This window comes from Lipophrys pholis, assembly GCF_963383615.2.
Source record: "Lipophrys pholis genome assembly, chromosome: 13".
Lineage (NCBI taxonomy): Eukaryota > Metazoa > Chordata > Actinopteri > Blenniiformes > Blenniidae > Lipophrys > Lipophrys pholis.
In genome coordinates this window covers 20,326,929-20,394,053 of record NC_137632.1, presented here as the reverse complement: position 1 = coordinate 20,394,053, position 67,125 = coordinate 20,326,929, and the positions used below count along the sequence as shown (strand labels likewise).

General features: G+C 39.3%; 2 protein-coding genes across 2 annotated transcripts in view; both read left to right on the top strand.

Annotated features, from left to right (window-relative positions):
* The window catches only part of LOC308118419 (transmembrane protein 163a-like), a 63,981-nt gene extending 56,699 nt beyond the window's left edge, over nucleotides 1–7,282 (top strand). The window contains exons 6-8 of the mRNA XM_080477822.1: nucleotides 2,165–2,276; nucleotides 5,794–5,935; nucleotides 6,130–7,282. Coding sequence (XP_080333948.1) covers nucleotides 2,165–2,276; nucleotides 5,794–5,935; nucleotides 6,130–6,190 — 315 coding nt within the window. The 3' untranslated portion in view covers nucleotides 6,191–7,282. The remainder of the gene's footprint in view (nucleotides 1–2,164; nucleotides 2,277–5,793; nucleotides 5,936–6,129) is intronic.
* Nucleotides 7,283–26,386: 19,104 nt separating this feature from the next.
* On the top strand, nucleotides 26,387–66,283 carry LOC308118702 (polycystin-1-like protein 2; the record flags this gene model as incomplete). Its single annotated transcript, XM_080478212.1, has 36 exons — nucleotides 26,387–26,690; nucleotides 27,467–27,625; nucleotides 32,059–32,169; nucleotides 32,885–33,032; nucleotides 37,242–37,471; nucleotides 37,604–37,794; nucleotides 38,022–38,238; nucleotides 38,339–38,436; nucleotides 39,739–39,883; nucleotides 41,539–41,678; nucleotides 41,764–41,943; nucleotides 42,405–42,542; nucleotides 45,211–45,342; nucleotides 46,296–46,409; nucleotides 47,417–47,531; nucleotides 47,661–47,851; nucleotides 47,934–48,164; nucleotides 48,873–48,974; nucleotides 49,614–49,792; nucleotides 49,984–50,130; nucleotides 53,469–53,668; nucleotides 53,780–54,003; nucleotides 54,267–54,453; nucleotides 55,149–55,362; nucleotides 56,225–56,459; nucleotides 56,591–56,687; nucleotides 56,782–56,904; nucleotides 57,046–57,231; nucleotides 59,093–59,423; nucleotides 59,548–59,681; nucleotides 59,757–59,884; nucleotides 62,344–62,504; nucleotides 62,602–62,812; nucleotides 63,416–63,517; nucleotides 63,669–63,800; nucleotides 65,194–66,283. 36 exons carry the CDS (start codon nucleotides 26,387–26,389, stop codon nucleotides 65,383–65,385), a joined length of 6,129 nt encoding a protein of 2,042 aa, XP_080334338.1. The 3' UTR covers nucleotides 65,386–66,283.
* Nucleotides 66,284–67,125: the final 842 nt, after the last annotated feature.

Here is a 67,125-nt window from a genome sequence, read left to right as displayed (position 1 = left end):
CCACCTCTGGGTTTTATTTTGGCAGCAGCGCACTGAAGTCTTCATCAAACAGCAGTCGGAGGTGATTTATTGTACTAGAAGTGATCTGTTTATGTGCTCAGTTTGTGTCTGCAGGACGGTGTGCTCTGTGAGGAGGCTGGAATTATAAAGTGAAAGGAGACCAGAAAGGATGATAAATCTGCAGGCTGAAGATGAAACATCACAGTTCTGTTGCCAAAACCTTGTTCCCAGGCTTTGCCGTCTCATTCACATGTAAATTGAACCGCCTGAAGAAAACAGCAAGGCAGGGGAAAATACTGTAAAACGCCGCCACCTTGAAGCACGACGCGGGGAAATCACAGAGAGTGGACAGGGGTTGCAGAAAATCGGGAATCCTGATTCGTGTCACGTTCTGGATCGGTGCCTATCATGGCAGGCTGCCTGAGTCTGGAAACTGATTAAACACAGAGAGATGAGATGGCTTTGTGCTGGGTGGAGACGCAGGACAGCGCATAACCATGCACATAAATGAATACACGATATGCAAACTCATTAGTCACAGTTAAAATAAAACAAAACATGCATGTTAGTCTTGGTAAAGAATCAGCTGTAGTGAATAAACAGGTTTTCTGATGGAAATCCATCCTGACAATAGCAAGCGATCAATCAAACTCACATTGTGCAATATTCATGCAGATAGCCCAAATTGATAAGGTGATAATGACACAAAAAGGAACACGAAAACGGTAAATACAAGACAATAAAGAGAAAGAAACTTGAGTGGATGCTTAAAACTGAGTGAAACAAAACTGGAATGAAAATATATTTAAACCGGCATATAAATAAATAAATAAATGTATATGAATATATGAATAAAAGCCAAACTGAAGAGGGTTTTAAGATTCTATTTAAATGTTTAAACATACTAGTGTCTCTCACACCCTCGGGCAGACTATTTGGGTCATCCTTCAGTTTTTATGCTGCAACGAAGTCTTAATCGTATTTTGTCAAGGAGAAAACGGATGGGATGGATACATTCGCTTAATCGTTATTATCGACACAGATCAAGATTTAACCTGCATCATAGTGAAACTAGCTGGGCTTTATAATAAACACAATGAATTCCATTTTTTTCATTCTACACAGACTTTGTTGTCTTTCAGTCATTAACGTATCCTGCTCACGCACACATTTGTCTTTTTTATTTGTTCTAAAAACCAAATAGCTCATCAGGATTTAACATTTCTGAGTGTTTCTGCTTGTTAAGCAGAAGAAAGAATAACGTTATAGGTGAAAACGTGAATGGCTTCAATAAATACCTTTTTTTAGCCTCAATTAGTTCATTCAAGGAGCTGAAATTCTCTAGAAAGAAGGAAGAACGAAGGCATGGATGATATTTTTCAGCATTTTACTCAAACGCATAAAGACGCTGGTGCAGTTTTCCGAGGACGGCCAAGTAAAGAGAAGACGAGGTAAATGAGTAGCAGGCAGCGTCTCTGCACAGACAGGCAGGAGCACCTGGTACAATCAGAAAAAGGGAAGATGTGTCTTTGCTTTTCTGATTCTAAAAATGCAGTTTGAGCAAGATGCTTGTTAAACAATCTGGGATCGTCTGTGTTTCCTTACATCAACCCACACGGGCCTGTGTGTGGGCTTCAGAGTTTTAATGTTATTCTCATACAGTAAAGAAAGGCAAAATCTGACAATAGATAAAGAGTTGTGTTTGTTTGGTTGCTTGTTTGTTTTCTGGAGTGTGTTCTTTGTCCCAGTTTCTCTCTTTCCTCCACTCATCCCGTTGTGTCTGTTGTGGGCCAATTAAATGTGAACGCTCGATGCTCTGGGGTCAACTGTTTTTTTTTTTCGCTGAGTCTGTCTGGGACTTGGGTTGAAAACACCTAAAGCTGGCTACACTTAAAAGCGTCACCTCTATGACCTTGGGTTGATGCACCAAGCCAAGACTGCATATATTAATAATGGTTGAGCTGACAAAAGGTTTGTGGGTCATTCAGTCTGCCTCGTCTATATTTCACTTTATAGCTGCACTGTTACTCACTCACATTGTCTGTGGTGCTTTCTATGGCGTTGACGCTTGTCCTCAATCAGCTGTGCTTCATTTTGCCATATATGCATTGTGCAAATCTTGATCTCTTTCCATGTTTTTTTCTCCTCTGCCCCCACCCCCCAGGATGACTTCCTCTACAGTGTGTCCATAGTGAGCGGGTTCACATGTGCTGTGCTCGCTGTGGCCAAGTTCATGCTGGGAAGAGTGCTGACGAGTCGGGCACTTATCACTGATGGTAGGACACACACACACGCACGCACATACACACTCATGCATGATTAATAGTAAAAAAAAAGAAAGCATTTGCAGATAACTATCCAAATTGTTTTCCGAACAGAAACTAAACTGAATGCTGAACTAAACATCCGTCCATCGTCACACCATGACACCACGAGCTGGTCACCAGTCCGTCACAAAGCAAACAGGGATGATTGTATAACTTTCTACGGAAGTCCAGTGAGATTAATATTTTAGGGGAAACCCTACCTATCTGTACATCTGAGAGCCTATTCCACCTTAAAATGCTGCTTTCATACCAAGTCATGTTTCTGTTAATTACTTCCAATTGGATCCTCGTCTGGTGATTTTGTATTTATGTCAATTACTTTTTCCAGCCTTTTTGTTGGGCATCTTGTAAGTGTAAGTGTTTTTACCATCAAATTCAGAATGAGGTAACATTTCAGAGAAATCGATTGAGTTTTAATGTCTGGCATGTTTTTCTACTGGTTCATGACTTGTAAATCATTGCATTGTTTCAATTGAAATTTATTAGGGTCCCAACTTTTTGTGACTTTGGGTTCACAATTAACAAAATGAAAAAAAAACAAGTCTTGAAACATTCTCTTCTGACACCATAGGTTAAAAAATATCTAGTTTCATAGTGTTCATCAGTGTCTTACATGATTTAATCAAACTGCAACGATAAATGTCAAGTGAGTTTAGGCGAGTTACATTTAGAGATATGTTGGAAAATGTACTGATTGAAAAGGTCAGGGCAAATGTGATACAATGGCATGATGTATACTTATATGTTCTTTTTGTTTTATTGTGAAAATCTAAAAAAAGAAATGGTCAGGGCTTAGTTGATCCAAAAAAATCAAAATCCAAACATTTTTAAATTAATCTGTAACGAAAAATATCTCTATGTATATGTGCACATGTTTCAGAGAGTGTAGTGAATTGAAGAATACTGAAGGACAGTAGGTTTTGACCTACTGCTCATTGCATTGTTGAATTAATGCCACAAACACACACACACACACACTCACCCCAGGTCTCAGAACGCACAGGGCATCAATCCAATAAACCTGAGGTTGCTGTTCGCCGAGCCTGGATTTATTTCCCTGAAGACTATACACTTACCTGACTGCAGGCAAGACAATAATCCACTGTGCTAGCTTTCACAGTTAGGTGAAATGTAATTTCATATATATATATATATATATACACACTATATATATACACACTATATATATATATATATATATATACACACTATATATATACACACTATATATATATATATATATATATATATATATATATATATATATATATATCGTTTGCCGCCATTTTTATCTGATTTTAAAAACAACATGCTTCAAAAATCTGCTCCTTAAATGCTAAAAATTCCTGACTAAATAAATGTTTTTCTTTCATGACAAGCATTTATCATGAAGTTGAATAATCACACTCTCATTGTAAACAGCAGGATTTAACTCGAAGCACCTCTGAAGCTGGACGCCTGCTGGTTTTGCTGTGATGTCAGAGCCTCAGTATGTCTTTGCTGTGATATTATAGCTTTTTACACTCTGAGTTTGGTATGACCTGAACACACGAGTTTCATTGTTTTAATGAGTCAGATTTAGAAATGCCCGAAGGTGAACCAGTTTCCTTGCCGACAGTGTAGCTTTCTGTTTTCACTCTCTCAGTGAATCAAACTTTATCCATTTAAATTTCATTGTGAGGTGAAAAGTGGTTCGTTTTTATTCACAATGTCAAGCTATTAGTAGTTAAGGCAGAAATATTCCCCGCTTGTTTTTTTGTTTGTTTGTTTGTTTTAAAGAAAATATTTTGTGATTATTATGAGTAAACTTCTAAATGTTTCTATCAGGGTGAGCAAAGGTAATTTTTCTCACGTTTTACACTAATTGATTCCCAAACTATATTCTATCCGAAATTAGCAGCTCGTAGTTTTTGGCTTGAATCAATAAACAGCTGCTGATTTACTGCAAAATACTGCAGATGACAAATGAAGGAGTTTAAAATCAAGCAGATGCTTTATCTGCTTCATAAACTTATTTAAGTCAGATTGAGGTACAAAAAGTTTTGAGTCCTGAGAAAATTGTATGTACATGTAAATGGCGATTAAACCAAAGCAGCAGTGGACTAAGGAAGAGACAGACTGCCTCATTCGAGGTCCAGGATAACTAGACCAAGCTTGAAGGACCAGGCTGCATCACTAATAGCTCGGATCAGTCTTGTTTATAGGCCAATAAAGGCTTGCAGAGGCAACCGTCAAAGAATCGTTTTATGCTGCTTTTCGTCTTCTTATTTTTTCATCATTGCAGCAGATTGGATGGGGTCGTGGTTCAGGGCTGCCATCACTAAAAGGCATCGTTGTTGTGAAGAATGGTAGGAGATGTATGGAAAGAGGACAAACTTTCCTGTGACTCGCAAGCTTGTGGAAAAGCAATTCTTTGAAAGAGCCGAGATATACCAAACCTGGCCAGAGCCAGAAACTGGTTCACAAAAAAGACTATCCTTGTACAACAAGCTAGTTTGGATGTCACTTTACCTTTTTTGCTCTTTTCTCAGATTCTGCATACAGTTTCTCCTCTTTCCCCACCACTCCATCTGTCCTTGACCTTAACACTCTAATGTTTTATTCACATTCAGATAGTCCGGGACTCGGTTCACTTTGGATGGGGGGGGCCGAGGATTTTGGCACCTTCATTTGGTTCAGTGGCGTTCAAGCAGCACTTTTGTGACCGGATCAAACCGCCTGGAACATGTCCCGCAATCACAACAGCTGCTCATTTGGGAACAATGCCACCCAAAACAAACACTAAGCAAAGAAGAACCACGACTCATTGATTGGTCCGGACCGAAACTGGAAGTCCTGCTGCTTTAGCCCATGCTGGCTAGGCTAATTAGCTCGTGGCTAATGGGGTAGCCACAAACAACTGTGATATACAGTCTTCAGACCAGATATCAATGAGTGCCTTCCTCTCTACTTCTTCCTCACTATTACACGTCTGCCCATGAGATATTCTACAACTTTTTCTTTCTGCGTCTGCTTCTTCTGATTTGCGCGGTTAGCTTTGTTTGTTTACTACTCAGAAAGCATTGCGCTCTACTTCAGGTCCTTTCACCCCATCCTGTCACTCCGCCCGATGGAAAGACCATTTGCATGAGAACCGTTATCGGCATTTTTCAAGGGGACCAGAGATTTCTTGTTAGAACCGGTTCAGCGTTCGAGACGCCCAAACGAAACGGTCGTTGCCAGAATCTCCCTGAAGAGAACTCTGGTCCAGACCAAACACGGAAATGTGAACGCGCCCTTAGAATAATGATGCATTTTATGGGTCACACTTCTCTCTGCCCCAAAAATTTGCCATGTAACAGTAACTATCTTGAGCCATCTGTATCACTACAACTTGCCTTGTACTCCTTTTGGAATGTTGATGTTCTTAATAAGGGGTCAGAACTGGGAAATATTGCGGTTATTGACATTGACCTTTTGTTTTCAGGGTTTAACTCCCTGGTCGGAGCTATCATGGGATTTTCCATTCTGATCAGCGCTGAGGTCTTTAAGCAGCATCCTGACGTTTGGTTCTTGGACGGCACCATCGGAGTACTAATTGGACTCATCATCTTGGCATATGGGGCCAAGTAAGGGATCAACCTACTTTACTTTCTGTTATGAAAATGTTCCTTCTTCCTTGTTTGCTTTAATGTGCTCATCCTCAATTTATATGTAGGAATATTGAAGTGGATGACGGAAATAACCTGAGCCACCCTGCGGAGCTGTTATTCTAGCAACTTTACATAATTTACAATAAAAACCTTGTTTTGCGTCCCCACAGGCTTCTGAAGGACATGGTGCCTCGCGTCAGACAGACGAGGAACTACGAGCGCTTTGAGTGAGAGGCCTGACGAGCAGGTTCCCACACACACTCGCACACACCCACACACCCGGGTGTCTCCTGCCCCTCCCACCCTCCTGTTGCTCATTTACATCCAAATCCATGTTTCACCTCCACATCCACGCGGACTGTACACCCTCATGTCCCCCATACATACAAATATGTGAATATATATATTATAGATACATATATACACATATGCTGTATATAGTGTACATAGTGCTTTCATACATGCAGCCATGCGTCGGAGAGCCTCGCAGAGACAAAGGACATGACTGAAGATCATCTCCTGGAAAGAAAGCACTTCAAAGATTTACTTACATTTCTTCTGTCCTTCACTTTGAGTCCGTCATAGCACCAGTTTTGAAAGTGTATACTTCGAATAGGGCGTAAGGAGAGAAGTGAAACCCTTAAAATGCTTAATATATGTGTATTTAAGATGGACAAACACATACTGCTGCAAATGTTAACGCCACTCACATTGTCTGTTTCTTTTCCTTTTTCAAAAAAAATTAAAAATCAATATTAATGAGAAATACAGGTTTTACTTAAGTAAATTGTCTTAATCCAGACTGAGCAAAGGATTTCTCCCTGATTTATTTAGCTATTTTTTGTTTTGAGTTTATTTCCACTTAATTAAAAGCGCTGGTGTTTCCTTTCCTCTGATCAGCTCACCAGCCTCCTCAGATCAGTACAGTCTCTCTAGTGCCTGGTCTGTTTCTAAGAGGAAGCAGGAAGCAGGGAGAGTAAAAACTAACGCAGGAGCTGTGCTGAGTCAGCAAATGCTGCTCCTCATGTAAAGCACCAGCCGGCTCAGTAAGGGTGGAAAACTTCACGTACAAACCTACAGTACAAATGAAGCTGACAGAGGACACACACACAAGAACTATTTACTCTGTGAGGTTTATAAAAGCTATAAATAATATAGGAAGGTTTTTTTTTTTTTTTTTACTGTTCCTTTTTTCTGCATGATATTGCATAACCCTGATGAAGAATATGGGATGTGTCCAAGCACAAATCATCAAACCTTCCATGCATTGATGTTTTTAGATCACACTGTAGCACAAAGCCCCTTTTAACGCAACGAGCAATCAAAAAAACCAACAAAAAAAACAAGAAATAATTTCAGGGTATGTAGCTTGGTTTATATATATTCAACTGCGATATACTGTACATGACTTTTATTTGTTGGCTAGAAACTACTTTTAGTCAAACAAATCCATTTATATGTTACTTGAAACTAGTAATATTTTACCAAGCAATATCTAACAGCTCATGAATAGTAAAGTTTTCAGATCAGCCTAAATTCAGAATGTTTATGTTTTGTTTTTTGTTTTTTTAGTAATGTTGCACTGAATCCAGCTGGGTTATTTATTATTTTCATTCTTGTTATTTTGTGTTCTTTTTTATTTGACCATTTTCACAACAATGATGCGGGAAATACGAAACTCAAGATGCATCTAAGCACAAAGATAAAGCAGCCTGTCGGAGCAATATTTAACAGATGACTGAGCTTTTTCTGTGTCTGTGACCTGGTTGTCACCCATTTGCCCTGCATGTTCGCATTGCTGCCGTTCGTCCATGTATTACATGCAAACAACAGAATGTAAATACCGAAGCACACAAGCCTGTACATATGTGTATGACACTGTTTGGTTGCATCCGTAACTGAAGTCACCAGTAGTCATAGAGCTCGGCGATAGAAATGGGAGTAGAGGCAGCATTGTAGTTGAAGTACAGACCGATCCATGTTGCGTATAGTGACAAATGTTTCCTCTGTAGTGTGCATATACTGTAAATTGTGGTTTTACATATTACTGTAGATTACTGGTGAAATGAAATTGCAAGTCTTACTGTCAGTTTTTGCACCGTAAGTGAACATTTGTTATTGGATGTAGGAGTGATCGGACAGCACTGTCCAAAGCTCAGCCGTGCTCTGCACTGACCTAATATCAAAAATCAGTGGCTGCCTAAAGTGTCTGTGGACACAAACCCATATTGTTACTGAACTTCAGATGGTGTAGATTCATGAGCTAGACGTTTACTCAGATCTTTATACAAATTTTGATTTTGATAATTTAGTTATAAATGGTGCAATGTGTGGAGAAAATAAAGCTTACAGGGGAATATTTCAGGGAGCTCCAACAACCTCCCTACTTCTAACCTTCCTAAGGAAGTTATCATGAAGAAGCGGCGACAGCTATAAATCAAGAGAGGAACTAATTAAATATTACATTTTTATTTCAGGTTTTTGTGCGATATGTATTAGTAAAGAGTTCTATAAATTGACTAATGAAACCATTTTCAACCAAGTTAGAAAATAAGCTCTCATGCCTATGTCAGGTGCAAATATGGCTGTTTCAGTCCTAGAAATGAACACCGTCAAGTAGGCTTTGTAATGGGAATTAAGGAACATTAAGGAGCTTTAATGCACAAGGGACATTAAGAACTCCAGTGTCCAACCATAATTACTACTTAAATGGAAGATATGTGTTGTGTTCATGAGGAACTGGTAAGTGGGAAAGCAACGATTCGCCTGTTCCTATAAATTTCTGACCTTACCGTTTAGAAAGTAACAAATATTGAATAGCTCAAGAAGCAAAGATTTTTATATTAAAAACACTGTTTCTCGATTAACCAGATTTACTGCAGTTAGAGAGAAGTAGCTGGAACTTTAATTGCCCTGATGAATTTAGTTTCTAAGCTATTATACAAGCTGTATTTCTAAAGATGTGTAAAAATAAAGCTGTTTAGTCGCACTGATGAGTAACTTCTTGAATTCCTAGTGAGGTGATTTTCTAAACGCTTGTGTAACATTATGAGTGAAAGTGTAAATCACAGTTAACTGGTTGAGTTTCATCCCACCGGCAAAAAGAAATGAATGGGGGGGTGGGGGGGTTAGGGAATTCCCCCTCAAGTCCCCCTAGGCAAACGACATCCTGGAAATAAACACTGAATAGATGCTGTGTTATGCTTTCTATAGATACTCCGTTCAACTAGCTCACAACCTGTGACTAAAACACATGCAGTGTTTGTGTCCCTGGTTCCCAACTATACGTGTGGATCCATAATGCAAGTGAGCCATCTAGTGGTCAGCAGTGTCACAACAACAGTGCTAATTAATATTCAGCCGGCTGCACCCAGAGGACGACCTCTAAATTTATCCAAAGCTTTGGGCAGCGACTGTGTAGACGCCTACATCCAGTCCACACTGTACAGCCCCGAGTCGACATACCGGACACGGTGCAAAATTATGGGTATTTTCTTGAGTTGCTTTGTGTGAAGAATGTGGATTAGTTATAAAGTGAAGGTGTGTATCTGCTCACACAGCTTCAACTCACCAACAGCACACTGATTTGTAATGTTTCGCCCCTCTTTGATGCATAGAAGACAATCTACGACTTTCACTCGCAAAGCACAGTTTTTACATGCTGGAACCACCACATAACACACACACACAGTCACATTCAGTCTTAGTAATGTTCCTGCTTCGCTGTGACCCTGTTGCTCTTAGGGTAAGTTGTTTAGTTCGTTTCATCTTGGCGACAGACGCCTTGCTACCTCTCTTCTTTGCACTGTTTTAGTTCCATGCCGTTTCTCGCCATCTCGGTCGCGTCGACGCCACCGAGGTCAGAGGCCATGACTCATTTTAAGGGTGATCTTTGAAGGTGTTGCACTCGCTACTGCTGCTGCTGCTGCTCACGGGAGCAACTGCAACAACCGAGTGCCAGAGCGAGAAAAAGAGAAAAATAATAACACCGCAATCCCATGAACACCTCCGTTGCGGTTGCATTTTTCTTCACCTGAAATGTGAGGTTTTATTTCTCTCTTTTGCTCCATCCGTCTGTCCACTGTACAGAGATTTGTAAACATGTATTTCCCGTGTACACGACATGTTCTGTCATTATATCACTGAAACAGCTCAGAACTGTGTTTTATTCTGTAGCTTTGATAAACTGTGCCAAATCATGGAGACCATTTGTCATCCTCTCACTGTCATCCAGGTGTGCCTGCCATTGTGAATGGACGTACCATTAGCAAAAAGAAAAGGCACTGAAATCCATCCATTCCACAGAATTTTCTCTAAATTATGATAGCAATACTAACCACTTCTCTGTTGCTTTAGGCTTTGCATGGGCTTGTAAACCCTCCCTACAGTTTGAGTGGTTACAGATCGCACACACGTACAAAAACACTGGTGGAAATACGTAAGTGATTTTACAATGAATCTGAGTGTGTAACAAAAGTATTATTTGTCTTTGTTTGTACATTAATGATATCAGTGGTATTACAGATGATGTAAACGCCATTTATTTATGTAAAAGAATAATGAGGTATCTGTCAGATAAAGAGGTTTTATTGATTAATAAAGCTTTATCCTGCTTAATCATCAGCAACGTTGACACATGGTCTTTCTTTTAAAATTTTTAATCTGTAGTTCGTTCTCGCTTCACAGCGACAAGGTCGTGGGTTCAAATACCTTTTTGTGTAGAGTTTGCATGTTCTCCCTGTGTGTGCGTAGATTCCTTTCGGGTACGCCGGTTTCGTCCACCAGTACAAATAACATTAATGTGAGGTTAATTGGAGACCATAATTTGCCCCTAGGTGCGAATGTGAGTGTGTGTGACCGTCTGTCTCTCTGGAAAGTGGAACTAATGAATCACACATACTGACTCCTTGGCTTATCACTATAATTAACCAGGATATTTGTTTTTTTCACTGTATTTTTACTCATAATTAAAAACAAGACAACTCATAACCAACTTTAGAACACCGATTCACTATATTAATTCATATTAAACCTCTTATGTTTGTTTGTTTGGGGGTTTCTTTTTAGTTGATAATTGTTCAGATGAGGACTCAAGCTGCCGTAATGTGGAACAAAAGCTAATATTTTCCACTACAAGCAAAAATCTAAAAGACCAAAAAAAACTTCCACAAGATCAGAGGAGAGCGATGAAGTGAAGCTGGAAAGTCTGAACACAGGAACACAGATGGTCCAACAATGAGAACGCACAGAAGATACCCAATATATATCCCACTGTCACCAGGTGAAGACAATCACAGACTCAGGCTCAGGTGAAACTCATCAGGGCAGGGAACAGCAATCAGACATGAGGAGGGAAGCCGGGGATCCTGATATGAGAGACGGTAAGAACACTAAATGTGAACCATGGCAAATAATGATTATTTCAACAGAGAAAAATACTGTTTTTGTTCCTCTCTAATGTTTACACAATTACACAAATCCAACTACGGGAGGCCAAGACTCAAACCCGAAGACGTCTCACTGTTGAGACAGCTGGAAATGGCTTTGCTGACACAAGGTACGTACACCTTCCCCCAAGAATCGACCTTTAAAGTGTAATGTGCAGCGTCGTATAAATTACTTAAGTTGTCTAGCCAGAGGTTGAATACCAACTTTGCATAAGGCCACGTCCCTGGATAAGTCAGTGCAGAGGAGGATTGGATGTGGTGTCGACTGCAGCAGACAGAGTTTACAGCTCAAAGCACCATAAAGCCTGTCGTTGAAATTATAATTTAGGATTTTATTGACAGACTCATTAATGGAGGTAATCAGTGGAAATAAACTGTCACTCAGGATTAATTCTGTAAGGCTGTGTCTCATCTTCAGCGCAACCACAAATGTAAATATGTGAAGTTATAATAGCACTAAACTGGAATGACAAAGTGACAGAAGAGTAGACTGAGGTGTTATTAAAATGTTCATTGAAGGGGGAATGAAGGGTTCAGTGACGTTTCTAAATTGTTTGAGAAGGCATGCCTCAAACTGTTTTTATAAATTCTTCATAATTGATACTAGTACTGAGTGAAGTTGTTAAAAGTTTCCCTCGTGAGAACCAGACTTGAACCCAATTCTTCATATTATGAGGTGACCTTGCTTTCCCCACCAAACCTGGAACATATCACCACAGACCTTTGTGATATTGGGGTGTTTGTTTTATTTGATTTTTTTGTCCAGCCAGGCTGCAAGGTAGGGCAATCGTTAGTTAATTTAGATTTTCAGTTTGCATGTGTGTGGTTTTGTCTTGGTACTCCCACTGTTCACACAGTTTTTGAGGTTAATTGGTGTCCCTAAATTGGCTGTCAGGTGTGTGGGTGAGTATGTGGGATTGTCTGTTGACCTACCTTAAAGGATGGATGGAAAATATATATAATAATGAGTTTCCTTATTATGACCACAAGGTGGCAGCAAACCCCAGCACAATAGAGTGTACGTGTAGGTCCACTAGTGACGGCGCTTAAATTCTTCACATAGTTCCCAATCAGAGGTCAAAGAAAATAATTGAAAAATGAAAATAAAATGAACTACGTTATATCTGCTTGATTTGTCTTGAATGTCCAACTATTCCCTCTTTTCTTCAACCTTCACAAGAACACGAGACAAGAAACAGCAGATTAATTTTGCAGATAACACTTATGAGTCAGAAATGAGCCATGAAATTTATTGTAGTTCCCTGGAAGTACATTTTTTTGCAGCATCATGTTGACAATAACTCACTGCATAACTGTCTTCAGTCAGTTAGTACATAGTTGGAGAAGGTAAACCCTCTCCTTTCTCAATCATGTTTTCCACAATGCAAAATAAGTTAAAATCTTTTTTTCCTTTTTTTTTTTTTGCTAAAGGAAATCTTAGAAATGATTGGGTAAAAAAAAAAGAAATGTACGAGGACACCTCAGATGCTTCAGGCCCTGACTCCTGCATGGGAGGCTTGTCCCCCGGGTTTAGAAGATCCTCAAAGTGTTCCTACCACCTCCAGACGATCTCCTCATTTTAGGTCAGAGGATGGCCATTCTTGCTGCCCCCTCTGAACCCTCCTGAACCACCGGACGGTGCCCCACACCCTCTTTAAGGCCAACTGAACGTCCCTCTCCATGGCCTCACCGAACTCCTCCCATGCCGCAGACTTTGCTTCGGTAACAGCTCCCGCGGTGGCCCTTCTAGCCTGTCGATGCCTGTCTGCTGAGTCCAGGGTCCCCTGAGCCAACCAGGCTCTAAAAGCCTCCTTCTTCAGCTTTGACAGCGTCCCGGACCACTGGCATCCAAGTGTATCCACCAGTGTGTCCACCGTGTGTCCTTGGGTTGCTGCGATGACAAGCACCGATGAGCTTCCGGCCAAGGCTGCACATTGCAGCTTCCACATTCTCTCATCGACAAAAGTGATTCATTTACAGAGAGCCTGCCCTTGAAAGTGTCCTGAAGTGTATGAGAGGTCTTATCAGTAGTGTTTTATTGTGTTTATTCCTTTGAGTGTTCTGCTTGAGAGAAAGACGCTTTGATTCCCGGTGAGGGTGAGACCACCTATATCTCCTCTGCCTTCAGTCACAACTAGCAGGGATTCCTTCAAAAACCAATTCAATTAAAAGTTCGGGGTTCTCCATGCTTTGCTCATTTATTCCAACAACAACAGATGAACAGACTACAAATTGCTAATGGATTTGTTGGTAAAAATGTAAAAGAGAAGACAAACAGGGTAAGAGTGAGCTGAACTCAAACTACTGAATAAAAGGCTCGAAGACTTTGCAGGGAATCCACTGAGAAAACCACCACAGCCAGTCTTTTGTCTCTCAGTGATCCAGCAAATCAGATACACCTGGCAAACCTTCAGCTGCTCAAAGAGAAAGAAAGAGACAATGAAACACACCCCGAGAGCCCAGAAGCCCCGATTGGGTTGTAACATTCAGTACCGGACGTGCATTTCTATTCCGAACACACTGCAGCTTTTGTCAGTTCATTTTCCCTGCAGAACCAAGATGTTAAAAACACTGATATGCTTTAGTCTAGTAATATATCGATTAGAGGCAACTTTTACAAGGAGGCAAAATGTGTCTCAGGTCATTTTGTAAGCCTAATTATGTGAAACCAGTTGAGTCAAGTGGATGATAATTGATCAGAAATGGGATTAATGGTGATGTAGTGCATCACTACTCTCATCTCATAGTGAGAAGGTTTGGGCTCTTCTTGTGTGACGTTTGCGTCGACAAACTGTGCATGCATGGTTTGGTTTATTAGTTGAATCAATGTCTCTGAGGCCCTGTGTAGGCGTTTTCTCCAAGTACTATGGTTTTCTCCCATAGTCCAAATAACATGCGTGCAAGTGGTCACAATACATTGCCCGTTGATGTTAAGAGTTTAAAAAATATTTTGGCAAGACATTAGAAATTTGGTTTACTCTGCTTTAATTACAATTCATCTCTGGACAAAATCTTTCCGCTTCCATGAAACTCGGCCTTATTACATTAATACTCAAACAAATAAAGATGAGTTGATTTTAGATCATTGACGTCCTTTAACTCTCCTTTATAATGATTACAAACTTTTCACTCATGTTTAAGCAAATGGACTGAACAAAAGTTTGCCTCTGCCAGTTAACAAATGTCAATCATCTGTTGTTAAAGGCCGCAGTATTCATAATCACTTGAGATTAGTATTAGATATGCTGGATTATAGTGAATTAATTGACCCAGCTAGTTTCGTGCTTTTCCTAGACTTCTACAGAGTGTTCGACATCGTTGAACATCCTTTCTTAATTGAAACTCTAAAATTTATGGGCTTTGGAAATAAGTTATGTGGCATTATTAAGATGTTTTATTTGGATATTTACAAGGCTGTATCACTCAACCCTGGAATGTCAGCTGGCTTCCAAGTTTCATATGGTATCCGTCAAGGATGCCCCATATCCCCTAAACTGCTTATTTTAACAACTCAATTACTTACATTAGTTATTAAAGGTGATCGGTTTAAGATTAGATGATGTTTTTAAACTAATTTATCCATGTCATTCACTATATGTTTCAAACAGTAATATTAAAAAAACTAACTCCATTAGCTTTGATTTCATATGGAGAAATAAGAAATTAAAATATCTCTACTGGTTAAAGACTTTAAATATGGCGACCTCAAAGCTTTAGAGTTTCAGTTCCTGGTCGGGACTTTAAAAAATAAATGGTTAAAATTCTATTTTTCGCATCCTGACTCTCTGTGGGTCTATATACCAAGATTTCTTTTTCATAAAACTTTTTCACAAAAATTTATTTCAAAATTTAAAAATTGACTTTAAAGTGAACAAGATTCCCATGAAGTTGTCTGACTTTTACAAACAGACTGGACTTTTCTGGAAAATAATATTTCCCCACAATCTTTCACAGTTCAGCTCTAATAAATAGGCTCGAATAACAGGGTGGTAACAATAAATAGAAAATGTATATCCAAGGGAAAATGGTATGAGAAGGGTTTATACCTTTTGACTGATTTGCTTGATCAGTGGACATTTCATTGATTTCCAAACTTTTATCGAGAAATTTCAGTTGTTCCTTGTCGGGAATGCACCCCCCCAAAATGCTCCGAAAGTTTTGTTTTGATGAAAACATTGTCGCGTAAAAGTGGCCTAAGTCTGACTAACAGCAGGAACAAAATGTAAATAGTAGTTTGCTCTTGGTTATAGAAGGCAAATATTTCTCGGCAATCGTGAACTCCATCAGGACATCTGTTATGTTTTCTATGATATGTAATTGCATCATTATTCAGTACGTGAATGCATAATGGTGATTACCTGCATGCTCTAATTAGGACTGCTGTCATATTCATGAAAGGGTCACAGACAAAGTTCAAATCAATTATAAGCAGCAGCCAGTAAGGAATGCACAAATAGAAAAACAGGTGTCCCTCGCTGCAGATATTAACGGTATAAACAGAATAACGAGACTCGCAGGCAAGCCGTTGCACATTAAGGGCAGGAGTGAAGGAAGCTAATTATTATCAAGGTGCTATAGGCTGTGCTGGATCCTTTACCTTTGACCAATCAGGTCATCACCAGTATAGTGGGAGGATGCTGACTTGCTTGAGGGATAAAAATCCCTGGCGGTGGTTGAGGTATTTTCTCTTTATGAGTTGAGACAAATGGCTGCACTTTTGAGTTTCACTGAAGAAAAAAATCTGTCCCCTAAAATGAATTGCAGGAAAAATCGCTGTTACTTCAAATTAATGCATTTTTAGAGAAAAGCGTTCATGTTGCGGACAAAATTACCCCTTATTTGAAAAAAGGACGTCCGCAGTCTCTTCAAGGAAATGCAAAACAAACTTGTTTGTGAAGAGGAAAATGAAGAAAATGACCCAAGAGAGGGAGACCTTGTAGATGAGAGGAGAGATGCGTTCAGCTTGGGGAAAGAAAACATGAAAAAAGAAAAGGGATGAGGAGAAAGAGATGGTCATCCAGAGAGAGGCCTACAATCACCAGCAGTCATTCCTCCAGAGCACGAGGGAGGCTTTCCGGCTGGAAACTAAGGACATGGAGTAAGAAAGAGAAGTCAGGGTAGATTGGCATGTGGATGAGATCTTTTGATGAATAATATGACGACCTGATGGATGACGGAGTTCCAGTTTGAGAATGAAGAGAAGGCAATGATGAGGAAGACTTACATCCTGGAAAAAGACAATTTGGAGAAAGAGAGATAAGAGTTCAAAGGAGGACTAGTGTCCAGATTCAGGAAGAGAAGTGCCTTAGATGCTGAAAAAGAGGCCATGAATGAGGACAGGAAGGTGTGGGAGGCGGAAAAAGAGGAAGAAAGTAGGCTATTAAACCCCAAAGACCTATCGAGCCAGAGCCGTCTCTATTTTTAAGCCTTGTGCATATTAATATGTAATATTTACCTATTAATCACTGTAAAAGTGTTTCTTTTCTATTCTCTGAAGGAGGCCGACATGAGGTAGAGGAAAACTCTGCCAGAGAAAGCACAAGCACTCTGGAAACAGACAGTCCGGTCAGAAATGCCACTGTGACCGACGCTGGAGAAGCGTCATGTCAGCCACCCGGCGGCTTCAACGCAGAAATAGTCCAGAAGGATCAGCCAGTGGACTCAGTCTCCCGTGAGCCAGCACAAGCTCTCAGGTTGATGTGCTACAAGGTAAGTTGAAGACGAATGAAAGTGAGAAAATCACTCGCCACACACACACACATTGTGATTTCAGACCTTCACGGAACAATGAATTAATTCACTTTCATTATCATTAATCAAGGCCCACCATTATCCTGCATGACACAAATGAATTGATGGGGAAACGACCGTCAAAGAAAAGAGCTGTGTGATAAATCGCTAGAACGCAAACAAATGACATTCATAAAACAGAATTACATTCATTTGGTTGATAGGGTTAGAGAGACATTCACAGACTTCCTCAAACATAAATCCAAACTATTACCTCACACTTACCTCAGACACACTTTATAATGAGATTTCATTCATGGCTTATATTGCTTTGATTTAATTCATTTTTGGGTGCTGGATTTGAATCTGGCCGACTATGAGCAAAGACAGGAATCAACCTGGACAGTTGATTATAGGCAAACACACATCTTATCTGCAATTCTAGGGTTACCAATAAATCAATAAAATCAAAATGTTTTGGGACTGTACGGCCAACACACTATGAAGATAGAGTCCAGTTGATTTGATCCATCCATCCATGTTTTAAACTGCTTTATCCAGTTTAGGGTCTTTAATCATTCCACTGTTAACACAAAGTTTTCCCTTTGAAAGTTTCAAAAATGTAGAAAGCCAGTTCAAAAGAAAAAGGAAAGAGTAAAACTGTGTCTTCAATAAAGAGAGTCAAAGTGAAAAGTCATGACAAAAATAAAAATCCAAATACAGTCTGAATCATTTAAAAACTCATTAAGTACAGTAACAACGGCACGTACTATAATACTTCACTCTTCTTTTGCACCGTGACTCACGACAGAGTTTTAAACTACAGGAACAAGTCAAAAGAGAAGCAATGTGAAGCTTGAAGAGGCAAATACATCCCTCTTTTAAATCCTCTTCATCCATACTGACAATACAGACTGATTGAATCTGTGAAGTGGTTACGCCTTGTATATTGTAAAAACATAACTAATCACAAAGTGTGCCTACAATTCATATACATGTTCCAAGCTTTTCTGCAGGTTTATTCCCAATAACTTTGTCTTTTAATTTGAGAAAATCCCTGTTTTATATCCAGAGTTGTTCCCAGAGTGTAGTTTTGCCTTTGTCTGTGAAATTAATGCTTGATGCTTTAAATACAGACAATTTATATAAATGTGGTTTATTAAGTAAATAATGCTTCAATGATTTTGGGGGAGAAAAACTTTTAGTGTGTTGTTGTTGTTTCCTTAATCAAATGTCGGTTGTGATCATTTGCAATTCAGGCAATGGAACAGTAACTACTCAGAGATGCTAAGAGTACTGAACATTAAACCTCAAGCAGAACTACTGTTAAATAGATTGAATTGTACTCTATAACAAGTAAAAGTGATGCTGGTAAAATAAAATAAAAATCCTCAAGTAAACTCACTGTGTTCTCTGTTGAAAAACTATTTATTTTTCTTTTTAAAGTTCTATTGCAGCTGGCAAGGTGGCGATGGATAAATGTTTCATTGCATTGCCAAATATCAGGCATTTAATTCAGGTTACCTGCTTAAAATATCGACCTTCAGAACACATTTCTCTGGGGAACAATAGAAAACAAAACACTAAAGAGAATAGACTGGAAAATACTTTATATTATTCTTGGAGTTGGAATATGCACCCTCATTCTTTTTCTTTCTCGTGGTAGATCTCTTATCATCATCATCATCCTTGACATCTGTGGTCAAGCTGATTTCCCTTTCATGGGCTCACACTCACTGCTCACTCCCTCGCCACAGAGGTGACATTAAACATTTGTATTTCTCTGTCCAACACTCGTTCTTTTAGGAAACACATTCACCGAATTGTCATGCTTTCTATAGTCCCTTTCTATAGTAATTGCTGATTGATGCCGACCCGTGTCCATAAAAGCTGTTACATTTTCTCCTCAAGATAAAAGAAACTAAAACGAATGCCATGGAAGGCTTTGGTGTTTTCAAACAACAAATCCCTGAATGAAGTCACAGAGATTATGCAGATGTCCCATCAATTCTGTGATGAAGTCAGTCAGCCCGGCTTACCTGATCAAATGAGGTTGGATTTGAATTGGTTTAAAATTTAAACATTTAAAGTGTAAAATGTGATGAGTCGACATGTGACAATGTGTACAATTATTTTGCACAAACAACCAAATAACTCCAATGTATTTATTAGTCAGATAAAAATAAACCTGAGAAATTCTTCAAGTCAGAAGCGAGAATTACGGGACAAATGTACAGCCAGTGTGTAGTTCTTGTAAAACTGCAAATGACTATGTGATCAATACAATGCCTTCATTTCAGGGTTGTACGACTCCATTAACCTTGAATAAATAAAGACCTGTGAGCACGAGGCCACACCAGGATGCATTTAAACAGAGACAGTTGAGATCATGTATTTAGTTCTAACAAATACCAACTTAAGGACTTAATGCAAAATGAAAGTAGGAATTCAATTTAATGTGTTCTCTTTGTGAACAATTGAGAACAGATTTTCTTAATCTGTACAGACAAAAATGACTCTTTTTTTTTTGTTTTTTTGCTCTAAAGACTATTGTTAATTACAAAAGCTGCAACGTCTGCTCCCTCCATGTGCCTCATTATGACGCTGTACAGGCCGGATGGATATCTATTTTTTCATGAATGATCTCGAAGCTGATTTTGGCTCAATGGATTGAGAGACAATATGCTTTTTTATATATATATATATATATATATATTTATTTTTGTTCGCACATAATGCAAATAGTGGTCAATCAGTCTGAGTCAGAAGCGTTCACACAGCTCTAAAGTGATGCTTCAATCATATGGACACTTGTACATAATGTCACTTTTGTTGTGATGGTGGTACAACAAGCCCGTCAAGCGTTGGATGAAAAAATGCAGGTGAAGGGTGATGTTGGCGCTGATTGCTCCTGTGCCTGCCTGCTGCAGCCCACATAATTGAAAATACATGCACAGCATTTATTCATCCAGCAAAATACGGAAGCATATAATTTTGTATATCAACAGATCAAAGTATTGCTGGAGAATCGTGGTCTGTGAGCGCCAGACCACAGCTTCTGGCACGCCTGCATCCAATGAATAAGACATCAAAAAGCTCTTCAGAAAGCCTGATAATGGGCCAAGTGATACAACAAGGTGTTTTGACAACATAGAAAACATGCAGAGTAGATAACACTGAGCTAAGGATTGTTTTTGCAGCAAAGTTGACATATATCCAATATTTGTTTAACCTGTTCAGCGAATCCATTTCTGGAACAAGAAAATTCACAAAGCATTGAAAAATGTAAGTTGCGCTCTACATTTGAATAGTTTTGGGGACAAATGAGGCAAACTTCTGCTTCCATTTGATGATCATAATCACACATTTTTTCTCTTTGTCTCTTGCGGGTGGTGACTCACTTCTGAAACCGACTTTCCTGTATGGAGTTTGCATGTTCTCCCTGTACATGCATGGTCATTATAGGAATCCTCCCACTGTCCAGGAGCATGTGTTATGGTATTGCTGGCAGTTTGCCCATGAGCGCGAAATTGTCACAGCTTCAATCACCATCATTCCTCATTTGATACACTTTACAATTAAAGATGAATGTATGCGTGGATGGATGAATGTTACATGGCTTTGCAAGCAAAAATTCAAACGTCATAAAAGTAAAAAGTAATAACTATATTGGGGCGTGGAAACAGTTTACATAGATATCAGGGCAGTCCTTACCAGAATGAATTTCTTTTCTACCAGGTTGTAGATAGTTTTCCACCACAAATGTCCTCTATATTTAGAATTGTTTGTAATACAATGCAGATTATTTATTTATTTTTAAATCTAAATTCTCTTTTACACAAAGCTCCACAGCAACATCGGCAGAACATTTGGAGAAAACCCAAGGCCTTTGCAGATTGATTTTCACATTTGTTATGCATCTCATACCCATTCAACACGAATCAGTATATATTCCACTCCTGTTTGCTGAACAAGACTACAAATCATTGCCAATCCGCGTCCACTGGATTCTATTGTAAATGCAAGTATGAGAATTAATCTATTGCTCTTTGCACCATCAAGGTTGTGTTCAGCGCACACGTTTACATGCATTTTAAATGAGAGAAAGTTATTCTATCGCCACTGGATCTGGCTTGCACAGGTCAGTTGATATGGGACATTATCTATCAGAGATAGGAGATGTCAAAGTTGCATATTTTTCAATATTATATGGCAATTTTTATCTATATAAAATATAAGGATTTAAAGTGTTGCAGGGACACTTCAGTACATCCAAAGATGAAAATTGGACTCCACCGACCTCGGGAATGTTATGATTCAGTCCACCACATCAGCCTCAGCTGCCCATATGTTCCACACTTTAGTTGAAGGACTTTTTAAACTATTGTGAAAAACCACCTTGATAACATAAAGACATACGTTCACCCTTTTAAAGACATTTCACACACACAAAGAATTCTGTTCTCAAAGTTTGCAACTTAGAACCATCCTGAAGAAATTGTCCCCAAACACAAGCTGCAACTGAACTGAAATGTAATGAGCTCTTTATTTGGAAATGTCAGATGTGAAAAGTGCTGATCTTGGTGTTAAAATTTAAGTACCGTAGTAAAAGTGAAAAGCACTGAGGGAAAATCATTAACAAATTAGATGAGCTACAGAAACCTGAAAACCGAAAGCCTTTGTGCGTTACTTGTGAGCTCTTGGCAGGGTTTTCCTCTGCCACAGCTGAGAGAGACACTTTACTGCCAAGCAAAAACACCTAAAATAGCAGAATGTATAATAATGTATAATACAATAAGCAGCTCATCAATAGTTAGATTTTACTAATGAACAGTGTGGTTTTAAAATCATCTTGCTGAGGTAGATGAGGATATATGAAAGAAACTCAAAGTTTCGATCAAAGCAATGCTCTGCATCACTATCATAGACCAGAAAGAGGGTGTCAAGGCAAAGAGAATGTATTTCTAGAGCACTATTCACAAGGCAATTCACGGTGATTTACAAAAAAATAACAGAAAAGAAATACATAGCAAAGGCATGTATAGGCACCCTTTGATTTGATTGCTGTTACCAAATTGTAAATAAAGTTGGAAAACCCTGTGTTTTTCTCTGCTGGAGAACCCATAATAAGCAATCTTGCTACAATCTCCTAATTTGTATTATTTTGGTAAAATACTATCCCTGACCAACATTGTCCTTTTGTATCTGTGAGTTTTAGAAGGCAAAGACGAATCTCTTGTGATTTTCCGCAAACTGAGCACGTTGAGTTAAGTTCGACTCCAGCAAATAATCACTTTGTTATCCACGTCTTGGTAAAACCTTAAAAATTGTGCATTAATGTTTTATTTTCTTTTACTATGAGCCAGTACTTTTGTTGAGTAGTGAAGAAGGTCAATATGTGTAAAAGGTACACCCATGAGGATTGACTTCCCAAAGTAAATTGGAAGAAAGCGATTCCCCTCAAAAGTCCAGCAGTTTCCCTGCATCCAATCATGTCATTCTTAATTTTTCATTGACCTCACCTTGACAGTCGAGGACTACCAGCGGCCCACAATTCCCACATCTGCTTTAGTTCTGCTTTCCTTCAGTCTGTCATCCATTTCTGTACAATCTAATTTTCCTTCGACAGCTGTGTCCAGAGTTAGCAGCCACAACATTGTGAAGCTTCAAGTTTTTAAAAACATGTGCAGTTGTTTCCACAGTAACATCAAATGGCCTATTAGCACTTCCATCCGCTCTTCTACACCCCGAGTTGAGACCGGGGGGGGGGGCTGGAGGCAATCGCAACTGTGAGACAAGAGTGCTAACCACAAAACCTCCCTTCAGCGCGACCTTGCAGTGCTTGTAAGGAATGTTATACTGTATTTGTGGTGTCTTCAGAATCATTTCTTCCTTAATTTTCACCATGCAGAGCAGTAATTCCCTACCCTATCATGTTTACATTATTATACTTATCAGAGAAGAAGATAGTTAAGTTTGAAATGCTACTGAAATTCTGCTTTTCTTTAAAAATAGAAAAACAAATCTGTCCAACACAGCCAACTAATGTGTTGTTAATATTCCTAATATTGTTGTTCCGTCCATCTTCTGTACACAGTCACAGAAAGAAACCGACAGTAACACTCCATTATTACCCATGGGTAATTTACCGTGATCAATTTGACCTCACATGCTTAATTTTGGACTGTGGGTGGAAACCAGAGCACCAAACCAACAACCTTCCCACCATGAGTCCTAATCCCTGAACCACCGTGCGTCCCTCATACTGTTATTATCATAAATATGCACAACGATAATCATAACAATGAGAATTGGTCTTTATGAAGTAGAGTGTTTCTCTCATGTTTTTTTTTTGCCTTCATAGTATGTGTGTCAGGTAATTTCATTGTTCTGAAATTGTGTTGGTTCCCGTTCCATGTTTCCGTTTACATGTTGTCTGTGTCCACGTCAGTGTCTAATTCCAGTTTCCATGTCTGTGGTTTGTTGGGTGGTCTGCTCTTTATGTGTCTTACCCTGATTGACCAAAAATGTTGTCAGCGTTTTATTGCCGTCTCTTACATTCAGTTTTCTTTTCTGTTTTTTTCTCTAGCTTGAGATTCTGGCCTTGTCCTTTGTTCCTTTGCTGATGGAGCTGATCGACCTTTGCCTGAACAACCTGACAAACTGAACGTCTATTCAAACTCCACAAGAAGCAAGAATGTTTTTCTCTTTATAACATAAGGTAAAAACAAGAAAAAAAACTTTCTTTTGGCGAGAACTCGGAGGCTCCGTCCACTGCAGACATACTTCCCGTGATTTTGGAGATCAGATGTAAAGGAGATGAAGATAAAATTGGATGTCGGTGGCATGTAACACCACTGAATGTGACCAGCATTAAGCAGGGTGAGTTCAGTCTCCTGGTTCAACAGATGGGTAATGGATGAGGAGATGCACTTCTCCTGGATGTGGTTTTGATGACCTTGTGCAACGGATTATCAGGCATCATCAAGGTTTAATGGTAATGGCGTGTTACAAATGCTCACTGGTCATATCATTGGCAAACTGATCTACAAAGATGCAAATAATACAGAACTTTTAAACATAGACAAATGTTGACACACATTCTTTTGATCTCTCATTGAATCAATGCAGTGTAAAAGGAGAAACAAGAACGTTTGCCTCGCTAAATGACTCAGCTGTGGGTTCTATCTATACAGAAGTGCTCTTTATTCATCCTAATAGCAAATCCACCCTCTTTTGTTTTTCTAAGAGCTTTTTTTCTTTTTCAAATCACAGTGACCCCAGGTGCTCGTGCCTGCTACTGCTCAGTCATGCCCGGGACGTGAATGCATTATTCTAGCTCACAGCACACTTAATCACTACAAACAAGCTTTGTAGTTTGGAGTTCAGTCATCGAATGACAAGACCATTAAGGACAGAATGACGTGCATTAGAAGTAAACATGCAACAGTTGCTTGGGCACTCGTGCAGATTCACAACAGGAGGCACCACTGCACCAGAACAGCGATAAACAGGACTACGGGGAAATGGACTCCAAAGTGACTGATAGGACCAAAATAACAGGTTTATGACAGCAGGAATACAAAGCACACTGGATTTAAAACGTGTGATTGACCAATTTCTCTACAGATGTAACACTTTTTAATTGATATGTTTGTTAACTATTACGCCTCTTCTATAAAAGTGCTTGGATGCTGCAGACAGCGGCAGAGACGTAGTTCCTATATTACTGATCGCACTAAATGCCGACATGGCGTGGCCTCGCTTTTCATGGACCGGTTGATTTGAGCTACTTTCATGCGAGAAACACCACATGAAGCGTCTGTAATGGAGTACTCAGCTTGTTATATATTGATATATCTCTTTCTGTGTCATCACACATCAGTAAAGCTTTTTTAACTGCCCACAGGGAAGAAGTGTCTGTGCTAAAGTCTCAGAGGAACTCGATTTATAAGTCGTGAAATCATGAGGAAATCCTAAACATGCAAGCATACAAGCGTAGTTTTCAAAACGTTGACGAGTAAACGGGGAAACTTCTCTGAAATGGCGATGCGTTTTTGCCTAAGATCTGATGAGATGATGATTTTGTTTCATTCAGTGTTCCTCTCGATTAGAACTACATTACAATCACTAGTATTTTAAAAACTGAAATAAACATATACTGAACAGTAATTTAGTGTGCATTAATAACATTGATGTTGTATTGTCGCGTAGTATTAGTAGTACCCAATCAATAATTTTATATAAAATTGTGTCAGTTATTTAGAAGAAGATAGTCTTTTTTCAATTAATGAAATGTCACCGTAACTCAAAAAAACTGAAATGAGTATTGCTTATCTCTTCTGTATGAAGAATCTGAATACAACAACACAATTAATTAATCAATTAATTAATTAATTGCTTTTTTCAAGTCGTACTGGACAAACAAGTGAATAAAAACTGTAAGATAAGACTCTGACTGGCTCGTTTTAGAAAATCCATCTTTAACAAATGATCTCTCACTGGTTTTTCATTGTACTAAGATAAACAATAAAATAAAAGTGTCATAAAGACACTAGTAATTCAACGAGTGTCTTTTCAACTGTGCACTCCGCTTCATATTGGTCCCAACCAGGACATTTTTCCTCAGTTCCTACAAGGCAGCCTATTGATAATCATATCGGATCCAACAAACTATGTTCAGTGCAATGTAGCGGTCGATTTTAAATGGCTCCTTGAGAAACAATGAAAATCCGACTATTTCATGATTTTATAAAAATGTCCTACTTGTCTGGGTAAAAGAGCACATTTGATATATTTATCTAAATGTATGATTTCACTTCATCATCTGTTGCCTTCCTCTTTATTCTGCAGTTTAGATGCTTTTTCATGACAACCTTTTGGCTTAATCTTTACCAATAAATCACCATTAAGCATCTTTAGAAAAAAAAATACATATATATAAAAATATTTGTGAATCAATAAGAAAATTTAACTTTTTTCAAATAGCTGGAATAACAAAAACCACAATTACCCTGCTATTTAGCTGAAACTACTCTTGCTTTCATTGTTGCTGTGTACAAAGGCAGTGCATTCATTGGTCTTGGAGCGACTCTGGAGGTTAGGTAAACATTGTTTCATAGAGCCCAGAGGAGGTGAGTGAGAGAGACGCATTGACAAACTGGATGTTACTAGAGTGAATATCTTTGGAACCTCTGGGAAGTTGAAAAGAATAACCTTCTTTTGGTTGTTTCAGGTGGTTGCAGAGAGGATGTGCTGGGTCTTTCTGTACCTGCTAATCTTGTTGACCCTCAGCTGTGGGTCTCGTGCTGAAAATGAAGGCTTCAATATTTCCTGCGCAGAAAATCAGAAAGCCTTTAGAGGTTCTTGCTTTGAGTTCGTGGGTCTGCAGCACTCTTTTCTTATGGCCCAGGCTCAGTGTGAGGAGAGGGGGGGTCACCTTGCCTTCATCATTGATGAAGATACTCAGAGTTTTCTTCAAGGTCACCTGGATCCCACCAAGGATGCGTGGTTCGGAGTGGCGCAAAGCAAGCAACAGTCTCTCACCGATGAAGGTAAGGTGGATGAAAAGAGAGGGATGGACAACTGCCAGGCTCAGCCTTATACTGAGATTTACATTATTGCTCAGGAAGACAGACAAAAGTTTACATCTACAGGAAACAAATGTAGTTAAATCGACAACCATTTGCGAGACTGTGAGAAACTATAATGAAAATGAAATCTATATTTGAAATGGGTCATAGCTGTTAAGATCAATTTAGGGAAGTCTGGTCACGCTGAGGTGTGAAGACAACCGCTCTTAGTTCAATGAATATGAAAAAATGACCCTGCAATTCACTGAGCCGTTCATACAGTGAAAGAAATTTTATCACTGTATGTAGTGTACGGTAAAAAGAAATGAAACTTCCAGAAACATTTGTGTAACCTGAATAATCGTCAGAGTCGGTGTCTAATCATGTGGTGGCAGTACATGTTTAACAATTTAACTGGTGAATAATACAAAGTTAGTGATTCAATGGTTCGTCTGTCTGCTGCATTTACACATTTACGTACGTTTGTGAATGCATCCTGTGGAAACACACACTTGACTGGAGACGATGCTCACAATGCCCTGACAAATCAGACAAACTGCATGTTGAACAACATGGTAGTGAATCACAGCAGGTCTGCTCTGCAGTCACTGCTCTACACCCAGAGGGAACAAATAAGGCAGGTTCAAGGCAGTAGTGAGGTTTATTACTGGACTTTATACATGAAAACTCTAGCTCGAGTTGGAAATTCTACTTTCTTTTGGTCTTGGATATGATAAGGCCATCCTATCCATCCTCAGGTCCTCTTACTTGGCTGGATGGTTCGCCTTTGTCCTATTCAAAGTGGGTGAGCAGTCCACAGCCGGGGGCAGCCTGCGGACATATACTCAGAAACTCAGGTTTCCAGTGGAAAGCCACAAAGGACTGCGGTGAAAAACGTCCCTTCATATGCGAGTTTGGTATGTATTCCCACGTTTAAGTTGAGTCACTCCACAATCAATTACCTTTGTTTTCTGATTTTTCAGAGTCTGGCAGATCCATTGTGTGTGGGAATAATGACATTATTCTGCAGTGTGGTTCTGGTCGGCTGATAATGATAGACCAATGTTTCTACGGCCGCTTTAACCCTCATTACTGCCGATCCTTATTCACTGCCACAACGTCCATGCAACATGAGTGCAGATGGGTGGACGTGGTAGAATCAGTTGCAGGTAAAACAACTTTTTCTTTTTTTTAAGCAATTAACGGCAGAAATAACCTCATTAAGAGTTAGTTGTTGTCGTCATTATAATTCACTTGTGATTTTTCGCTTGCATACATGTAACTGCTCTGTTTGCATAATAACATTTTGCTTCAGTGGATTAATAATAGGTCCTCTCAAACAAACACTTAAACCACACAAAAGATGAACCCTACCTTTTTTCAGGAAGTACTTGATCATTTCACATGACCTCACTGTAAATCTTTGAAACAATTAAATTCCCCACGAGGACAGTTTGGTTTAAGAACCCAATTGCTTTAAGGATGTATTAGTGATATCCCTCTATTTAGAGCAAATATTGACTCAAGCATTGAACTAAGGCTAGAAGCAGACCATCCATTCATTTGCTTTCCAAACCTGCTCCCGCTGTAAAAGATGTCAGGGAACTGTGGCCTTTACCTGCATGCAAAAGGACTGCAGATGAATAAAACAGTCGATAGCTTGTGTGCAGCCTTGCCAGTCAGTTACCTTCCATCACAAAATGGATCAGAACAGCACAATTCCCTTGGAAAGCTGCACCAGTCAGTCATAACTTTATGACAACCGACAGGTAAAGCAAAGAAGCCTATTTATTTATTTGTTTGTCATGGTGGGAATTTGTTAGTTAGAAGCATAAAAAAATGTTTAACGAGGGTTAGATTTTGTAAGCCTGCCGCTCAGTGTCGATAATAAGTGATCCAAGGATGGAAAAGAAGTGAACTGTAGACGGCTTCATGGGCAGCCAAGGCTGACTGATGTGTGTGGCGATTGAAAGCTGACCTGCGTGGTGCAATCATGCAGATAAGAAACTGTATTTTAAATCTCTGTTGATGCTGGTTTTGATAGAAACATTGCAGGGTTCACGCTGTTCAGGCTGTTTTGGCAGCAAAAGTTGACATAATATCAGAGAGTTGATTATTATATCACGCCTGACGATTGTATATCCACATTTATTGTAAAACTAAATCAACCTCATCACATCACCTGCCTTATTAGTCTGCACACTACAAGTTGATTTTGTCCTTCTTTTGCCATTTTCCTATTGGAGGATCATATTCCCCAATATTTATTTTATCACCAACTGACGGCATCGTCCTCCTTCACTGAGTCCATGAACCTTCTCGCCTTCCTCCTTCCTCTTATTGTCTCACTTTTCATTGAAATACAAAACTTTAATTTCAACCAGACTTTGCTGACTTCTGTTTGTCATTTTTAAATAATAATGATCTCAACTACTTATTGCTCATGTTAGCGTAATCTCATACATCCATTACATGAGCTTACACATAAACATCTGAAGTAACAAGATGACTTGCATGCTTAATTCAGGATTTTTCTTATTAAATTGTAGTCACATTTAAGTGCCTTTAACTGTGCTGTAATGCTGGTTGATAGCTGTGCGTATTTCACCATCTGGCACTAATTTCTTTGTGAAAGAGCGTTCACACATTTCAAATACAAAGTTGTGCCAGTCAATCAAGCACCGAACAAGGAGATGATAGCTCTTCAAGAACTAACTAAATAAACGATATTCTTATCAATTTACACTATAATACTGATATTTTGATACTACCTGCAGCTGCAGTGCACTTGTAGTCATTCAGAGATATTTTGTATTGATCCAGATTTCCTAAAAGAAATGTATGACTGACTCAACTGACCCTATTTAGACAAGTTACCTCATCTGCTTTGAACAATCTATCATGATTCATTTTTTTTTTTTCAAATTCTCTTTGATTTAATCTTATAACTAGTTTGAAAAATGTTGCAATGTAAAAATGCATTTTTTCATTTGACTAAAGGTGGTGTGACAGCACTGCTTTGAACAACTGCATAATAGAGGAGAGCTATTATATGACTTCAGATTAGTGATGTGCAAATACGCATTTATCATTTTTGTTTAATTTGGCTAATTTAAGCTCTACAATTGAGGGCAAAGTACAAATTTACAATGCCATAGAGTTAGATTCTGTTAAAAACAGGCATAAACAGAGGTAAAATGGTCTGAGACTACAGATTTAAAATGACCAGGCATCACCTTGTCATTCATCATGATGTGTTGATGGTACAAAAAAGAACTGCTCTTTCAAACTCTAGAGTGAGGTTGACTGTGGGAACATCACGGTCTGGAACCAATAAATGCAGAGAACTTTCCAATAAGGGTCTTGAAAAGAAAATCACATGTAAAACTGTCACCTCACATAGAGAAACAACCCCCACCCTTTTTGTAGAGGATGCAGTGATGACTATTGAAAGCGTGTTAGAAGAGTGGTAGAAAGCAGACCGCATCGGGTGGTTTTAAAGTTGGTGCCCAAACATATCTGTACGAGATGTCACCACAATCTAAGAAAGTGTGTTTCAGAAGCACTTCTGGTTGACATAGCGAGACTCCGGACCCAAGTGCAACAATCAGACACGACAGCAACATAATCAAACTTGGCTCAGCACTCAGCTCATGTGAATGGAGAGAAGGTACAAAAAGAGCAATTGGAAAATGTGGCCAGACACACTCAAAGATCTAAATAAAATTGTGACTAAACATGGACTAAGGTAACTACAAAGCAAGGAGGGGGGGAAAGGCTGGAACGAACACTCTGAACGTGGGATTTAACAACACAGTGCTGCCAACAGTAGAGGGTGCAAGGCAAACAAGGGTGGAGTCAGACATACATCTGCAACAAGAGGTAAGCTCCTGGGGAGAATGAAATATAAATATCACAACTAGACATAGAGGATAAACCCAGGAAACACACGATAAACAATAAACAAAGCTGATACCTTTCCACAGTGGTTTGCATGCTATGATTTGGCACAAGTTCATTGAAAACCGGTTTACAAAAGTGACTCAACAAGAACTCTCTAAGAAATCCAATATTTTGACTTTGTTTTCCCGCAAAATCTGGCAAAAATTCACAGCAATACAAATGCCAAAGTGCACCATGACTTCATCGATAATAGGCACAACTTATAAATCAACAAAACAGTTGATCCATCTGCTACGCTGCCTTATCCATGTCAGGCTTGTCTTTGGAGGAGCTGATGGCAGCTGTCAATGGGCAAAGTCGGGACACACCCTGGATAGATTCCCAGTCCATCACAGACAAACAAAGAGAGACAGACAGTAACTCACATTCAGAATGAGCCATCAACGTCAAACTGCAGTATTTGCCCTGTGTGAGGAAATGGGACTAACAACAGGTACTAACTCTGAGTTAGCACTAAGGGTGCTAAACACCACATTATGGTTCAGCCCCAGTAAAAGAATGTTTTCAAGATGTTAGAGTAAACTGTGCAGTATCTAACGCACAATCTCAAATAACATCATTAGCATGCAGACAATTTTCCACCCAACTAAATTCATGAAATGTGCAAACAGAACAGGACCCATGACTGAGCTTTGTGGAACACCTTATGCATTCTTTCAGATTAGTTCAGATTAAACAGACCCCATTGCTGCAAGATCACTTCAAAACCATAACTATGACGTTTTTTGGGTTTTTTTATTTGTTTTTTTAAAGAAAAGCCTGATCAACTGTATCACATGAAAACAACTGTACTAGATATAACCTGATTCCTATGTACCAGAAGAATCCTCTGTTGTCACTGCATATACTGTATGTTCTTCACTTCACTTCACAGACACAGCTTTACATTTCAACAAATACTGACAAAACAACATTGGACTTCACCGTGACATTTAGGGTTTTTGTAGTTTTGCACCGGAGTGCGTGCAATTTATGTATGAAGGAAGTATAAATTCCTGCCTGAGCAAATCTTGTGTGGAAAAGTTTCCCTTTCAACAGGAAGAAGTCTCCATTAGAGTCGCGCTGTCATCTGTGTCAGTTGGGTAAAGAAGATTAAAAAACACTTTTTATTTTAAAATAGTCTGATGGCCAACCAGAGCAAGAAAGCGAGAAAAGAAGAAAGTCAAAAGAAGCACAGTCTAAAAAAAAAAATCTCAAACTAGTTTAACGCATAATATAATTGGGCACTTCTCAGTGAGTGAATGTGAATTTACGTTGTTGTTGTTGGGTCTGCAATATCTCACTGAGACGAATACTTTCCTTCAAGATTAAGAGAAACCCAAGCACACTGTCAGAAACAATTGGGCGACTTCCCAGTAACTGATTATGTTGTCTTGTTTTTTTCCAGCTCACTGCAACGGCCGACAGCTGTGCAGGACTGCTGAGCTCGTGAGCTCGTTTGGCGAACCGTGTCCTGACCTGAGGAGCTACCTGTCTGTGGACTACCACTGTGAAGACAGTAAGTCACAGCTGTTACAATCCAGCCTCAATTATTAGTATTTGCAATGTGAAAATGGCACAATTTTGGTGATGTGCAGCTCTGATTAACTTTTTTCCTAACTATGACGAGAAAAAGAAGACATTAAATGAATACTATACTGAACATATTAGAGTGGCCTTCTTTTCTTTTTTTTTCGTGTGGCCAGCCAAAAGCACTCCTGTGCAATAATCTTGCTGTTGGATGGATTTTCCCAGCAAAGGAGAAGTGCTTACCAACACACATTTAGACACATTTGTGAAGAATATTTGGGAGAACGCCTTTTGTGTAAATAGAAAAAGTCTTAGATATTGAGTTTAGCTCTTGAAAAATGGCAGCAAAAACAAAAAGTGTTGCATTTATGTTTTTATTGAAGTAATCATAATGAAATGTAAGTCCACGAAACGAAAAGGCTGATTCATTGTACTCTTGTATGTCCCTGGTAAACCCAGGAGAAAGAACTATGAAAATATGCATTACATATCTACAGTTGACAAAGTGATGAAAAAACCTTCATTCTGTCTGTTTATAAGATCACATCACATTATTTGACATGCTGCAACCAGACTGTCAGAAAAATAACAGCTGATGCCCTGACAGTAAATGACCGTGTCATATCTGAGGCTTTCTGCTGTCTAACAAGATGATGTGTCTGAAGCTTTTTCCACATTTCTGATCATCTCCCGCTCCCTATCAGGCCTCACGCTGACAGTGAACACAGTAGCTGCTGTTTTCCATGACGTACGCATTGGAGTGAAATTGCTCACACGTGGATCCCAGGGAACCCTTCGCTGTGAGCTCAGTACCGGAGATGGACATGTGGTTTATCTGCCCAGCCCACAGGGGTGAGTGAAAATACTTCCGTGCTTTATGGATTGAAACGAAAACCCATGCATCTAAAGGTGTGAAGGTCAAGTTACTCTAATGGGCCTGAGCAAAAAGTTATGCCTTTTCTTATAGAGACGGGACATATCCGTTAAGAGAGATTTAGTTTAAAGTATGTTTTTTTTTTCTCCATCAAATGTTTGTGTTACATGTGATAGGCGATTGGCAAATTATGTTGGGAGCTAAAAAAAGGTCGTTTTTGACTTGGTGTCTTTATAAGCAGCTATAATGTAAATAAAAAAAAATACCTTTGACTGATGTGTCGTACCAGATTAACTTATGGTTACCCTCACACATTCTGCATTTGTACCAGGTATCAGTATGGTGTCAATATTGGTGATATCAGCTGTGGTTTTACTTGGTATTTGATTGCAAAAATGATCTGAGGCATTTCATATCACTTTGTCTAATCAACTCACCTTCACCAGTCACTATCTCCAGTTCTGTAGTTTTCTGTCTGTATTTTCTTCTAAACCTTAAGTGTTTATCGTTTGTACCACTTGAGAAAATGTTGGCGTCTCAAAGTACCATAATTATGATTAAATGTGACATATAGTAGTGGAAGCTTGCTGAATTAGTTTAAAAGGGATACATGTTTACTGCTAATACAAAGCCACAAAGTATTCTTCAACCACTCATCACCAGTCTTTACTTTAACCCCCAATGTATATACACATGCAATTCAAATCAGGGGCATTGCATTGAGATCACCAGTGAGTTGATCGCAAAGCTCTGCCGAATTGATATGAAGGGACAGTAAACTCTTTGGGGAGATTTACTTTTGTGTTTGCAGAAGCTGTGAGAGGAAGAGACCAGTTGTCCAGTTATAACATTAGTGGTGCTGTTGAGCGAAATAATGATTTCGTTTTCACTCTTCTCCACTCACACGGCATGCTTTCTGAACGATAACAATATTTTGCTACAGTTGAAAAGCTCAGTGTTTGTAGCCCGAGTTACGTGTGATCGCCCCTTTTTTCCACGAGACGCTGACATTCCTGATCACACAGCACTAAGTGCTAACCCGTGGCCTCTAAGAATAGGTTGTCTTCTACCCAGATATACATCATGTACAGCAATGCTATAATTTGTCCCTCTCAGGCAGGCAGCAGTGTGGACATTGTGTGGCTCAGATGTGTAATTTTAATAATGATCATTGCATTTTTTTCACACCATGTGGCGAACAGATTAAATTTTGAACTCTTGGATATTCTGCCCACCTCAATATGTCGTGTTTACAGCAGAGAGGTGCAAAAATATTTCTATTGTGAACTGTTGCGCTTTCCTTTTTGTGTTATGCAATCTTACAGAAATGTACAGAACCTAAAAATGTTTTCATAATCTATAATGTCAGTATCCTCAATGAGTGTCTCTGTGAGCGCTTTCTCAATCCCAATTTAATGGTTTTTGAAAGTCTTAATGGTCTTGCGCCTTCTTATCTCACAGAGTTACAGTTATCTTATGAACCATTGTGTTCCCCCAGGTCCTCCGGCACCAGTCTTTTAATCATTCCCACCGTTAAGGCTGCTTTCCAGCACTTCGTATCATGTTTATTGAACAGCCTGTTGGAAAAACCTGAGGTCTACAGAGAATGTTCATGCTTTTAAAAGCAGTTGCAAGACATTTCAACAAATGTTCTTGTTTACCTGTTGTAGGATTGTAGAATCTTTATTTATTCATTTACTTATCTTTGACATGTGTGTACAACGGAAGGGGGTGGATGTTTCTATTGTTGTTTGTAACCTGTAAAGCACTTTGTGCTGCATTTCATTGTACTAAAAGAGCAATATAAATAAAGTTTGATTTGATGCTGGGGAAGGCTAGCTGAGGACTCCAAAATAAATTCAACTCCCACCTTGGTCAAAATTTCTCCCATGTGCCAGAGGAGGCGCAAGACATAAAGTCCAATTGGGCAAGACCTTCACTGTGGAAGCAGCTATGTATGTGCCACTGTTGCCAGAAGCTCATTGGTGCCTGCCATGGCAGCAACCCAAAGACACAAGCCTGAGAAGCTGTCAAGCTGAAAAAGGAGGCCTTTAGGGTATGGTTGACTGAGGGGACTCAGCAGACTGGTGTCTGCAGGCTCAAAGGGCCGCAGATGTAGCAGTTGTGAAAACAAAATCTGTAGTGTAGGAGTTTGGAGAGGCCATGGAGGGGACTTTCTGTTGGCCTCAATGAGGAGCTATGTTCGGTAATTGTCAGAGGGGTTTTTCCTCAAGCTGTGGTCAGCAAGAGATGACATCCTCTGACCTCAGATGAGGGTATCTTCTGTAGGAAGGAAGGGAGGGAGCAAGGGAGCAAGGAAGGAAGGAAGGATCAATCATTGCCATCACGATTGTTCCAATCAAACAAAAAAAAGAAAGTGCCAGCCTTGCATACTGTACATGTTTTTATGCCCAGGGACAACATTAAGAAAACTACACCTCCTGTATGATGCAGCGTATATAAAACACAAAGTCATCACATAAAGGGAACACATGTTGCAATAAATCACACGTAACACTTCTGCCATGTGATCTAAAAAGCAGTTTTTGGTGATTTTGCTACAACTGGCAGCAAAAGCTCAACAGATTGTAAAATAAAGTAATCTTTCACACATTTTACTGCTTGAAGGTGCAAACTATATATAAAAAAAGAAAAACGAAAAAGAAAGAATCAGAAGGCAGATGAGCAAAAATTGCTCTTTCTGTTGTGAATGAGCACTTTTTGAGACAAAATACATATTTTCATTTTTGCTGAAAGAATTTGAATCATTCCAAATCAAAGCAGCAGAAACAGCATCAGCTGCATTAGTTTGTCTCTCTGACGAGTACCTACAATGCAAAACAATTTCTTTTAGAAAATATCTTTTACAAATTACACTTTCAACTGTTCGGGACAGTTGTCGGGTTTGAAATCCCTCTGCCCGTGAATTAGACTGTCTCTAACGTCGACAAGAGTAGGACTTGTGCTGAGTCAAACGTTTTGATGTTTTAAGTGACCCTGGAAAGCAGAATTTTCTCTTATATGAACAAACTGTGAAATGTTTCACCTTCCATGTTCTTCACGCTCTAACGTAACTGCCAGGTCTGAGTGAAGAGCATGTCTCGTGCCACTTCAGAATAACGTCTTGATTGAGGTTTAAACACAGGACATAATGGTATTCAAGAAGACTGTATTCTTGCAGCAGATTATAATCAATGCAGTCAACAAAAAAGTTTAATTTTTTTCTAGTTTTCACACATTTTTGTATTTCATTTTATCAGCAGTTGGTGAGTTGTTTGTACAAATACCACCACTGTACTTTTTACACGCTTGATTTGTCCGAGCAGTTATTTCACAACAGCAGTCCCAATCAACCAAAGCCAAGCTTTGATTTGTTTTCTCTTGATTTTCTTTTAAACTTTGCTCCAGATCAGGGAACCGCATCAAAAGGATCAAAACTTTCTTTCTGTGCCGGTCTGGTCTCGCTTCACAGTTCAATTTAGTATACACGCACCACTCACATTAATTCAAGTGGTATTGCATATGATTATATCATCGGATGGTGAATGTTTTAGAAATGTGTTATTTTTGATGGAGATATAAAAAAAACAATTTTAAGTAGTGAGTGCATTTAATTTTTAATACCCGAGTACATCTTAGATTTAATAAGCTCATGTCGTTTATGATAGCAACAATTCTGAATATATGTAAATATAACTTTAGATTATAAATAGGATTTTAATGCATTGTCACTTGTGTTGAACGATATGAGGCAGGCAGCTCTCGCCCATTTGACTTTAATCTCATGTGCTTAGCCTTTTTTCACCCTTATCTTCAGTTTTTAGCTCAATGCAGAATTTCCTGTTTCACATTTAAAAATGTTTTCATTTTGTGAATCCTGGAACAAAGTTGATGTGCATATGGTTTTACATAATGAGACCATTTTATGGCTTTAATGTTTAATTATGGCATGCCAGATATTTATTTATTTGGCTGAAAACACTATAAATAACATGCTTTCCCAGAAATCATAATTGGTTCTACCATGCTCTTAAGATATGTGCAAAATGGTTTTCTTCTAAAAAGTTAGATTGACGCAGTGGTGAGAAATGTCTTTTCATCTCAACATGTATCAACCTTGATGAATGCTTCATGTGGAGAAAGGACCAGAGTGGTTACTACTGTTTGTTTTTGGTGTATTTTCTCAGGGTTGAGCACAGTGTGGTGCACAAATACACTCGTCCAAGTACATTCACTGTGACAGTTGAATGCATCACTGGGATTATACACAGCACAGCCTGGAAAATAATCACCATCCAAGAGCCTATCACAGAGATTGGTGTCATCAAATGCTTTGCTGGAAACCTTTCCTTTCCTGAAACCAGCTGCAAAGCCCTGTATGGAGCAGCACTACACATCCAGATGGAAGTAAAAGCAGGTGGACATCAAGATGATTGTGATAAATAATAGCTTGTGGTGTGCTAACCTTTCAGGATGTGAAAGCATCCATTTCCACGTGTTATTCTATTTCCCCTTTGAATAGTTTACCTTGTATCTTTCTTTCCCTCAGGTACAAATGTGACCTACAGAGTCCAAAGGAAAGAAAAGTTGTTATCGGGTTTGTCTGTGGTTAAAGGAAATGTTCCCCAGAACATCACGGTGTCTGGAGACGTGGTGAATCAAATTGGCCCCGGCTGCCACCACCTGACTCTTTATGCATCGAACTTGGTCACATTCCCCAAGGTGTCCACAGACCTGCAGGTAAATCAACAATGAACAAGTCAATGTGCTGTGTTCATCTCTTCATGTTTATAATCTATTGTTCAACTAGTGGCCTAACATGAAAACTTTTTGCTGTTTCTATGTAAAAAGACATCCTTTTAAAAAAGTTGCCATGTTAACGTGAAACTTTTTCTGAAACAAAAATACAAAGACAATGCTTTTTCACTTGAAATGTTGTTTGCTTAATGAATGTAAATTTGTTCCAGGTGTGTGTTATGGAGAAATTGGCTGGACTTCAAGCCTCCGTGTTGACAGACATGGATGCCTGCTCAGTTCCAGCAGAATTTACTGTTGGTGTTTCCCTTGAAAGGGGATCACCTGCTCTTCTGCTTTTCTATCTGGCAGGAGACAATATCTCATTCTCTGTAACGAGAGAAATGACTACAAGCAAGGGAATTTTCTATTTAAGACACCCATCTCAAGGTATGTAATAACAGTAATTAATTTGGCAACTTATCAGAAATGTATTGCACATGCCCATATTTGACTGGCTGGTGTGATTTTGTGTATGTTTCCTCTGCAGGAGCTCTGCAGGTGACGCTCAGAGCGTGGAATGAATTTTCCTCTGTAGAAGAACGTTTGGAGATTTTTGGTTCCTGCGGCAAGAATTCAGTCATTCAAGTAAGTAGCCGTCACGGCTCACCAAGATTTTATATCCTACCAATGATGCAATGTGGCACATCTCACCATACAATATCTACAAATCATCCTGTTTCGTTTCAGAGTATGAATCATATCAGAGCTGCCAGATCTTCACAGAAAATCATTGCGACGCCTTCAAGTTCGGTGATTGACAATAAGCAAAGTATCACACTTTCAACAAGTGGTTCAATCAAGGACGACTCGAAGTATCGTTATGAGTGGGAATGCTGTAAGCATCATTCGTTCGGATTCAATTTGTGATACTGTGTGACTATGTCTTGAATGTTTTAAAATGACTGAGATAAAACTGTAGGCAATGTCCAAGCCTTAGTAATAGTGAACGGTGATGTGATTGACTCTGCACATCTTAATCCTCCCCAAAATAATTTGAATAAATAATAATAAAATAAATAAATTTGTTTTAATGCTGGATATCCAGTGTTTTAAGTAAAATATATACATTTTAATAGCTTATCCGGGTACGTGCATCACAACACCATTTTTTCAGAGATGCAAAACAATGAAAGTAAAAAAAATTACTTCAAATTTGCTTAAAAAAATGCATGCAAAAAAAGTTGCTTGAAGAAAATAGTGGACTTCATTTCATTGTAAGTGCTACAATCCTTTGCTTTAGTCTCATGCAAAATGCAGTGAGAGCACCAAAGTTACTTTCTGGACATGCATTTTAGAAGTTTTGACCATCTCAGCATGTGTAAAGTGTTTTGTTTCACTCCTTTTTTATTGTCGTCTAATCATTTGTTGTTTTACAGTAAATCCCTGCAAGTGCCAAGGATCGTTCACTGAGTTAACAAAATTAATTGATGGAAGCTGTCTGCCGGATCCATTTCATTTTTCTAAGTATTATTTTAATGAGATCAAAATTGCTGGTAATAAAAAGAAAGAGATTGACAGCATCTGCATTACCGTTACCCCGGAGATTTACTCTGAAGACAAAGTGAGGTACTTGATCCTTTTGATCATTTCATTTTTGACATTTACAGATGCACATTTGTCTTTCTGTTTCTAAAATGTACTGAGGATTCCAGTCACTTTTCACCTGGAATGATACTTTCTCATCTTTTGCCCTGCAGTTTAACGTGTGTCTCAGGCTGCAACCCAACAGAGTCTGTCAAAGATGCAAAAATTAAAATGATTTGCATAAATTGTAAAACGGTCATCTGGAACATTGAGGACCCAGATGATGAAGATTGGCCAGTAAGTCTGACAAAGTTTTATATAAAACTATTTCATTTGTTGATAACTGTTTTCTTTATGTTACAGGAAGAGACAAAGTCTTGCTACAAAAGTGCCAACAGAAGGCCACTCATCGACAGACAGGATGGTGGCAATGATTACACTGTGAAATCCTCTGCTATTGCGCTGGCCAAGAAAAAGAAGCGAGACATCACAGTGGTGATAAGTGCCAGTGCGTATTCAATATAAATCCCAAAATTCAAATGGTCTTGCCAATGCTTCTGGATGAGTTTTGGGGTTTCAAGCTGATTAATATTTAAGTAAAGTTTAAGTTAGGACTATAGGCTCTCCTTCAAACCATCCATCTCAGCATAGACCAGACATCTCTGTCTCCTGCAACTTCCTCTCGATCTTCTGGAGGGACCCAAAGCCACTCCAGACTTAACCAGAGAGATTGGCCTCATTTACACAACAATGTTTTCAAGTGAAAATGAAAAATTCTCATTGCAAGGTGTAACTTTACGGAAACACTCCAACTATGTCTATGTGTAAATGGATGAAAACACAAATTTTTAATGTGCACCACAGCCACAGTAAATAGTTAATCTGAACAAGCGCGAGAGATAGAGAATAATAACAATGGTCGTCTCCAGAATGTCATGGCTCCCAGTCCGTATTCTCCTGGGACTTGGCAGTTTTATAGTTGAGAGTCACCTGTAATAGCAATCCAACCAATCTCATAGTTTGACTCCTTAATTTTCAGCATTTATGCGTAAACAAACATCGTTTTCAAAACATTGCCGTGTTAAAGTGAAACTTTAAAAAAAAGAAATGCAAAAATGATGCATTTTCACTTGAAACATGACACGTGAACCCGGCTTTAATCACTCCAGGACATCCCTGGCAAACCTAGGAGAGTCCTCCCAGTCCATGTTCTTCTAATAAGAGGTGACCAGGGGTAATCCTAAACCAACTCACCTCTAGCTTATGAAGTAAATCCCTGAATAAATACAACAGGCAGCTAAATCCTCAAGCTCTTTTTTTTTTTACTGTTTTCCTAATATTCAATCCCAAGTATACCAGATCATGCACACACATTTTGAGATGATCTCATATTGATAACTTATTGTGATTTGTTTTCTTTTCAAAGGGGGTGTACCACTGTATACAACATACACCTTAAAGACATCATCACCTGATGCTACCCCAGCTTCTCCTCAAGCTACTACTAAACCCAAGACAGCTGCTACTGTGGCCACGACAACTGCTAATAAAGCTACTACCTCTGCTACTGGCGCTACTACCCCTGTAACTAAAGCTACTACCTCTGCTACTAAATCCACTGCAGCTACTACAGTAAACAAACCTACCACAACTGCTAATAAAGTTACTACTACCCCTGCGACTAAAACTACTACCCCTGCTACTGGAGCTACTACCCCTGCTACTGGAGCTACTACCCCTGCTACTACAGTAAACAAAGCTACCACAACCGCTATTAAAGTTACTACTCCTCCTGCTGCTAAAGTTACTACTACCCCTGCTACTAAAGCCACCACAGCTACTACAGTAAACAAAGCTACTTCTGTTACAAAAGTTAGTAGTTTTGTTACAACTTCTCCAACCTCTGCTACTACTGCCAGAAGCAAAACCTCTGGAACAACCTTTACAAAGTTGGGCGGTCTCTCATGTTGCATAAAGCCACTAACCAGAACTGTGCTCGAAGCTTTCAATATCACTTGTAATACTACAGTGCCCTGCCCAAACTGTCAGTACTGTTTCAAGAGTGACGGTAAGTACTTCTAAATATTTAGGCACTGATATGACTTCTCACTGAAAAGCGTCTTGAGAGCTTCCAACGGTTTTATCCTGCTTGGCTGTTATCAGTTAAACATCTGCGCTGCAGTACGACAGAAGTAGTGAAGACCGTTTTCCTTCCTGTGGGTGACCCACCGGACTACATCTTGAGGATTACAGCAACAGCATCAGATGGCAGCAATGTGGTCAATACTGCTTTCGAAGCAACGGTTTGTCAAAATACGGATGTGCATAAATGCTTTAATTCAATTTAGGAGAATAAAACAGTTCAAATCTATTTTTGTCTCTCTTCAGGTTACGTACCCCACAGTTCTCATGAGTTCTGTTGATAGTCTTAATACAACAGTGAATGATGCCGTGGCTCAGCTGACGGATCAAGGGCTTCTGTCAGGAGAAACCCTGGGACAGCTCTTCTTTGCTGTAGCCACTCAAATGAACAATCATATTTTTGATGCAATACCCAGCAGACAGAAGGTAAATGCGAATTGTTGTAATTCGTGTCCCAGGAATGACGTCTGCACGCATTCTGCCAGCAGGTCATGGTTTTTGTCTTCGATGGGGGCCGGCCTTGCTTAAGGTTTTGAACATGTTTTATCATCAAAAAGGTTCCATGAGTTCTAATTTCTAGACCACGGGTGTTTGAGGCTCTAAAACACCTCACAGGAGCTCCTTCGTCTGAGATCAGTCTTGTAGATAACACAATTTTGCACCTACCAAACGTGCTGAAGTCCTCACGCCTGTCCCGTTTTCCTGCTTTGAGTTTGAGAACACAAGACTCACTTCCCTCGTCATTTATCCAACCCCACAGACCTCATGGTGGAGAGACGGTCATAATGTTATGCCTGATACTTTCCCCACATTGAGTAGCAATGAAAAATTTAAAGCAGACTGAGATGTATATTTTTAACGCTCATGACTTCATTTGTGTTTTGAAGCTTCGTGAGGAAATGGTGGCTTTAATGATCGATGTGGTACACGAAACCCCCCCCAACACTGCACAGGAGGTTCAGGCGATCGCGAGAGGCCTCAGCGCTGTTGTCTTGGAAGGCACTGAGCTCAGTTTAACTTCACAGGTACTGTACAGATCCACAGGTATGAGAAAAAAAAGTCAGCATTTTATTTTGATAGAATCATTAAGTGCTGCATTAATTGTGGTCCGCTAAAGGAAACAGCTGGATGGACGAGGCTGCTTCGGGTCTGCCTTGACATTTGAAAAGATGCAGGTTATCCGAAGTGAAAGCTTAGAATTGTGTTAATGTCCATGTTAGAGGTTGCTGTAAGACCATGAATGATTTTACAAATGAAATGTGTTTTTTTTTTTCTCTTGTTACTCCATGCTTTTATTCATTACAGTAGCATATTGTTAAACTGTTTAAATATCTAAATAAAAAACAAGTTTTTGCTGTTATAAAAGCCAGAAAACTTGTCAAAAGCAACCTTTTTCAATGAGGGCCAGATTTGATCATGAAAGTTCCTGACTCCATTGTTATCATATAATATGTGTTGGTACCTTTTGGATTTATTATAGGCTAGCCATCAGTGAGTAAACCTGCTATTTGCATAACTTTGACTTTAAAGAGAGCCAAATCCCATGTGGAAGTCTGTGAACTCCATACGTTTTATTAAGTCGCAATCATGTTCCTTAGAGGATTTTAAGCATTTTCCATGTTACGAGCATTTATGTAAATGTTGCTTTGCTTTTGCAAAGAAAAAACAAAGACCAGCTGTCGCAAATTTCACCTTTTGCGATCGCTCTGTTTTACATTTTTGAGGTAATGCCTGAATTCTCACCTTCGAATTGCCGTAAGCTACTCTGCAACGTGTGACCTCTTTCCAATGTGTATGAGACTTCATCTTTTATATGCCACAAATACCTGAGAGAAGTTACTATAACAGAAGAATAAATATAAGGTGAAAAACATAAAGCACTGCTGTTGAAACCCATATTATTAACCCATCTGTGATTGTACAAGTTTCTTCTCACTTTCAGATTGAGGCTTCAATATTCTTCCAATATCTCAGTTCATCTCTTGTCACCATGGATATAAGCAATTCTGAAGAAAATAAGAATGAAATCTATCTCGCATGCAGCGCCATTGTGGAGGGAGTAAGCTTCATCTTCGAGTATTCCTCCAATGTGAGTTGTTTACTTCAAAGCCCATGCTGGTGGGATTTGGGTCTCCTGAGATAAGCAGAGTTCTGTTCATATTTTTTGTGCTAAACAGGGACCCTAACTCTTCAAAAGTGGTTTTGCTTATCCCATTTTACATTGCTTTACAGCATGCTTGATTGCAGCTATAATTGAAGTTGATTTGGGTTGGGGTTTTTTTTTTTAGCTGATCGGACAAAGTAATTTCTTTGTGACAAGTCACACCCAATTATCTGTTGAGAGTGTCTGTGTATGTCTGGCCAGCGGGGGCCCAAAATAATCAGGAAGAATAATTATTTGACCATGAACATGGCCAGTGAGATGAGTTTCCATGTCATTTTGATGTCTTACAGAATTTATAGATGATGAGCCACTAAAATAACCAAGCTCTTCTGTCTTCTTTCTGCAGAAAATGATCTCTGATGCCCTCCTCGATACCCTGAACAATGTACTGAGTGGTTTGTTGTTATTTAAAGAGACAAATGAGCCACCGAGTATAATCCAACTGGAACATGTTAGTGTTCTTGCTGAAAGGTAAGGTTCGAATGATCCACTGCAGAGACTTGTGTTTGAAAGATTCAGGTAAGACGACGAAGGGCCCATTCACACCACAGCCTGGAAGTGAAAGCGTGGAATTTTTGCATTTTTGATTTCGTAAAGTTTCATGTTTTCATGGCAGCATTTTGAAAATGATGTCCATTCACACATCAAAAAAGAAACACTGAAAATGATGTTGTTTTTATGTTGGGCCACTAGTGGGTGTTGTTTTTGTAATGAAATCACACACACAACAATATGGTGTAAACATTAACAATGACAAGTACTCAGACAGACGATTTGGAGAGAGTTGGATTACTATCATCATGGTTTTAATGTAAAGCACATTGCAACCAAGTTTCAAAAAGTGCTATACAAATAGTTATTTTTATGATGGGTGACTCAACTGTAAAACTACCAAGGCTCAGGAGAATGTGCCCTGGGATTCATGACACTCTGGAAGCCGCCATTGTTGTTATTGTCTATCTACTCGCACATTTGCAGAAGAACTGTTTACGACACCTACTGTATGTCCATCTTCCATCCCTTTATCTAAGCTAAGGCCACTCTGGCCTTATCTTCAAGTCGATCACACCTTAAATGAACCCCGTATGCATAGTGAGAACATGTAAAGCATCCAACCATTGCAACCTGTTAACTTGCATACAAACACGAGAGGAAATGCATCCATTCGCATCGTGGTGTTGAAGGAGATTATTATATTACCTCAAAATGTTGCAGATTGAATATGAATTGGCTTTTCTTTCCATGCAGAGTTTTACCAGAAAAACTGAACGGAAAGCCTCTAACTGTCCCCAACTGTCCCTGCGCTGGATTTTTCATCCCAACTATACCTCCTTCTACATTATCTTCAAAGAAGTCAGTTGACTTGAGAGTAAGTCTTTTAAAGCAACTTCAATGTGTTTCTTTGTTGTGTACGTGACTGAGTTTTCCAGATGGTGTCTATGTAAGATCCACATCGCTCTCAAATTGTTCTTGGGTGTCTGACTTGCTGTGGTGTTTGAAATTGCTTTGTTGTCTAATTACCGCCACAGATGATGAGCTTATATAATAACCCATTTTCCTGGCATGACGGAGGGAACATCAGTGGGCTGATAGGTGCGCTGTCCCTGACTGATAAAGATGGGGCCGGTATACCTGTGGAGAACCTAAGTGAAGAGATCGAGGTTAGTGAATATACTGGGCTGCATCTGAGACCCATTCTCAGGTTCATTTTCTATTGTGACCCCCTGCTGAGAGTACGTGTACTTTTTGGTATTCAACAGAAATCGGCTTTGCCTTTTCATTCATTCCAAGTTAAAGGTAATGCACCTAACTGCCATGACCAGAATCTCATTATGAAAGTGAGATTAAACACAATCAGGCCACACTTGTTAAAAAATATATTATGCAAGCATTTGGCTGGTGATGCAACATTTTTTGAAGTGTTCACCAAAAAACGTTCAGCATTTAAGTTTAATTGGAGTTTGTTAGGTTAAACATCACTACAAGTCCAGAACATCTAAACCTGAGCACTTAAGAATGGATTTACACAACATAGTTATTCAACCTGAACATGTGGTTAATTAGTACTTGACCTACTGCAACCTTTCTCGTACTTAAACTATAGAAGATGCACTTGAATCAGATCTTGAAAGCAAGAAAATCACCCCATCTTACCACAGTGCACTTTTTCTTAATTTGATAGCAGCAACATATCTTAAAACAGTTAGGGCTGAGCTATGGTTACCATGTTTATCTCTCCTTCTGGAAAGTCTGTAAAGCCTCCCTCAGGGGAGACCAATTAGTGAAGTTTTCATAAAAGAGCACCGTGGGATTGTAGCTGTCCAATTACCTTGGGACTTCTTGTTTTATTGTTTGTTGTTTGTATTTACATTCTCTACCTTTTTGCAGGGATTTGGGTTGGATTTGATTTTAAGGCCTCAGAGAAAGCCTACCAAAAACCTGTTCCCAAATATACTGCATTCAGAATGTAAATCATAGAAGAAGTTGACTTCCTTCAAGCTAAATTATAGCAAACTTTTGCTCAGATACTATTTGCATACTGCTTTACTAAATACTGAGTACTAAAGTTTTATACAATTTCAAACTGTTTTATATTTTATATATTGCCCCACAGATTTTCTTGCCAAGGCCGGCCGGTGAGCAGCTGAATTCCTCTATTCTGGACCTGGGAAACTTCAGCACGATAGTCATAGATGTGCCTTCTGCCAGCACCACCATGGTGTTAAAGGTCAGGTGACACGTTCACGTCTGCTGCTGAAGCCCAATGGTTGATTATTATAAAGTCAAATCAAGTCAAGTCATATTCTAAAGAGATAAAGAAAAAGAAATCTGAGCCCACAAGTTATGCCAGCTGCTCTGTGAGGCTGCACTTGAGCTAAAAGATCCTGTCAGCATGCAGAAAAATCAAGCGTGTCTTGGGACATTGTGATTTACATTCCAAATAATTCATTCAAATTAAAACTACATCTGTGGTATATGCATGAGTTTGCATCAATACATTAACATAAAACTTGTTTTAAATTGGATGCACCTGAGTTAGATTTACGGGTATTCTGCTGAATTGACTGCAAAACTTATCATTAAAAACGAAAATAATTCCTTGTTTGCAAATGACAAAGCCGTTCGGGTTCCACTTGCACAATCGAAGGAAACTGCAGAAAGAGCGAGAGAAGCATTAGATAAACAGAAAGTGACTGGTTTCTTTATGAAGTCTATTATACCACATTATTATGACGGTGAGACTAGTTCCATTTTTTTTCATCCATTATTTGTTGACTTTGTAATATTAAATGGAGATGGAGTAATAAAAGCAATATCATATTGAGGAAACTTAAAAACAATCTTCAAAACATTTCAAATGAATGAAAGTGCGATTACAATAATATACAATAATGAATAAGACGTGTTTACCATGTTAATGTGCATTTTAGGTTGCTTGAATTATCTGTTTGGCTCCCTTTCGTGGTGCCCAGTAACAATGCTCAGATGCAAAAAAAATATATTTTCCCAGTCGGATGAAGAAGTAAATTTCCTTTCTTTCTATAAGCATGACTTACAGCGTAAGCTGGTTTGATTGTTCTGAGTGCTTTAGATTTGTCCTCATGGGATCATTAAAGTTGGAAAGATTAATCAACGAATAGAGTACAATCCATTTTCTTCAAACACTGTCAGCTAGGATGATTTAGATTCTGCATTGCTATGACAACCGGATTCATGTCAAATTGCTATTTAAAGATGATCCCTTCAGAGGACCCTCTCCCCTTCAAAGTGCTCCTCGGGTATCGGGAGCACCCCACCTTGACAAACTATGTTGCAATGGCAGAGATGCCTCAGCAGGGAGCTACAGCAGGTAGAGTCTCATTACTTCATTGTGTAGATAAGATTGCATTTCATTTTTTTTTTTTTAATCGACCCTGATGTTTATCAGATTATGATAAGCTTTATGATAAATTCTCTGGTTATTTTCACGATGTGACAGAGGAGAGATACACATTGCTGCTGGACCCTGTGATTTTAAAGGGAAACATAGGAGTGCACTATCTTGTGGTCAGGCCCATTGTTGGCCCAGGCATCAAATCCATCAATGCCACTTTGACGATCACCAACATCATGGCCTCATGTACATTTTGGAACAACGCACTACAGACCTGGAGCAATAATGGATGTAGAGTAAGTGGAGTAAATAAATGTACCTTCTTAATTTATTTATTTATTTTTAACTGAAACCATCATTGGGATTGTTAATTTTCAGGTTGGTGTAAATAGCACAGCTTCAGTTACCCAGTGTCTCTGCAACCACCTCACCTTCTTCGGGAGCTCCTTCTTTGTCACTCCCAACCTCGTCGACCCGTCACGCACCACCGAGCTCTTTGCGAGCTTTGGTGAGAATCCGGTGGTTGTTTGCTTTGTGGGGGCGCTCTTTGTGACCTTTCTCCTGGTGGCTGTGTGGGCGAGACGGAAGGACATCCAAGACATAGATAAGGTACAGAGCCTTGTGCGCAGAGCACTGATCTTTGCAAAAATAAATAAATGAATGAAGATCAAAAAGTAGCATTTTAAACTAAATTAATGGCTTTGCTATTTGAGTAATGCTGATTTTAGGCTTTGTAAAGGTGCAAAAAGGATTTTTGCAGGTCCAGAACATGTTTGAAAATGGGGGGGGGGGCTTTGTGCTGATTGTATTACTTGTTTTGGTTTGAGCCTCCCAGCTTGGAGCTAAATAATATGTAATTTTATAAAAGAATTTAAATAAAGCTGTTTTCTTTAGAGTAATTATGTAATCATGGTAAATGGATTTCTCATATAGAGTGCTTTTCCACTGGTTGAACAGAAACCAAAGAGCTTTATAGTGTAAGTCACATATATCCATTCACACACACACACACACACACACACACACACACACACACACACACACACACACACACACACACACACACACACACACACACACACACACACACACACACACACACACACATGAATAGTGTCAACCACCATGCAAGATGCGTAATCTCCCTATTAAAAGCAATTTGAGGTTCAAAGTGTTGCTCAAGGACACGTTGGCATATGGACAGGGAGAAATGGGGAATCAAACCCATAACCTTGTTACTGAAAGACAACCCACTCCAGCAACTGAGCCACAGCCACCCCATTATCTCCACCTTATGTTTGCTCTCCTGATAAACAGGTGAAGGTCTCAGTGCTGGAGGACAACGATCCCATGGATCAGTATCAGTATCTGTTGAGCATCGGCACTGGGCATCGTATCGGAGCATCCACTTCCTCCCAGGTAAATATGTTCAGTCAGGATCAATATATCTGATCTGATATCTGCTGGTATTTAATTCAATTTTATTTATATAGCACCAAATAGAATAGTCATTTCAAGATACTTTTACAAAAAGAAAATACAAATACAAAACAACAAAATCAGCCGACAAGTGAATAAACAGGTAAACAAACAGAATGTCAAAACCCAACAAACTAGCTCATATTCCGCCCTTCTTCCCTGAACATTGTGAGCACCATTTGTTTGAAATTTGATTTCATGGGTTCTTACAATGTAATATAAATACCAAAAAACAAAAACGTGGTACTGTTTATCGTGGTATTCAGTACTGCGTACATTTTCACTGCCATGTCGTCAATCTAGCATTAACTCTCTCGTCCTAAACAGGTATTCATGTTTATCATGTTTAGGGGCTACAATGCTTATTTGATTGACATGAGTTTAGTTTAATTGAATATCAGCACAACTTATCACAGCAAGTTAAATGAGCAACCATCTGTAACATAAGTTAATTTGATTATGTTGGCATAATAAATGTGTGTGTTCTCTAAACGTTTATACTTAAGTGAGTTGAGCTACATATAGGCAGTACACCTTTTTTCCCACAGTAAAGATACATTCGTTCACTCTTTGTTTCAGGTTGCATTAACTCTGCTGGGTGCAGAAGGAAACAGTGTGCCCCACCACCTGTCTGATCCAAAGAAAAGAGTGTTTGAGAGGGGTGCGGTGGATTTGTTCCTGCTATGCACACCCTTCACCTTGGGGGACCTGCAGGGAGTCAGACTGTGGCACAACAACTCTGGGGACCACCCTGCCTGGTAGGAAGATAAAAACATGTCTATTTTAAAAAGTTACATTATTATTGCTCACGCTTACAGCTAAATCTGGTTGTCAAAAGATTCAGAGTTGTCATTTTGGTGCGCCATTTCTCAGATGTAACTGTTGGCTATAAGGCTTAGTAAGTGCTAATTGTAAGGATGTTAAAGCTTTTGTTTCCACTGTACTCCAGGTATGTAAGCACGATCATGGTGCAGGATCTACAGACCAAACAGAAATGGCATTTCCTCTGCAATTCCTGGTTGTCAGTGGACATGGATGACTGTACTCTCGATAAAGTTTTCCCAGCTGCAACTGATGATGATCTGAAGAGGTTCAGGTAAGCTGATAGTATTACAGCACTAGGAGGAGAAACATTTAGGTCTTGTTTACATAACTATGTTTCAAGTGAAAATGCATCGTTTTTGCCTTTTTGGTTTCAGAAAAGTTTCATGTTACACAACAATGTTTTGAAAATGATGTGCAAACAGCATAAACACTGAAAACGATGTAGTTAGTATTCCAGGCCATGGGTTTGTGCTGTGGTTGGATGTAATGAAACCACACATACATGCACACAGAGAACAAAACGCTATAAGCTTTAACAATGGTAGTCCACGAGCATTCGTATGGACAGACGGCGAGGTTGGATTGTTATTGATTCTCAACTGTAAAACCACCAAGTCCCAGTAGAATATGGACTGGCGCATGCACCGTAGCAGACCTTAACCATCAACATTTTCAGTGAGGAGCAGCAGAGCTGTAAAGTACATTTTTGCCCTGTTTACACAGAGACGGAGTTGGAGCAGTTTTTAAAAGTTCTAACTTGGGAGCCATTTTCAATAAGTTGTGTTTTCAGTGGCTCCGAGCCCCATTGTTATGTAAATGGAAACCCAAAACACAATACATTTTTTTCAATTTTCACTAGAAAATGCTGTAAAATGGGCCTCAGCTTCACAACATCATGTTTGTATGATGAAGAATTTATTTAAATTGTAGTGGCAGGTGCAGCTGTGTTGGCTGGGGGTCCCAAAGACGGTAAAGAGGAGAGATTCTGCTTCACAATCCTCGACTGACAAAGATGTTAGTGAGAAAATGAAAAGCCACTGCTTGTCCAACACCACGACACCGCGACTTTAGCAAGACACATGAAGGCTCAATTCCTTTCTCATCCAAGGAGAATACGAGCAAAATGCCCCTCAGGCTTTGACTTGCAGTTTGTCAGGTGCTTGATAAAACACACCTACTTTTATTATAACACCCTTTTATCGCTGACACAGAGCTCTTGCCAAGAAGGATTTTCGTTAGCTGTTATTTACCATTTAGACTGCACCTTGTGCCACCTATGGTTTTGTCCTCAGTCACACCTTAACTGAAAAATAGGAAAAGTAAAGAAATCTAAACAGGAACAACAGGGTTCCCACCCTCTAACAATGGCAGAGTTAGAGTAACTGAAGTCAACTTGAACACAAAAGAATAGAAAGCAAAAAGCAGACACATATAATTCAGAAAAGAAGCTGATATAAAGAGGTAGTATGAAAAATAAATCAATAGAAAACCCTGAAGGTATGTAGAACTTGTCTGGATTCAAAGCCATGCTGGCGAGGTAGAGGTAAAGATTTTCACTATTCCAGCTGTTACAATGTCTTCGGGCAGTCTATTTGAAAACCGAAGAATTCATCACCAAATGGCTCTGCAGTTTGGGACTTCTAATGAAGGCTTAAGGGCCTTTAGGCAGGTTCTACAACCTGCAGCTCTGGAGCCACGTTCCATTCTTCAGTCTCAGTGTGGTATCCACTACAGGTACTCCTAAGAAAACTGTGTTAATGTTTTCTTTGTGATTTTTACACTTTGCTTGGTCATTTCGCCAAATTGGAACCTCTTGCTGGCTGGTTGTGGCCCCCAAGCCTTATGTTTGACACGCCTGCCCTCGTTGAATCGATCATGCGGTTATAAAATGGACATAAATGAATCTGTTTAAGTATAAGGAGAAGTTTTGTACAAATTGAAAACAAACACAAATAAGTAATAGGAGTGGACCTGTAATGAAAATAAAAATCCCAATAAAATAACTGTAATCTCCTGTTCTGTGACTGAACTCTGCGTCTCACACTCATGAGTTTGCACTGGTTTAGGTGTGTTTGACAGTCTTTTGTACCTCGGATTGCTAATCAGATTCTTGACAGGAAATCGTGACAGTAGACTTAAACATCGCAGAGCTGTAAATGACCTTGAAGTTTGAATTTAAGCATTTGTTATACTATCAAGTGAATCGAGCCCAAAACATGCCCAGTTATTTAATTTCATATTGCAACATAATCCAAGGTTTTGGTATGTATGAAATATCGTCATTTATCTGTTCGACAAATATATTTTACTGCAAAAGCGAAGTACAAAACATTACACAGCACACACAGTCTGGTTATGTGCAACAGAGAATGCCACGACTTATTGTGTAAGGAAACTAAACGAATGTAGTGCACAACTGTAAAATGGGTGCATCTGTACTATTTTGGTCAAAACAATTATACAGTAGCAGCTTATAAAAAATTTCAGGGGCACATATTGAGCTCATATGACATAAAGAAAACAGATAATATCAAAATCCCACACATAACAGAGACTCGCATCAATTCCAAAGCCCAACAGCAGCAGGAACAAATTACTTGTTTTGTGTGTTTGCTCTGTATTTTTGCTGCAGAGTGCAGGTTAACCAGAATAGAGCTGGCTTTACTCAGGGATCTGACATTTGTAAATGTGACAACGGTTATATAGTGTTAGCTCAGGCATTTTACTGTACAATCTCATAATCCAATGCGGTCCGGTTTCATACTTGAAGGACAAAGGCTCACACTAGCAAATGATTGAAAAGCATGAACTGATTCAATAAAACACAGGTGATATAATTTCATAAACATCTGGTCAACATTCAGTCTCTGGTTAAAGTGAGATTTCTTACAGAATTTAACAACATGGGGATCAAAACTGAGTTTGTTGTCTTAAACAGGGCAGAGATAATTGCATCTGTGGTCTACCTCAAAAAGTTTATTTCAACCGACGAAACTGGTCAGTGCTTTCTAAAATCTATTATAATCTACTTTTTCTTGGCTACATTAATGTCAAGGAAATATGATTGGAACCATTCAGTAAAACCAAGTAATAAGCAGGATCACAACTCCACCAAAGAGACACAATCACTGCATTATTAGCAAATATATGACAAACATTTGGTTGTAGTAACAATAAAGAAAATGGAAAGATACACAGCTTTGTTTAGGAAGTCAATAAACCAGAATATAAGCCCTTGGACTATATAAGGGATTATATTACACTGGATCTTTAACCTTTCTGGTAAAATATGAAATTGTATACATAAATAATTCAAATCATACATTATAGAGCAAAGTAGATTACAGTCTAACCTATATATTTGTCTAATTATAAAGTGAATAAAACACAGCATAGCTGTCAATTTCCTCTCCTCCCACCTCAGCTGCTTAATGTTGTATCTACATACTAAGCTGGTAATTTAATGAGGATTTCCAGCTTTTCCAGAGGCACTCGAATGCTGCAGATCAACTCTGAGCTTTACTCTGAAAGAGATAAAAGCAAAACGCTATAAATCCACCACTAATTAGACGTGTATGTATGTTCTCTCTGCTGCTTTCACTTCTCCAGTAATCTGTTTTTTATGCGGACAACGAAGGATTTCAATGATGGACACCTCTGGTTCTCTGTGATAAACCGACCACCGGGCAGCAACTTCACTTGTGTGCAGAGAGTATCCTGCTGCTTCTCCTTGCTACTCTGCACTATGCTGACCAGCATCATGTTTTATGGGATTCCCACAGACCCCGCTGAGCAGACCTTGGACCTCGGTATGCTATGCAGTTTCTTTTTTCCCCCTTCATTTTATTAATGCACTTCAATTTACTAGGAGGAAAAATAAAGCCAATAAGTTCTTGATTTCACCTCTTATCTGTTTTCAGGTCACTTCGAGTTCACCTGGCAGCAGTTCATGGTGGGAGTCCAGAGCTCCCTCATTATGTTTCCAGTGAACATCCTCATAGTCAGTATTTTCAGGAACACTCGCCCTCGGGAGATGTCATGTTGCCAGCGTAAAACACAAAAAAATATCCTTGAGGAGGATATTAACTCGCAGGCTGCTCCCACCAATACAAATACCAATATAACTTTAGACATCATCATCAAGGTGGGTGCTTCAGGTCTGCTGGTGGTGGGTAGAAATGATGTTCACACTGAATACTGAAACGCTGTTAAATCACGTCACGTCATGAATTCTTTATGGTGTGCAACACTCCTGCTACATGCTAAACATAGTAACAGCTCTGTTACTATGTATATCATAGTGTATATGTAGTCCTTGTATATTACAGTCCTTGTATATTACAAATTGATACATTGTATGACATTGTCAAGCTGTATTTATTGAAACATTTGTGTATTTTATTTTAGGATATTACAAGGATTGCCAATTCACTGTCGAAAACAGTAAAAAGCAACGTCCCATCCACAAAGTCTGAGTTTGGGCCGGGACAACAAAACGATATCAACGCAATTCTCTCTGCGGTAGAAGATGTCATCAAACAGAATAAGAAAACTTGTGATAAAACTCAGTCCAAAGCGTGGCCTTGGGGATCAGGTGTGTTTTCATGTATATCGTGGCTTCAGCTCATCCGGGGTCTGCAGGCAACAAAAAGTGCTGGAGCCTCATTTCCTCCTCTCACTTCTTGTGCGTTTTTATCACAGCGTGTGTCAATATTCTCCAAGATTAACAGCAAACACAGTTTATCAGGTGCGAGGTGGTGCTGCCTCAAGAGGATTGGAGCGCTCCTCAAAGACTTCTCCCACAGTGCTCGCCACCTGCTCACCTGCTGACCTCAGTCGTCAATAAAGACCTATGGCTTTTCATAATTCATAATTCATATTCATAAACAGTCTCACCTGATTAGAAACATTTGATTTATAGAAATACTATCAGGTCACAGACAAGAGTTATTTCAGCACTTCAAATATAATTTAATCACTTCTGCTCTTATGTAACTACTTAAAAATGAACGAAATAGGTAATTAAGTTATTCATTCTTTCCCATGTGCTTTTATTTCCCTCCTTCATTTTTTTGGTCCCTATATGTCTTTGTCTTCCTTTGTTCCTTGTTATTTGATTTGTTTCTTCCTTTCCTTTGTTCTTTTTCATCCATACTATCTATTATTTGTTCTATCGTGTGCTGATCTATTCCTTCCTTCCTTCCTTCCTTCCTTCCTTCCTTCCTTCCTTCCTTCCTTCCTTCCTTCTTTATCACTATGCGTTTTTGTGTTTTTTTGTCAAAGGAGCAGTTAAAGGAGTTGAAAAGAAGAGCAATAAAACACAGTACCTGTACAAGCAGTTGTGCCACATGGAGAAGGAGCTGAGCCTGTTGGGACCCTCCAGCTTCCCCTCTACACAAAGCCACAGCCAGGCCCTGCAGCAAGTCCAGAGGATGAAGGGACTGTTGGAGGATCAGCTCTTCAGATCCAACTGCATCAACATGGATGAAAGCTCATACAAAAAGTACTACGGTCATTTCTGAATATTGCTTCCTAATTTTCTGTTTATTTATCCATGCATTTTGTTGTTCTTTATTAGAGGGACTTAGTGGCATTACATAAGGTTGAACAACTTTTAATCAGCTTAAGGTGGCATTGAGAGTTTAACGCAGCATGAATGTGAGAAGCTAGAAAAACAACTTGCCTGGATATTTTTAAAAGTGTTGAAAATCTCCAAACTTCTGAATTTTGCTTAGTTGCATGTATGTTAATGCTCTTTCACACGAGGTTTGGATGCAATAGTAACCACGTCTGTCAGTTTTCCAACCATATGAGAACATTTGCATTTATTCAACTATTATATACTTCACCCAAATTGTGACAGGCAGCTGGAGGGACACTCTGGAGACAGGCTGTCAGTCACACAGACACATATTCAGAATCATTCACTTCAAGGCACAATTTGAAATGACCAACAAACCCAAGACGAATGTCTTTGGATTGTGGGAGGAGACCTGCGGAGAAAAAGAAAACCCACGATCTTAAGGGGAGAACAGGCAAACTGCACCCATACAGTATCTGACCAGGGTTTGAGCACTGTTCTCCAAGTGTCCTAACTACAAACTGTGTGTATTCATTATGTTCTGAGGCAATAGGCCAGAGGGACGATTTGGAAAAAACTTAGATTTAAACAAATCTGTTTTTTTCAATGTTGTCATGATAAAGAAACTCGAAAAGCTGAATGTAGAAGAAACCTCATTTAATGAATCATAGCCGAATACTTGGTCATTTCAGGTTAAAATTCCATCAAAATGGCACTTGCGCTGCAATAATTCAAATCAAAGGTGTCTTCAAGCCAAATGCCTTCTGATTTCTTTGTCTTATAGGTCAACCCTTGCAGACAGCTCAAAACAAAGCAAGACAAAAAAGAAGTGCTGTCATGGAGGCCTACCCTGGTGGTTTATATTTGTGGGCTGGCTGCTCGTCATTGCCACCAGTGTCATATCAGGATATTTCACAATGCTTTATGGGTTGAAATTTGGAAAAGAACGATCTATAAGCTGGTTGGTGTCCATGGTCGTTTCCTTCTTTCAAAGTCTGCTCTTCATTCAGCCGATAAAAGTAAGAAGTACATTTGCCCTTATTTCACATACTTCAATTCACAAAACCTTTGTACCAAGGAAACTCTTTGAGCTGAAAGTTGAGTTGAATTTCATGTCGGTTCTCACCAGCCTTCCCTTTTCTGATCTCAGGTGCTGTGCCTTGCGGTCTTCTTTGCACTTGTGATAAAAAATGTTGACCAGGAAGATTTTCAAAACGTGGCAGTCACAAGAAACAAAGGAAATTCAGGTCAGAACGAAATTCCCCCTCAACACATTTGCATATTTTCTTCTAATTATGTGAAACAACCAGACATCACCTCTCTATGCAGGCGATGGTAAAGACATGCAACCCAGGAGACGGATTGGCGGCCTCTACGAGCCCCCTCCTCCTTCAGACGTTGAGAAAATGAGAAGGAATAGGATTATGGAGCAGAAAGCCTTTGCTCTCCTCAGAGAGATTTTGAGTGAGTAAGCACACATTTATCAAATATCCCTGGGGCTCCATGATAAGATAATATATTATATAAAAATCCACTGGGAGCTTTAGAGAAAGGATCCTGCTGCTGTGTGTTGAAACACCTGTAACGCGCACATCACTTTTCCAGCCTACATGGGATTCATGTGGATGCTCCTGCTGGTGGCGTACGGCCAGAGAGATCCCAACGCTTTCTTCCTGAACCAACACATCAGGAAGAGCTTCAGTGAGAATATCTCGGATACCATGAGTCTCGGCGACGTGTTCGCGTGGACCCGCACGTCTCTTCTCAGTAATCTGTTTGGAGTTCATCCAGGTACTGTACCTTACTCTCCGCTCGAAAACAAACGCGGGCAGAGATGGAATGTTTCCCCATGTTTCAAACTAAATAGATGAAGAAAATGGAATTGATCTAATGGACACATTCGATGAACATGAGTTTAAGCTTAACTCGTGACTCTAAATTGATATAAGAAATAAGTATGCGACTGTCTTTGTGTTTACCCTGCAGCAAGCTGGCATCTGCTGGAAATATGTAAAAGTTATAAAAGCTGGTATAATAGATGTATTATGGACCAACATTTCAGAGAAAGTCATTTACACTCAGCCAGACATTCCGTGTGATTTCCATTCATATTTATTGTTTGTGTCAAGATTAGCTTTTTCATTTGAGAGGTTTGACGAGCAGCTTTGTTCTTTAAAGCAGAATGCTTGACTACATCCATAAAGTCCAGTGTTGATACCATTTTAACAGATGCTTTGTGTTTTTTGAAAAGTAAAGGCCTTATTTGACGCGAGTGTGTCGGAGCAAAGATGTGTTACGCGCCGGGTGCTGTCCAGAATAGCAGACGATTCCCTCTCGTGCTGTGAAATTAAACAGCAATCAGCTCCACAGCTGGAGGGCTTTTATCCCACATCTTAAAATCTCATCATCTTCATACAGTACTACACAGAGTCTTAACTCTCTATGTATCTATAAACCAACTGGAATTAGCTGGTTATCTGTTTGTATCTCCATAACTTACCAGGGAAAATTACTCCAGACTTTGCTAAAATGTTATTACCTATGGATCTTGTTTTTTTTTAATGTACAGATAACAGCTGGACTCATTCAACTGTGGTTTCTCGCATCACTTTAACAGATATGGACTTTTCTCAACTTTGTTTGCCGTCTTGCTTCTCCGTAGTTGGCAACCAGTCAGAGGTGACCAGTCTGGGTGGAACAAATTTGTTATTTAAATGCAATTATGCAGTTATGCAATGCAGTTATTTTTAAACAACCAATAAAGACCTCCCTCTAAAGTGTTTGTGCTCCTAAACGGTGTGCAGCATGATTACAACAGCTTAGACTTTCTTTACACTGTCAAGAACACGAAATACAAATATTAATATACAAAGGGTTAGATGTTGGCGGGGGTCAAATCATTCAGAAAATGTTTTGTGAGCCTGTCCTCTTTTGTTTTTGGGGTTTTTTTGGGGTATGAAATGAAGTTGTTTTCTTAACAGCTCCTGCCTCTAAAGCGCAGCCATCTCCTCCTGCATATGCTGTCCTTTGTTGTGGCGTTTCAACGGATTTTACAGGGAAAATTTGCCGGGGTTTATCCGCACTTGGAAGGTTTGAAATGTTTTCAGTTTGTACAAATTGTACACTTCATTTAAAGAAGTCTTAAGTGCTGCCATCAGAATGATGCATTGCCCCCCACCCCCAAAAGAAGCAACCCTCAAAGAGAAGGTCTTGGATGCACGTTGGTGTGAGAAAACTCAATACAACACAGTACATAAATGTTTCAATGAAGCAACAAGTGCTGGAACAGTTGTCTGTGGTGGTTGAATCACTGTAAAGTGTCACTGTTTCTTTGTTCTAATACACTTTTCTGGTATAGAGAAATAACGGTGGGTATTATGGTTAATAAAATGATTATATATTTAGAATAGTAACCACCAAGAAGGTACTAATAGATGATAATGTAAGTAATAAATTCAATAATGTAATAATAACTTCCCAATAGTGTAATAGGATTGGAGCCATTATAATAACATTTTACTAAAAATCAATTATATTATTATATGAAGGATTAGCATTTTTTTAAATCCTTTTAAAATGCATCAAATGCAGCTGATATTGTAATAATAGTTAAATAGAAATGCATATTTGACAGTATAAACTTGTGTTGCAGGATTTATTACTGATGGAAACTCCAAGCTTGTTGGGAATGCTCGTCTCCGTCAGCTGCGGGTGCAGAGAAGATCCTGTCAGATCGCAGGCGTCATGCAGGAGCTTGTGCACGACTGTCACGCTCCATATTCGTGGGACCTGGAGGACATGGGCTCCTATGAGCCAGGCTGGAACCGCTCCCTGAAGAATAAGATCTGCACCAGGAAATCAAATCCCTGGATCTATCAGACGCAGGCACGGCTCAGGTCCCATTCCACCTGGGGACAGCTGGACCTGTACAGAGGTGGAGGCTTTGTGGCCATGCTCGGTCCAGATTCAGAAACTGCTCGCAGGTAAAGAGCAAGCATCATGGTATTTTCTGCCATGTGACAGGTTACACTGATGTCAGTGAGCTTGGAATATGATCTGTGTTGAACATTTGTAATGCAGCCTGATCCTTACATTTTTCATCCACAGCACCATTGAGTATCTGTTTAGAAACACTTGGCTGGATATGTACACAAGAGCCATCGTTGTAGAGTTCACTGTGTATAATGCAAATGTGAACCTCTTCTGTATCGTCACACTCTTGCTGGAGACCGCGGCTGTGGGTGAGTGTGGGACTTAGTCATAATCTATTCACAAATAACCTTTATTAACAGTGAATTATCTCTCTAACATGGCAGGAGCTTTTCAGTTCCACACTGAGCTTCGGACCGTCCGTCTTTACCAGTCTACAGGCGGTCTTCACATCTTCGTCATGGCTGCTGAGATTATTTATCTGCTATTCATCCTCTATTACATGTTCCTGCAAGTAAGGAAGAAAAAAAACTACATTGTGCCATTCTGGGACTGATAAATGTTTTCTCCTCTATTATCTGCAATTTCATGTTTCTGGAGAGTTTCACAAAAAAACAGAGCAATTAAGGAGTCATGTCATCTACCCCATCATAACCCGACACATATTTCCACAGTACCACAATCTAACAATCAATCCAGCAACATTATTATTGAGGAAGAGAGATTGAATTTGATAAATTGGCTTGTCAACAGTACATGGGGTTAACTACTAAAACTCCCAGTCACCGATTTGTTTGTTAATTCAAGATGATTTCACATCACTGTCAGGGCAGCCGTCAAACCCTGCTCAGCTTCCTCTCCTCTAATTATCACAGAGGCGAAAGTTAAGTATTGAAGTCTTTAGTGATTTCTGAATTGATAGTAATAGCATTAATCTTCTGTCATTTGCTATTTTTCCGCCAATTATTTTTTTTACAGAATGTTTAAAGAAGCACTGAGTCATATCTAAATGATAAATTGTGACTCTCTATTTTGGTTTATGGATCTTCACCATTACCTGTAATTTGTGAGTTATGAACCCGTCATTGTTCGTCCACTCCTGCTCCTCGGGAAGCGTTACGGTATAGTGAGGAAGTTGTACTTAAATACACAGGCTTTATACTTGATCAAATAGTAATGTTCTGAAGTCTTTGAAATTCACCTGAGATAACCATCTCATGGAGCCACATATTGAGATATAATTAAAAAATGTAGAGCACACAGTCTAAAGCCTAGAATAGTATTAGACATAACATTTGAAAAAATAATACTTGGCTAAATCTGAAACGGAAACAAAGTAGATGATTTTGAAATAATAGGAAATACCCTGTGGGACAGCACATTAGGGAAATTGCAAAAAAATTAATAAAAGTCCCACAATGGTTGTGGGACACCGTAGTAGGAAGAAGCTGTAGGAACGCCCATAACAAACAGAATCTTTGGGTTGAGATGAAATTGACGTCATGTTATTCTCACAGTCCTGGAAAACAGAATAAACTAGGTAGGCGTCGTTCTTTGTTGGGTACATCAAGTACCTTCTCTTACCCAAAAAGTCCAAAATAATTGAACTATAAATTCCATAGGAGGTATTTTTTGAATCCGTGGTGTATTCTGACTTCACTATGTTTAGCTTCATAAGTTTGTGGTTTGGCCTCATTTATATAATGTACAAAGTGAAAACGCATTGTTTTTTGCATTTTCTTTCAGAAAATGCCTTTTACACAGCAACATTTTGAAAACGACGTCCGTTTACACGGAAACATAAACAAAAACCCACATAGATTTAATGTAGCGTCACTAGTGGGTGCTGTTGGTTGTTTTTGAAATGAAACCACACACGCACACAGAGAACAATACGCTATAAACATTGACAATGATGACTACACGGACATTTGTATGGACAGACTGCAAAATTGGATTGATATTATGAGTGACTTAACTGTAAAACTACCAAATCCCAGGAGAATATTGACTTTGAGTCCCTCTGAAGGCCGCCATTGTTGTTTTTGTCTATCGACTCCCACATGTTGCAGACGAACTATTAACTATGGCCATGGTGCACATGCACAGAAGCAGCATTTCCACTGTTTACACAGTCATGGAGTTGAATGGTTTTGGAAACGGTCCACTTTGGAGGCCATTTTTTTTTTTTTTAGATATATCGTTTTTTTGAGTGGCTCACAGCACCGTTGTCATGTAAACGGCCAATCAAAGTGCAACAAAGGTTTTCCATTTTCACTTGAAAACCTCTGTTAAACGGGGCCCTAGATAGCAATGTTCCCCCAATGAGTGTGACAGCTTTAAACCTTAAGGCCGACGTACCAGTGGGCACATAGATGCATCTGGTGTGCACTTTTAAATAGGATCGCATTAAAATAAATGTGAATGAATGACTAATGAATTGATTCATTTGTTATTTATATTAATGTCCTTTGATTATATTATTCTAATGGCCACATAAATAGTTAATATGCTTCGGGAGAATCTATAGACATGGGAAGACATAATGTTCCCTCATCTTTGCATGTGATTTGAATTTTTGCAGATGATGTCATTATTTTAAAGATGCGATGTGTTGTGGTTCGTAGAGAGAAAGCTCATGCTGACATTTAGCTCCAATTGCAGCAACTGATTATGGAATATTGCATATAAATATTCATCCTGTTATAATGAGTCAATGGTTTAAAAAAAAAAAAGCAATATCAGGATATTTAGGACTTTGTATGAAATGTGAGTGTACATTACAAGCAGCATTTCTGTCGGAAAACATAAATCTTAATATAACACAGAAATATTTGTGTGTGTGCGTGTATGTGCATGCATGTGCAAAATTAAAATACATATACGCGATTGCTCACCAATTGCATGAACATGTAAGACACACTCCTGCTGTTCAACATGTGACAATTTGCTCTCATTTCCTCTCTTGGAAAGGTCAAGTTAATGAAGCAGCAGCGGTGTGCTTACTTCAGGAACAAGTGGAACCTTCTGGAGCTGACTATCATCCTGCTGAGCTGGAGTGCTGTGGCTGTCTTTATAAAGCGCACCTTGCTTGGAATCAGAGATATAGCCTACTACCACGACCACAAAGACCAGTGAGGCGTTGTCAATCAGTGTTTTCGGTTTTCTGTGCTTTGTGCTATTCTGTGATCCTTTGTTGCTCTGATAACTCAAATTTTGGTTACCGCGCAGATTTGCCAGTTTTTATGAGACGGCCACAGCCGACTCCGTGCTTCAGTATCTCATCGCCTTCTTGGTCATGTTCGCCACGGTCAAGATGTGGCACCTGCTCAGACTGCACCCAAAGATGAACATGATCTCAGCCACGCTGCAGCGTGCATGGAGTGACATATCCGGCTTCCTGCTCGTCATTACCATCATGTTAATGGCATATTCCTTCACAGTGAGTACTTGCACCACCTTATTGCTCAACAGATGAGTCTCATAGTTCTTTTTCTTTCACAGTGCAAGGATATTCACTCAAGTCACTGCTGTCTCATTAGTGCCAAGAAGAAACTGTGCTGTCAGAAATACAGCTTGTTGGGAGATTTTCCTTTAAAGTTCTCAACTGCCTGTAGAGAAACTATAGAAGCCTATAAGTTAACTTATTTGAAGTCAAGAGCAGAAGTGAAAGTGAAGTAAATGTAGTAAATTAAAGTTACCCAGCCCAGACATGATTCGTTTTCCTCCGTTTAAGTATAGCCACCTCTAGATATCATTTTAAATGGATAACACTGATGTCCTCAACTCATGACCCAACAAAAGCCAGACTGATCACAATCTTTACCTCTGGGAATTTTTTTAATGTATTCACTATTTTCATAATTGGATCTTCCACTGTGTATATTCTCTATAGTAGGAATGGCAATGTGCTGAGTAAATGAACCCTGTTAAATCCTAATGAGTAACCTCAGTCAATTATCTATAAAGCTCTCAATTTATTCAAAGTAAAAGTAAAAGATGAAAACATTATTCAAATAAATGAAATTATTTTTATGCTCTCCAGAGCTACATGATTTATGGATGGAAGCTGTCGTCTTACAGGACCTTGGCTAATGCCATTCTGACCATCTTCAGCCTGCAGATAGGCAAGTTTGACTATGAAGAGGTGAGTGCTTCGTTCCACCAGCTCAATGTTGACAATCAAGGCAAACCTCAGACTGTCTGTCGATGTAAATGCAGTGAATATGTATGTTCTGTTTTTAAAGAAACATAATCAGCTGTCAGCCACATTGATGCATTGCTGTTGCATTGTCCAGGTCTTGGGCAACGCGTCTTTGATGGGCGGATTACTGTTTGGTTCCTGCATTGTGTTCATGACATTCGTGGTGGTCAACCTCCTGATTTCAGTGATCCTCGTCGCTTTTAATGAAGAGCAAATACACCACAAGGTAATATTCATCACCAATAAGTTTAATTGACCAAATGTTGTTTTGAAACCAACGTTAATATGGTTCCAGCATATATCTGCTGCATTTATACACAGCATTTATTGGCACGAAACATAGGATTGCTTAACTTGAAATGTGTCCTTTTCTTTTTGATCAATACACATTTCAGAAAGTGTTTACACTTGTGGTGAGGTACTCTGGGTCAATCAAAGCTAAAAAGAAAAAGGTTTGCACTCTCCAGCTCGGTTCACTTTGCGCCCTCACTGATGTTTTTAACACTGGATGAAAGAAGAATTCACTTTGAGGGCCACAGAAATCCTCGCTCTAAGACATTTATTGCATTTTGAGTGTCCGTTTTCAAGACAACAGAAGTCTGAGCCACTGAACATGCAACTTTTTGAAAACGGCTCTCAGGTAGAGACTTTTCAAAATGCTCAGATTCCATCTTCGTGTAAACGGGGAGAAGCACAACTTTGATGAAATACTGCTACTGCACGTGCCCACCACAGCTGTAGTAAATACTGTAGTTTGTCTACACATTCATGAGTTGATGGACCAGAACAACAACGGCGGCCCCCAAAGTGTCATGACTACCAGGCCGTATTCTCCTGCGACTTGGTAGTTTTATAGTTGAGAGTCGCCGTAATAGCAATCCAACTTCATCGTCTGTCCGTACAAATGGCCAAGTACTCACCCTTGTTAATGTTTGCGGCGTTACAAACAATCAACCGATACCACCGGAACTGTGAGGATACTCCTGTTACGAAGACGTCACGACTTTGGCCCACGCTGAGTTCTCGCCCCCACCGCAATTTCATCAAACCACACCAGTTTGGAAGCATATTGAGATTTACTATTCAAACCAACTTGGTTCTCTGAAATAACATAGAAATCTGCATTGTTTCTTGTTCAGTCAAAAACCTGCTCAAAGAAACAAATGTCACACATTACAAGACACTTAAGTGCAGAGCTCCTGGGCAGAGATGGAATAAAAAGAGTTCACTTTAAATCTCCAACCAATCCTATGAGCACTTGTTGCACTTGTTGATGTAGAAGCACTGTCCTGTTTTATTTCATTGTATGCAGAATATGTGACATGAGAGCAGAATAACAAGCAGCAGCGTATTGAAAGCAGCTGCATTCGATTCACAACAAAGCACTTCCAAAGCAGCAGGATGTTCCCGAGCCAGATGGTTTTGTCCTGAATGTTAATTCTCTGTTAATTAACGTCTTCCACATTGAGACAAAGGGGTTTCTTTTTATCACAGCTGTTTGACGGCATTCTCTAAAGTGCGTTATCAGTAAACAGAAGGAGATCCGTCTGAACTAGCTCTGAGTCACAGGCCAACAGTGTCGAGCCTCACTACTATTTCTGTTCTTCTCTCACTCGCAGCCTTCGGAGGAAGAGGAGATTGTCGATGTGATGCTGAGGAAAATCTTCTCTGTTTTTGGGATCAGATATAAATGTGCTGCAGATACCCCGGGGCTTGACGTGAATAGCAGCAATGGCAAAAATATCCTTGACTCCCCTCCAGAAGACGTCAACATTTTTCACCTTAAACCAGACAACAAAGCCAACCCCTAGGAGTACTTTTGATTGTATTGCATGTGTTTGTGTACAATGATCATTTCTTCTTTGCTGGTTTCCCACTGAGAGGCAAGGAGTAATCATTACATGGAAAAACTCTATTGGTTCAATATTAAGAGAACACTTATAATTATGCTGCGCTTCAAACTCAAGATACAATAATTAATGAAGCTAATTTCCTCTTTAAATACTCAGAATGAGGTTGCATCATGCACTAAAGCAGGTTTCACCTTGTCCAACGGTGAAATAGAGAAAACCGCTCACGCTTTCAGGTCTCATTTGATGTAATTTGTTGTATAGTAGTGACTCCATGGAGTATGTTATGCTGCGAGTGTGAGAGCTTCTTCACTTCTGAAGTGGATTGGACTCGGGGCGATGCAGACCAGCACCGTGCCTTTTAGCTGCTGCGTCACTGTAATGAAAACATGCATTGTTTCATCATTTGAATTCATTTCTGGCGAACGCAGCAGCACTGAGTGATTTAATAAAGCTGATAAGGTGTGATGAAGGAGCTGAGTGGGACTGATATCAAGCAAACACTGTTTAATCTCTCTCCTGCCTGGTTATCAATCCCTCCGTATTTATGATTTATTTGGGACAGATTGATTCTGCACACTGTTGATTTTATAGAAAGTGTTCCTCAGTTTTTCAAGCATTTAGGGAAGAAAGCTTTAAATATTATTTTTTTTTTTTGAAAACGTGTCTGATTTGCATGGTAACCTTAGTAATACTTACTTACTTACTGCATGCTTCATTAATTTGAAAATGATCCTCTTTTAATGATTTTTTTTTCAAAATGTAAATGAATGCTGATAACTTACACCTAAATGTTGTCTTGACAGCCCTCGGATGGTTTTGATAGCTGCTGTTCATATAAAATAGTTTGGGCATGTTCACCCAGAATTTATTTATTTTTCTTAATCCTGCACAACACATTCATCTATAGTATAAGAATAGGAAAAAAAAAAAAAAAACACATGAGCGGACTTTCTGTAGGTCGGAGGTTGGCGTAATATGTCCGTGGGTTCACACTGATTCTGCTGTATTATTTGAGGCACACTGTGTCTCGCTTCTTTTGAGACTGGCAAACACAATGTTCGATTTGAACAGATGATTATCGTCTGGCTATTCTGCAACATGCTTAAATAGACTTTCTTTGTGTTTCTTCACTGCCGCAAACCAGCAGCTGCATTAGTCGGCATCAATGGTGTTTTGACACATGATTTTTTTTTTTTTTTTAAAGCAAGGTCCAGCTGAGCAAGCTGAGGTGTGGTCTGGTCTGAAAGGATAAATGGAGCAGGTCCTTTTTCATCCAAAGACTGAAAACAAAGAGCAAACAGGGACTGACGGAAAGACACTGGACAAACTGTGCATGGATCCACATCAGGGGAACCAGTATCATGACTTAGTTGTGGCCTCATTGATATGATTTAATAGGTTTCAATGCAGAGAGTGAAAATCTTCACTGGTTCAACACGGATTTGTCCATTTCTCCATCCTGTTCATGAAATGAAATCAGAATTATTTCACATTTCATTGCAAGTATAAAGCCACCTTCCACCAAAGCCTTGCAGAGAGAAAAATCTTATTTTCTGTGGACTTAAAGTGTCATGATAGTTGCCTGGCATTGTGCACTTACTGAAAATGAAGTAATGCAGCCACTCTTTTCTGTTCTAAGAGCAAACCACATTCATCTCCGTTTGAATAGAAAGGCCTCATATAACCACACAGTAAAGG